This window comes from Argopecten irradians, chromosome 16 (genome assembly GCF_041381155.1).
Source record: "Argopecten irradians isolate NY chromosome 16, Ai_NY, whole genome shotgun sequence".
Taxonomy (NCBI): domain Eukaryota; kingdom Metazoa; phylum Mollusca; class Bivalvia; order Pectinida; family Pectinidae; genus Argopecten; species Argopecten irradians.
The window spans coordinates 14,763,167-14,835,255 of record NC_091149.1 but is presented as its reverse complement, the minus strand read 5'-3'; the positions used below and the strand labels follow the sequence as shown (position 1 = coordinate 14,835,255).

The 72,089-nt window shown below is 37.5% G+C and overlaps 4 protein-coding genes across 6 annotated transcripts; 2 read left to right on the top strand and 2 right to left on the bottom strand.

Annotated features, from left to right (window-relative positions):
* Positions 1–20,290: 20,290 nt before the first annotated feature.
* LOC138310287 (uncharacterized) lies at positions 20,291–35,874 on the bottom strand. 2 transcript variants are annotated; one of them, XM_069251425.1, is made up of 6 exons: positions 35,644–35,872; positions 34,762–34,842; positions 29,993–30,067; positions 24,019–28,243; positions 22,705–22,815; positions 20,291–20,436 (listed from the first exon to the last, which is right to left on the bottom strand). In XM_069251425.1, exons 1-4 carry the CDS (start codon positions 35,789–35,791, stop codon positions 27,984–27,986), a joined length of 564 nt encoding a protein of 187 aa, XP_069107526.1. In that variant the 5' UTR covers positions 35,792–35,872; the 3' UTR covers positions 20,291–20,436; positions 22,705–22,815; positions 24,019–27,983. The 2 variants fall into 2 exon arrangements, with proteins under 2 accessions (XP_069107526.1, XP_069107527.1); XM_069251426.1 differs by lacking the exon at positions 29,993–30,067 and having other exon boundaries at positions 35,644–35,874.
* A 7,390-nt stretch (positions 35,875–43,264) lies between these two features.
* Positions 43,265–47,998, top strand: LOC138310706 (uncharacterized). Of its 2 annotated transcripts, none has more exons than XM_069252040.1 (2): positions 43,265–43,422; positions 45,751–47,997. In XM_069252040.1, the coding sequence occupies exon 2, from the start codon at positions 45,766–45,768 to the stop codon at positions 47,740–47,742; it is 1,977 nt and encodes a 658-aa protein (XP_069108141.1). In that variant the 5' UTR covers positions 43,265–43,422; positions 45,751–45,765; the 3' UTR covers positions 47,743–47,997. The 2 variants fall into 2 exon arrangements, with proteins under 2 accessions (XP_069108141.1, XP_069108142.1); XM_069252041.1 differs by lacking the exon at positions 43,265–43,422 and adding an exon at positions 44,928–45,396 and having other exon boundaries at positions 45,751–47,998.
* Positions 47,999–63,172: 15,174 nt separating this feature from the next.
* On the top strand, positions 63,173–67,812 carry LOC138311123 (ATP-dependent DNA helicase RecQ-like). The gene is made up of 3 exons (XM_069252569.1): positions 63,173–63,771; positions 65,117–65,372; positions 66,827–67,812. The coding sequence occupies exons 1-3, from the start codon at positions 63,456–63,458 to the stop codon at positions 67,647–67,649; spliced, it is 1,395 nt and encodes a 464-aa protein (XP_069108670.1). The 5' UTR covers positions 63,173–63,455; the 3' UTR covers positions 67,650–67,812.
* LOC138310027 (uncharacterized) lies at positions 67,698–70,789 on the bottom strand. The gene is made up of 5 exons (XM_069251177.1): positions 70,213–70,789; positions 69,899–69,915; positions 69,540–69,656; positions 69,029–69,238; positions 67,698–68,645 (listed from the first exon to the last, which is right to left on the bottom strand). The coding sequence occupies exons 1-5, from the start codon at positions 70,607–70,609 to the stop codon at positions 67,740–67,742; spliced, it is 1,647 nt and encodes a 548-aa protein (XP_069107278.1). The 5' UTR covers positions 70,610–70,789; the 3' UTR covers positions 67,698–67,739.
* Positions 70,790–72,089: the final 1,300 nt, after the last annotated feature.

Genomic DNA, 72,089 nt, shown 5'->3' with positions numbered 1-72,089 from the left:
GCATTGTACATGTGCAATTAGATATATTTATGTGCATGTACATCCAAGATTTATTAGAACATGCACAGTGTATAAATACTTATGCACAGAACATCATATTTTATTACAATACTTCAAATGAAAACATAATTATTATATGCATATCTATGAAAATGAATAATATATGGCTTGTTAAAAAAAAAAATTTTCACAACACTCACCTGAACCATATTCTTTAGGTTGAGATGTCTCCTGTAGCTTATGCTTTAATCAGATTTGGGGCATAGTAAAGAGAAGTGTTAAAATTCCTGTGGAGCCACTAGTGAGAAATTTTCTATACAGTAAGTTCAAAGGTAATCAATCTACAGTACGAGGGCTTAAAGAAGAACGAACAACTATACCGGAATATATACTCAAGAAGGCTGATGCTGGGGCAAATGTAAGAGTAGAGCTTGTGGGACTCGTCAAAAGTAAGGAGCACAAATTTCTTGGTGGAAGTCCAGATGGACGAGTAGTTGAAGAAGGCGGCCAAACTGGATTGATTAAAGTGAAGAATCTTATGCATAACAAACCAGTTAACCTGACCCAAGCTGCTAGGCATAGAAATTTCTGTCTTACTCTGTCGGAAAATCACAGTCTTACTCTGAAGAGACAACACATGTATTACTATCAGTGCCAGGGATTGTTGGGTGTTACACAGTTACCATGGATTGACTTTGTTGTTCGAACTGTAAATCCATACCAGCTCTTCATCGAACGGATTCAGTGGGATAAAGCCTTATGGGAAAACACTATGGTGTCCAAACTTACTGCCTTTTACAACAAAGTGGTATTATTGGAATTGTGTGCACTTCGTAAAGGAAAGTCCCCGGGTATTCGAGAACCTGGTATTTGGGTAAGTGGATTTGCACATAACATAACTTGTATTTCGGAAACAAGCACAAAATTTTTCACTGGCCAACTATTCAACCTATGTTTATTATTCTTCACAAATTCATATACTAGTAGTTTGTAAAGGCTAACTGATTAACCTTTAGTCATTTTAGACATTGATCAATGATAAGCAAAACTATACATATACAAATTTTGGTAAATGTTTTATCCAAAGGGGTAGAAATTATATCTTGCATTTTATAATACAAGATTATACATATATTTGTTTTTCATATTTTTCAGTTTCAGCCCTCCACTGCTGAAACTGTCAAGCAATGCCGGGCAAGAGTCCTGTAAGCATCTCAAAGAAGACAGAATACTGGATCTTCAAGTTCAAGGACAAAAAGACATAAGACTCTTGTAAGTTATCAAGAGAAAAACATGTAACTCTTTTTATTAAATCAACATTTACAATTTTGTTTTAGTTTTTACTTGACCTTTTCTTATCCTGATCTCTTAGATACAGTCCTTGTTTATATCCTGATACTAATGTCTGTCTTGTAGTTTGGCCCTAATTGACCTTAGTTGTCGATGGGCCGTAAAACTCAAACAAACAAACAAATTATTAAATCAACATTTACAATTTCGATTTAGTTTTTACTTGACTTTTTCTTATCCTGATCTTTTAGATACAGTCCTTGTTTATATCCTGATACTAATGCCTGCCTTATAGTTTGGCCCTAAATGACCTTAGTTTAGACCTTATTCTAAAAACAAATTTGCTTAACTCTTTGAAAGCGAGGCTGCGTGGAAATTTCAACATGAATATAGCCAGCTGGGAGGACATTTTAGGATGCCTATAATATAAATTAAATTCTCTGCATGCACAGCGACGGGAAATTTCATTTTTGTATTTCGTAAGAAATTATACTGGATATATTAACACCATTTTTAACCGACTTCAGCATTCCTTAGCAATAAAGCCTGACTATTGACATTAAGTATAAAAAGATAACAGTATCAGAAACCTAGCCAGAATGCATAGATATTGATGTTGATGTATCTTAATGTACCTTATATCATCTTTATGATATATAATAATATTATAAAAATGGCATGTATGAATCACATTTTAAAAAATATGAAAACTTGGAAACAGTTGCTACTTTTATCATAGAATACCTATTAATTTTGTTTTATTTGGCTTTATTTACAGGATTTATCATGGATACTCTAGTGGACAGAGGCATTCTTTTGAATGGTGTATTTGATTCACCTGCTATATGCATGTTCCAAAACATGGTCCAGTTCAACGGTTTTTATGGCTGCCCATATTGTGAGACATCTGGCTAAATCCTCCTTTCGGGAGTGCATTAGGGCTTTCCCTGACCATGTTCAGATCTACACTGACGGATCAATAGATGGTGATAATGTTGCGGCAGCATGCTGTACATCTAATCACTGCTCCTCTATCCGACTCCCGGATGTTGCCTCCATTTTCTCTGCGGAAGCATGCGCTATCGGTCTGGCGCTTGACCATATCGAAGAACACCGCATTGAAAAGGCAATCATCTGTTCAGACTCTCTTTCGGTTCATTCAGGCTTTTGAAATCAAGAAGCCCTAGAAATACTCTAATCCAAAATCTTTTAATCCGAACACTTCGATTATCTTCTAAAACTCAAATTACTTATCTCTGGATTACCAGTCATTGTGGGTATAAAGGGGAATGAACAGGCTGATTAAAGCAGCTAAGAGCTGCTCTTCGCCTAGCACAAACATATTTGAAATTACCATACACCGACATCAAACCTTACATTCAGTTCAGCCATCAAACACCATTGGCAACAAATGTGGTCTACCGAAAACAAACAATAACCTGTTTAAAATTCAACCTACACTTAATCTAAAACTGTCCAGTTGGAGTGACCGCAGAGAGGAAGTTGTTCTCTCTCGGCTCCGAATTGGACACACATATTTTACACATTCCTATCTATTGAGAGGGGAGGATCCTTCCTACATGCCATGCATGTGATTCTCCTCTCACAGTGGAACATGTTTTATTGCATTGTATTGATTTTAAACACATACGAGATAAATATTATGATGTCTCCGACATGTACACTTTGTTTCATGCCGTGAGACATAATCGTATTTTTAATTATCTCAAAGAGATCGGTATTTTAAGCAAAATATGAACGTTTTCTCATCATACATCGTATCAACTCAACATTTCATCGTTTCATCAACATTTTGCATGAGTTTTCTCGTGTGGTTTAGCCAAAACTATTTTATCCCATGCAAACCTTTTTTATCAAATAAACGTTTACAATCTGTGTTTTAATCCTTACTTGCCTTTTCTTACCCTGACCTTTTATCCTGATATTAATGCCTGACTTGTAGTTTGGCCCCAAATGACCTTAGTTGTCGATGGGCCGTAAAACTCAAACAAACAGACTAACAAAAAGTCAATTCTATCTACATTTTGCTTAAAGAAAGAATTACAGCCAAGGCCATTGTAAGATGTAAGAACATGCTAATAGAGTTTGTTTTGAATTTACCAATAATATATGGTGAAAGATATTCCAATGTCCATCTCATCCTCCACCTGACAGACAGAGTCCAACTACTTGGTCCATTCTGGTGTTTGTCATGTTTTTATTTTGAGGATTTTAACGGGCAGCTCCGGCGATTATTTCATGGAACCCAAAATATTGCATCGCAGATTGCTTTTACTGTGTGTGTGCACCAGAGACTTCCGTCAATGTCTCAACATCTGTCACAGGTAAGTAGTGAGGTACTGTTTATTAAGAAAATGTTTGGAAAAAAAGCAAAGTCAACTACTGAAAGTGTCAGCAGTACAGTGTATGTAATTGGTGCATACCATCACCGTGAAGTAAGTGAAAAGCATGCAATGCAATGAGGAGAGACAACATATATATGAATTTTCATGGGTCCTGCTTTTGCAAAGTTTTAATTTTTGTTAAAGTGCTAACAGAGCAAGACGATGCCCCAAAGTATTTGGCATTAGTTCATACTATGGAAAGACACGGTTCATGTTGTCAGAGGTCATATTGTACATTTGTCACGTAGTCACCTGCTGTACCTGTGACTGAGATCACAGATGTTTGTATTCTTGGTAATGTGACTGATGAAGTCTGCATTGCATCAACAATTCCAAATAATGCTGAAAAAGAATAGACAGTTCTGGATTCCATTGTATTCACAGAATGTGGACATCGGATGTGATACTAACTTCAGAACAAGAATTTTTCATTCAGAATATGTGAATCATTGTGATTATTTGTTCCTTCTTCTCTTTAAAGAGTTTAAAAACGAAGTTTTTAGTTTAACATATATTTATTTTCAATTTATTTTTTGTACCCTATTAGTAAAGTAAAGGTTGAATAGGTTTTGCTCTTTTTTCTTCCTTTTTTACTGCTACACACTACTTTGGCTTCAGACTTCGGTTAGACGAGAGGTAATATGGGCCCTGTATTATCAATCCGGCCCTGCAGGTAGGGCGTTAGAATTGTACCTGCTGCCCCTATTGCATGAATAATGTGACCGGGTGGGGTGTGTTGCTTGGTGTCTTCGGCGGCATGCTTCAGTGATATAGCACTATAAAAAGGGCAAAAGTTCACTATACAAGAAGACACAACATGAATATACCGCAGTCTCCCAAAACACGCACCTCGCACAACATACACGCAACACACCGCATACATGGGAGGCCGTCCTTACATGACCATTAGCTGTTAATAGGACGTTAATTAATCAAACAAACAAACAAACAAAAGTATTATCAATCGGCTGGTCAAGCCGAGCACTTGGTTCGTAGCTTTCGAAGAAGGCAGTGGCTTAGGGTCAATCGTGTGTTTAATTTGGATTGTCTTGATTCTGATCGATCTTACGTGTGTACTTACACCGGACAAATATTTATTATTAATCTTGCAAGCTTGGTTTGAATTATGTTCGTTCGAAATATTCTTCCGAGTAAACTATCTGTGTATCCCTGGCACTTTGACACTGGATATCCATGTCATCATGAGTGTCCCCCTGTTGGGCTCGAGGTGGGTGGGGCACAGCTAGCGAATAGTAATAATCTCTGAAAGATGGTTTCAAAAACAAAATAAATGAACTACAACCAAAATTTTCCCCAAAAGGAACCAACCACAAATCAACAAACAAAAAACGGTACAAAAATACATTCCCACAGTTTCTGGTCATGTCCTCTGCACAGAGGCAAGACCACTGCAGGTTTACCGCCTCTTTTATTACGAAAGGGCATCAAAGGCATTGCTGGCGATGTCAAATCTGTCAAGCCTTTGAGTTCAGGTGATCTCCTAATAGAGGTTTCCCGCAAGCAACAAGCGGAGAACCTCCTTGAAACCAACAGTTTTGCCGGCTTCAGTGTGTGTGTAAAACCACACTCGTCATTGAATTGTAGCAAGGGGGTAATCAGGTGCCCGGCCTTGCGTAATGACAATTAAGCCGACATACTGTCATACTTCCAAGAGGAGTGCATCCTGGTCACGTACGTGAAAAAGAATCATGACCAGAAAGAGTGGGAACTTGGTCCCAACACACACCCTGATATTGACGTTCGCTACACCGACGTTACTACAGAGCGTAACTGTTGGTTACCAGCGCTATGCTGTTATCATCTACATGCTAAATCCATTGAGGTGCCGTAACTGCCAGGGCTAAAGTTCCACTATACAAGAAGACACAACATGAATATACCGCAGTCTCCCGAAACACGCACCTCGCACAACATACACGCAACACATCGCGTACATGGGAGGCCGTCCTTACATGACCATAGCTGTTAATAGGACGTTAATTAATCAAACAAACAAACAAACAGAGGTACGGCCATCATGAGTATGTCAAGTACTGTGGCCGTGAAGGTCACGACGAAAAAGACGAATGTGACATTGTCAATCGTCACTGAGTCAATTGCGGGGGTGACCATGCTGCGTCTGCTCGTACCTGTCCTGCCTGGACTCGGGAGAGGGAGAGGGAGATATAACGGGTCAAATATACCCGAGGTGTCTCTTTCCCCGAAGCTAGGAGGATAGTCGAGTGTTCAGACCTGAATGTGGCCACTTATGCACAGATCACTCGCGCAAGTAAGCCTGTTGACAGTGTCACCGTCAAACATCCGTCGGTCCAGGCATTGGTTGATAAGCCTAACTGGGTCAATGTTGCCCCAGACATGGCTGATGCTAAGGCCTGCAAAGTAATCGTGGGGGACCCGGAAAGGTCGGGTCCACCTAAACCGCAAAATAAACCACATAACAAACCACAACAAAAACCACCTGCTGGGCCACCTGAAGCTAAAACGCCAATCCCACCGGCGTCTCCAGGACTTACACAACACCAAATTCAAACACCGAACATAAGAAAAAAAGTTACCGCCGCTTGCTATAGACATGCTTTATCTTCACCGTCTATTGACGTTAAAAAGCTCCCTGATAACGCCAAGCGACCAGCAAATACACCATCGCAGGAGCAACGGCAGACCAAAACCACCAACGTAAAGCTAGTGAGGCTCCCCACACTAAACAACAAACCCAGTAAGGGATCAGACGACAGGGAGTTTGGTGACAGCACATTTATCACCACCAAACAACCTACGTCAAGTAGTGCTGTCGGTCCGACAAACTATCTTCAAACTAGCATTATAGGGACAAACACTATCATACAATGGAACATACGCGGATTTAAAGTCAACAATAGAAGAATTAAAACATCTTATACAAACAAAGAACCCATCCATATTCTGCCTTCAAGAAATAATGCTGAAAGACACCATCAATCTCAGACAATTTACACTATACACAAAAACTGACTGGTTCGCCCGTTGTTAGTTTAATGTGACCGGGTGAGGTGTCATGCTTGGTGTCTTCGGCGGCATGCTTCAGTGATATAGCACTATAAAAAGGGCAACAGTTCCACTCTACAAGAAGACACAACACGAACATATCGCAGTCTCCCAAAACACGCACATCGCACTTCACACACGCTATACACAGCATACACGGGAGGCCGTCCTTACATGACCATAGCTGTTAATTAATCAAACAAACAAACAAAAAATCCAACAACAGATGGCCGCGCATCAGGTGGTGTGGCGGTGGCGGTGCATAAAAACGTCCCTCACAGACACATTCAGCTAAATACCACCGTACAAGCTGTTGCTATAAGCGCAACTCTTCACCGAAAAATAACAGTCTGTTCTATATATTTACCTCCAAATACTCCATTTAGTTCTGATGAACTGAATAACATCGTATCACAACTACCAGTGCCCCATATTACCATGGGGGACTTTCACGGTCATAATAACCTCTGGGGCTCCCCAGGCACTGACGATAGAGGCAGACGTTCGAAGAGTTTATTAATAAAAACAGCTTATGTCTTTAAAACACCAATGCCCCAAAATATTAACACCCTGTCTCTGGCGCGCTTACCCATATTGATATATCGTTATGCCATCCATCAATTCTTCTGGATTATGATTGGAGGGTCAACGATGATCTTTGTGGGAGCGATCACTTTCCAATTATACTAAAAAACATAGGGTCACCAAAACTTGAGTAGCCTATTCCTCGTTGGAATCTACATAAGGCGGACTGGATTCAATTTAAAAACTTGTGCGCAGAGGAGATCATCGAGGATAAATATTTGAACCTTGATGACCACATAATAATTTTCACAGAAGATGTTCTATCGCTACAAAAACCATACCAAAATCCGTTCTATCGCTACAAAAACCATACCAAAATCCGTGCCAAAACCTACAAAGTTTCCAAAACCTACAAAGTTTCTTCTCTCAAATGATTCATTTATCAATAGATCTGGTAGAAATTCAGCTCTGAGGTCTATCAAATCCAACAAGACAAGTACTTGGAAAGAGTATGCCTCAAAAATTAATTCCAATACATTTTCGAAAAATCAGTGGGAAAAGAGAAGCAACACCATCCTCCCACCTCGATAACAAAAGTCCAATAGCTGACGCCTTTGCCAAAAAATTTTGCTTAAAATTCATCCGTCCAAAATCATTCAAAACATTTCAAAAATCTAAAAAAGAAAAGTAAAAGAGACGTCTTAATTTAAAATCCTCCAATACTAAAAATTACAATAGGCCTTTTGAGATACCAGTAATTGATCGAAGTCCCTTGAGAAATCAATTGTTCTCGGCAGAGAATGGACCTTGTCTTGGAAGGAATCTACTGATTATACACCTTCCGAAGCCCGGGAAGGATGCTAATGATGCCAATAACTATGGTCCTATTTCATTGACGAGTTGCATTTGTAAAAACTCTATCAACGTATGATATATAGTAGATTAGTTTAGTTCATGGAATTACAAACAAGACTAATGTCATTCATCCAAATTGTTTAAGTTAATATAGCGATCATACAGGGGAACGGTAGATATTGGTTAGACGCTGAAACATTTATTTTCTGAGAAGCATTTTGTGGTGGAGCGTATGCAGAAGCAACATCTTGTGGTAAGAATATTTCTTGGACCTTGAAAAGGCAATACTGAACTTACAACTTAGCAAATATGAAAAAAAAAAAAATTTCCAAAATGAACAAAGCTTTGTATCTCCATATGAATATCGCTATATATGGTAAAATACATTTGGGAAAGCTTATTTCTGTATGATTGCTTATCGATATCAGGCATGTTCAAATGTTTAAGAGATAATTTTTTTAAGTTGACAGCACTTTTTAAAATCAGAAACTAGAAGGACACTTTTATTCGCGTTATAGGGTGTCCCATCAGGGATGCGCTTGTCCTGGTCATAAGAGGTAAACTTGATTGGGATTTGCTTGCAATAGCATTGAGAATTTAATACTTATCTTTTATCTCCATTTTCTTCTACTCAATATAAATTCACAATTATGGTAAAATTGCACATGTTTGTATTGGCTGGGGTCTCGGCACTAATGGAATGTGTACTACGGGTCAAAAAAATTGGACATTGGTAGATAGCCAGTCGAAGCCTTTCCACCAGGGCACCATGATAAACTCAAAATTACATTAATTAACTCTCAGCGCCATTGTTTTCCCCCCTCTAAATTCAGTTCTAATTGGTGATATGTTAACAAATACATTCACACACACAACTATTGGCTTTTTTATCCAGCAGCATCTAGCTGAATAACTAGGGCATAATCCAGGACTGACGAAAATGGCTTTAGATTTTCAAGATCAAAAACTGTCTTTATGCACTTCTGTCCAAAAACGAAAACCACACAATGATTCTGACCTCACACTCAATGGAATTAAAATTCCGGTAGTTGAACAAACTACATTTCTTGGACTAATATTTGATTTGAAACTGTCCTTTGTTCCACATATCAAACATCTGAAGGATAAGTGCTCGAAGGCGCTGAACATTCTACGAGTTCTTCCCCATTCTGATTGGGGTGCAGACTGGGAAATGCTTCTACGTATTACTCGGGCACTTATTAAATCAAAACTACGGCTCGATTGTCTATGGATTGGCTCGCAGCTCCTATCTACAGATGCTTGACCCTATATAGAATCAGGGACTGCGTCCCGCACTAGGAGCTTTTCGAACAAAACCTGTGAAGAGTCACCATGTGGAAGCTAATGAGCCATCTCTAGACGATCAACGAAAGAAATTATACTTACAGTATGCTGCTCAACTGAAATCCAACCCCCCAAAATCCCGCATTTAACCTTGTATTCAATCCACAACATCAAGAAATATTTACACAAAATCAAAAGCTCATACCAACATTTGGCATCAGAATTTCAAAGTTTTTGCTGGAACTAAATATAAATTTCGACACCATTGACGAGTACACCGTATCGGATGTACCCCCATGGCTCATTCAAATACCTGATATCAATTTATCTCTACATGAGAGGGCAAAATCCAGTGCATTACCCGAAGAACACAAATCCTCCTTTCGACAGTGCATTAGGGCTTTCCCTGACCATGCTGTTCATCTAATCACTACTCCTCTATCCGACTCCCGGATGTTGCCTCCATTTTCTCTGCGGAAGCATGTGCTATCGGTCTGGCGCTTGACCATATCGAAGAACACCGCATTGAAAAGGCAATCATCTGTTCCGACTCTCTTTCGGTTCTTCAGGCTTTGAAATCAAGAAAGCCTAGAAACACATTAATCCAAACTCTTTTGATCTGAACATTTCGATTGTCTTCTAAAACTCAAATTACTTATCTCTGGATTTCCAGCCATGTGGGTATAAATGGGAATGAAAAGGCCGATAAAGCAGCTAACACTGCTCTTCGCCTAGCACAAACAGGTTTGAAACTACCTTACACCGACATCAAACCTTACATTCAGTCAGCCGTTGAACACCACTGGCAACAAAGGTGGTCTACCGAAACAAACAATAAACTGTTTAAAATACAACCTACACTACATTTTAATCTGACCAGTCGGAGAGACCGCAGAGAGGAAGTTGTTCTCTCACGGCTCCGAATCGGACACACATATTTTACACATTCCTATCGATTGAAAGGGGAGGATCCTCCTACATGCCATGCATGTGAATCTCCTCTTACAGTGGACCATTTTTATTTGCATTGTATTGATTTTAAACACATACGAGATAAGTACTATGATGTCTCTGACATGTACACTTTGTTTCATGGCGTGACATATAATCGTATTTTCAATTATCTCAAAGAGATCGGCATTTTTAACAAAATTTGAACGTCTTATATTCATATCAACGCAACACGCATCGTTTCGACATCATTGTGCATGAGTTTTCTCGTGTGTTTTAGCTAAAACTATTTTATCCTATGTAACTTTGTTTTTAATTTAATCAACATTTACAATTTTGTTTTAGTTTTTACTTGCCTTTTTCTTATCCTGATCTTTTAGATACAGTCCTTGTTTATATCATAATATTAATGCCTGCCTTGTAGTTTGGCCCTTAATGACCTTAGTTGTCGATGGGCCGTAAAACTCAAACAAACAAACCACATGTGCTATTTCAAATTGAAGATGCTCCATCGCCGACAAATGTTTTTTTTTTTTCACTATCAAAAACAAGAGCAGGCGATTTTGTATTTTTCTTCAGTTACAAAGGTTACTTACTTTACACCATTACCACCATGGAAAAGTTTGAGCTTCTATTTTTTTCTTCAAGTTAAAAATATGAAAAATAATTAATTGCATCCCGAAAAAATTTCTTGGCACTATATCCTATATGGAATGAAGTACTGATTGCGTATGTACCTTTGCATACCTTTGTATGCTTGCAAAATAAATTAGTTTGTATTATTTTTTGTGTTTATTAGACATATACATACACGATTAAACACCAATTGTTGTTATTTAATGAGTATCATTCATGCGCTGTCAGCGGTGGAGCATCTTTAAAGTATTCGTTTTTACAATATGGCAGAAGGTGTGAAATTTGGTAGCATAAATTACGAGATCAGGAATATTGAAGATTAGCAAAACAAAGTGTAATTGAGGTAAAAAATCATTATGCACAAAACCCAGAAGTAGAAGACCGTAATCAACTAAATTTTAGAATAAGCGACTCTTCACTTTGGGAAACTAAACAATTTACTGTAAGAGGAATGGCTATTGCTTTTTTTCAGCACAGAAAAAGAAGGACAGAGAGAAAGAAGAAAAACGTTTAGAAATGAAATTTGAAAAACTACAAAAAACACAACATTGGCAAGTGGAAGAAATAGAAGATCTGGAAAATGAACTGAAATATTACGAGAAAATAGAATTATTGCCATTATTTTTAAGAGCAAAAGCAAGAAGGAAAGTAGAAGGTGAAAAAAGTACCAAATATTGTTGTAATTTAGAGAAAAGACACTTTCAGGAGAAACTTATTCCTAATCTTATTAAAGACAAGGATTCCACGGAAATGGATGTGTCGCCTGCACAGCATCACAAAAAATTGTTATTCACAGTTGAAAATATTGTTAATAATTTAGGTGAAGTAATCCAGTTCCATATCTCTTGCAAATATTGATGGATTTTGAAAAGTATTAAACCTATCTAAGAGCTCATTGATAAAAAAGCAATATATCAAATTTGGTTGAAATCGGACAATAAATACTAGTTTTCAAGCGGAAGCCGTTTCGACTATTTTAAGGTCCCGTAACTATTGCAAATATTGGCAGATTTTGACCAGTATCGATCCCATCTAAGATCTCATTAATATAAAGCAACATACCAAAGTTGGTTGAAATCGGACAATAAATATTTAAGTTATCGAGCGGAAACCATGGATTTTTCTGTTTTGATGATTTTTAAGTCCCGTAACTCTTGAAAATATTGACGGATTTTGACCATTATTGTACTCATCCAAGATCTCATTGTTATAAAACAATTTATGAAATTTGGTTAAAATTGGACGATATATATTTAAGTTATCGAGCGGAAACCATGGATTTTTCTGTTTTGACGATTTTAAAGTCCCGTAACTCTTGCAAATATTGACGGATTTTGACCATTATCGAACTCATCCGAGATCTCATTGATATAAAGCTATATACTAAATTTGGTTGAAATCGGACAATAAATACTTATAGCACGGAAACCGTTTCCCGGACGCCGACGACAACCCCGACATAGTGATACCTAAGTGTCGCCCTTGCATTGCAGGCGACACAAAAATGGTGAAGAGGTTATTGTTTTGGCAGATACATTACACGAACAAAAACTTAATTATGAAAAAAAACCAAGGGCCCAAGGGGCCCGAATCGCTCAACTGCAATCTGGTAATCATGCATAGTTCATACTTAACAAATAGAGTAAACAAGAATTTATATAATCCCTAATCACATTAGAGGCCCCTTTGCCTCTTGGTTATTAAAATGAGATCTTTTAAAGATTTTATTTCATTCGAACAAACTTGGTAGCCCTTGATCCCAGCATGTCACAGGGTCCCTGTGCCTTTTGGTTATCAAGAAGAAGTTATTTAAAAATTAAAGCCTATTTGACCCCTGGGACTTTGAATCCAGGTCAAGGTCATTCATTTGAACAAACTTAGTAGCCCTTTATCCCAGCATGTCACATGCCAAATATCAATTCTCTAGGTCTCTTGGTTATTAAGAAGTCATTTGAAGATTTTAGCCTTTTGACCCCTGTGACCTTGAATGAAGGTCAAGGTAATTCATTTGAAAAAACTTTGTAGTGCTTCTTCCCAACATGTCCCATGCCCAATATCAGGTCTCTAGCCCTCTTGGTTATTAAAAAGAAGTAGTTTAAAAGATTTTAGCCTATTGGACCCATGTGACCTTGAATGAAGGTCAAGGTCATTCATTTGAACAAACTTGGTAGCCCTTTATCCCAGCATGCCACATGCTCATTATCAGGTCCTTAGGCTGTTTGGTTATTAAGAAGTCGTTTATAAAGATTTGAGCATATTTGACCCCTGTGACCTTGAATGAAAATCAAGGTCATTCATTTGAACAAACTTTGTAGCCCTTCATCCCAACATGTCACAGGACAAATATCAGATCTCTAGGCCTTTTGGTTATTAAGAGAAGTCTTCTTACAATTTTAGCCTATTTGACCCCTGTGACCTTGAATGAAGGTCAAGGTCATTCATTTAAACAAGCTTTGTAGCCCTTCATTCCATCATGTTACATGCCCACTATCAGGTATCTAGGCCTCTTGGTTATCAAGAAGTCGTTTAAAGATTTAAGCCCATATGACCCCTCTGACCTTGAGTCAAGGTCAAGTTCATTCATTTGAACACACTTGGTAGCCCTTTATCCCAGCATGTCACATGCCAAATATCAAGTCTCTAGGCCTCTTGGTTATTAAGAAGTCGTTTAAACATGTTCAACTATTTGACCCCTGTGACCTTGAATCAAGGTCAATGTCATTCATTTGAACAAGCTTTGTAGCCCTTCATTCCATCATGTTACAGGCCCAATATCAGGTCTCTAGGCCTCTTGGTTATCAAGAAGAAGTCGTTTAAAGATTTAAGCCTATTTGACCCCTCTGACCTTGAGTCAAGGTCAAGTTCATTCATTTGAACACACTTGGTAGCCCTTTATCCCAGCATGTCACATGCCAAATATCAAGTCTCTAGGCCTCTTGGTTATTAAGAAGTCGTTTAAACATGTTCAACTATTTGACCCCTGTGACCTTGAATCAAGGTCAATGTCATTCATTTGAACAAGCTTTGTAGCCCTTCATTCCATCATGTTACATTCCATCATGTTAGGCCCAATATCAGGTCTCTAGGCCTCTTGGTTATCAAGAAGAAGTCGTTTAAAGATTTAAGCCTATTTGACCCCTTTGACCTTGAATCAGGGTCAAGGTCATTCATTTGAACAAACTTGGTAGCCCTTTATCTTAGCATGTCACATGCCAAATATCAGGTCTCTAGGCCTTTTGGTTATTAAGAGGAAGTCTTACAATTTTAGCCTATTTGACCCCTGTGACCTTGAATGAAGATCAAGGTCATTCATTTAAACAAGCTTTGTAACCCTTCATTCCATCATGTTACATGCCCACTATCAGGTATCTAGGCCTCTTGGTTATTAAGAAGTCGTTTAAAGATTTAAGCCCATATGACCCCTCTGACCTTGAGTCAAGGTCAAGTTCATTCATTTGAACACACTTGGTAGCCCTTTATCCCAGCATGTCACATGCCAAATATCAAGTCTCTAGGCCTCTTGGTTATTAAGAAGTCGTTTAAACATGTTCAACTATTTGACCCCCGTGACCTTGAATCAAGGTCAATGTCATTCATTTGAACAAGCTTTGTAGCCCTTCATTCCATCATGTTACAGGCCCAATATCAGGTCTCTAGGCCTCTTGGTTATCAAGAAGAAGTCGTTTAAAAGATTTAAGCCTATTTGACCCCTCTGACCTTGAATCAGGGTCAAGGTCATTCATTTGAACAAACTTGGTAGCCCTTTATCTTAGCATGTCACATGCCAAATATCAGGTCTCTCTAGGCCTTTTGGTTATTAAGAGGAAGTCTTACAATTTTAGCCTATTTGACCCCTGTGACCTTGAATGAAGATCAAGGTCATTCATTTAAACAAGCTTTGTAACCCTTCATTCCATCATGTTAAAGGCCCACTATCAGGTCTCTAGGCCTCTTGGTTATCAAGAAGAAGTCGTTTAAAGATTTAAGCCTATATGACCCCTTTGACCTTGAGTCAAGGTCAAGTTCATTCATTTGAACACACTTGTGTAGCACTTTATCCCAGCGTGTCACATGCCAAATATCAAGTATCTAGGCCTCTTGGTTATTAAGAAGTCGTTAACAGAATTTAACCTATTTGAAAACTGTGACCTTGAATGAAGGTCAAGCTCATTTATTTGAACAAAGTTGGTAGTCGTTTATTCCAGCATGCCACTTGCCTAATACCAGGTCTCTAGTCCTCTTGGTTATTAAGGAGAAGTCGTTTAAAGATTTTAGCCTATTTGACCCCTGTGACCTTGAATGAAGGTCAAGGTCATTCTTTTGAATAAACTTTGTAGCCCTTCATCCCAGCATGTCATAGGCCCAATTTCAGGTCTTCAGGCCTCTTGGTTATTTAGAAGAACTCTGTTAAAGATTTAAGCCTATTTGACCCCTGTGACCTTGAGTCAAGGTCAAGGTCATTCATTTGAACAAACTTGGTAGCCCTTGATCCCAGCATGTCACAGGCAAAATATCAGGTCCCTAGGCCTCTTGGTTATTAAGAAGAAGTTGATTAAAGATTTTAACCTTTTTGACCCCTGTGACCTTGAATGAAGGTCAAGGTCATTCATTTGAACAAACTTGGTAGCCCTCTATCCCAGTATGTTACAGGCCAAATATCAGGTCCCTAGGCCTCTTGGTTATTAAGAAGTCGTTTAAAGATTTTAGGCTTTTTGACCCCTGTGACCTTGAATGAAAGGTCATTCATTCGAACAAACTTGGTAGCCCTTGATCCCAGCATGCCACGTGCCCGATGTCAGGTCCTTAGGCTGTTTGGTTATTAAGAAGAAGTCGTTTTAAGATTTTAGTCTTTTAGACCCCTGTGACCTTGAATGAAGGTCAAAGTCATTCATTTGAACAAATTTGTAGCGCTCTATCTCAGTATGTCACAGGCCTAATATCAGGTTCCTAGCCATCTTGATTACGAAGCAGAAGTCTTAATATATTTCAGCCTTTTCAATCTCTGTGACCTTGAATTAAGGTCAAGATCACTCATTTGAACAAACTTGGTAGCCCTTCATCCCAGAATGTCACAGGCCCGATTTCAGGTCTCTAGGCCTCTTGGTTATTAAGAAGTCTGTTAAAGATTTTCACCTATTTGACCCCTGTGACCTTGAATGAAGGTCAAGGTCATTCATTTGAACAAACTTGGTAGCCCTTTATTCCAGTATGCTATAAGTCAAATTTAAGGACTCTAGGTCTCCAAGTTTTGGAGAAGTTGTTTAACCCCTTAACTCCCAAGAATTTTTTGCGGATCTCATCAAAACCCAATGTTTTGTTTCAAATTGATTTTTCACCCTTTTGCATCAAACATTTTAGTAATCAACCCATATATATTTAGAAACTTCAGATCACACCCTTTACAGGTTTGGTATGAAAATATATGTTTTTGCGTTAATGACGTTTCTATAGTAACCGGAATTTGGGACTTTCATAAAAATGTTAAAATTTCTTACATTTAAAGCTCTTAAGCCGATGAAAGTGATTTAAATGTTCATTTAACAACTTAATAACCAAGTATATTATTAAAGAAGAGATGGAAGTTCCATTGGATGTCACATTTTCAATTAAGTTTTGGTTGTTACCATAGTTACGAAGAAATATTCCAAACCAATGATTTTTGAAAATGTTTTGATTTAGCGCTATAATCTGTCTTGCTTTCGCTGTAGAAAAATGTTTTATATTATAATTTTGGTTACCTTTCAAAAAAAAAAAAAATGGCCCTGCAGGTAGGGCGTTAGAATTGTACCTGCTGCCCCTATTGCATGATCGTAAAAGGCGACTAAATTTAGGATCTTATCTTTTCTCTTCTTCCTAACTGACTTAATCTTTCCTAATGTCTCCCTTGGCACCGCCTCACTTTTGGCCTTGAGTTGAGCGTTCGCCCCTGTGAGGAAGGCTCTGGGTTCTATCCCCTGGCCGAGACACACCAAAGTCTGTAAAAGTGGTAGTTTCTGCTCCTGCTTAGCGCTCAGCAAAAAGGGAGTGGGACGACTGGTTCGCCCGTTGTCAGTATAATGTGACCGGGTGGGTGTGTTGCTTGGTGTCCTCGGCGGCATGCTTCAGTGATATAGCACTATAAAAAGGACAAAAGTTCCACTATACAAGAAGACACAACATGAATATACCGCAGTCTCCCGAAACACGCACCTCGCACAACATACAAGCAACACACCGCATACATGGGAGGCCGTCCTTACATGACCATAGCTGTTAATAGGACGTTAATTAATTAAACAAACAAAAAATACCTTTCAAAATGCATATTGATTTTTGAAGAGAACATGGTCAATTTGATGACAAATCATTTATGTTTGGGACTAAAATGTTACCATGGCAACCGAAAGCGAGCCTACACAAAAATGCATTTTTTCTGCTTATACATGTAGAAACATTTATGTGGGTCTCCAGTCGAATGAAACATGGAAAGATATATTTTATTATGTTGTACAACGTTTTGTTTGTCTCATTAACTGTTAACAACATTAAATATTTTATATTTATGCACGGGTCTTATTATTTTAGATGAGTTTTTGAATGTCAATAATATTCATCATTACATGTATAATATTCTATATCATTTCTTACCTATTCCGTCATATGTAGTAAGCCGATAGCGCATGTGGTTCGAAATCAAGATGTTCAGATTGAATAGGTTTACATATGGATATAATCAAAATTGCAATGCAGTACTCTTCATATGTGTGCACATTGCAGTAATTTTCTAGTTACCAAGGCAACTTATTTATCAATGTACCTAGTATAACCTTTTTCTTATACTTTGACACAAAAGTATCAATACCATCAACAGAATAATTGTTGACAAATCAAAAGTTTGTAAGAGTCAGGGATTTGCACGTTTATGGAAACAAATTATGCATATTACCTGTACCTTTACCAAAACAGGAAAATAAAGCATATACATGTATCTATATACATTTCAATGTTTCATAGGGTTAAATATTATGCATGTGTACAATGCTCTATCCACATGTATATAGCTTTATACATGTAGCTAAGCAAAGAGGGTGCTAATTTATAGGACAGGAGACCCCCAATCCACTAAATCCCCATATACATGTATACAAATGTACAACAAGAGGCCCAGAGGGCCTTATCGCTCACTTGGTTTGTAATGTCAAGTCATGTTCTGAATACAGGTTCATTGTTTCTTTTCTGAAGGAATTTGAATATTTACCTCTTATTTCCCTATTGGGCCCCGCCCCTCCTGCCCCCGGAGGGGTCAGAGGCAAAATTTATACAAGTTCTGTTCCCCTTCCCCGAAGGATATTTGTGGCCAAATTTGGTTACAATCCATGCAGAACTTTAGGACAAGTAGCGATTTATAGGATTTACCTCTATTTCCCCTATTGGGCCCCGCCCCTCCTGCCCCCAGGGGGTCAGAGCCAAAATTTATACAAGTTCTTTCCCCCTTCCCCCAAGGATGTTTGTGGCCAAATTTGGTTACAATCCATGCAGAACTCTAGGACAAGTAGCGTTTTATAGGATTTACCTCTATTTCCCCTATTGGGCCCCGCCCCTCCTGCCCCCAAGGGGTCGGAGCCAAAATTTATACAAGTTCTGTTCCCCTTCCCCCAAGGCTGTTTGTGGCCAAATTTGGTTACAATCCTTTGTTTGTTTGTTTGTTTGATTTATTAACGTCCTATTAACAGCTGGTCATGTAAGGACGGCCTCCCATGTATGCGGTGTGCTGCGTGTATGTTGTGCGAGTGAGTGTACTGGGAGACTGCGGTATGTTCGTGTTGTGTCTTCTTGTATAGTGGAACTGTTGCCCTTTTTATAGTGCTATATCACTGAAGCATGCCGCCAAAGACACAAGCAACCCATGCAGAACTCTAGGACAAGTAGCGATTTATAGGATTTACCTCTATTTCCCCTATTGGGCCCCGTCCCTCCTGCCCCCGGGGGGTCGGAGGCCAAAATTTATACAAGTTCTTTCCCCCTTCCCCCAAGGATGTTTGTGGCCAAGTTTGGTTACAATCCATGCAGAACTCTAGGACAAGTAGCGATTTATAGGATTTACCTCTATTTCCCCTATTGGGCCCCGCCCCTCCTGCCCCCGGGGGGTCAGAGCCAAAATTTATACAAGTTCTGTTCCCATTCCCTCAAGGATGTTTCTGGCCAAATTTGGTTACAATCCATACAGAACTCTAGGACAAGTAGCGTTTTATAGAATTTACCTTTATTTTCCCTTTTGGGCCCGCCCCTCCTGCCCCCGGGGGGTCAGAGCCAAAATTTATACAAGTTCTGTTCCCCTTCCCCCAAGGATGTTTGTGGCCAAATTTGGTTACAATCCATGCAGAACTCTAGGACAAGTAGCGATTTATAGGATTTACCTCTATTTCCCCTATTGGGCCCCGCCCCTCCTGCCCCCGGGGAGTCAGAGCCAAAATTTATACAAGTTCTGTTCCCCTTCCCTCAAGGATGTTTGTGGCCAAATTTGGTTACAATCCATGCAGAACTCTAGGACAAGTAGCGTTTTATAGAATTTACCTTTATTTTCCCTATTGGGCCGTGCCCCTCCTGCCCCCGGGGGGTCAGAGCCAAAATTTATACAAGTTCTGTTCCCCTTCCCCCAAGGATGTTTGTGGCCAAATTTGGTTACAATCTATGCAGAACTCTAACACTAGTAGCGATTTAAAGGAAATGTTGACGGACGGACGACGGACGACGGACGCCGCGCCATGACATAAGCTCACCGGCCCTTCGGGCCAGGTGAGCTAAAAATGTACATTTGTGATGTGTCTTGACCATATTGTATATACCATGCATTGGTAAATGTGTGTTGTTTCTTGTTTAGTTTGTAGATACACTGCACGTATATGTCTTGTCCATTTCATAGATACACTGCTGTATCTACAAACATATACATGTACATGTATGTTGTCTTGATCATATTCCAGATAAATATATAAATGGCGTCTACCACAGGCCTTAGACACCTCTGTTTACGGGCAATACTGTGTTACACATATATCAGGTGTCCGTGTATATCTATAAAAAACCAAAGTCCTGTGGTGGACATGCACATGTGTGTTGTGACTTGTCAGAATTGTAGACACATACATATATCTTGTATCTTTGGCCTTTGGTTGCATTATTTATGTATAGAATATCCATGTGCATGTATCTATACATTGTGTCTGTCATGTTTTTTTTAACACAATAACTTGTAAAAGTTCACAACTGTATGAATTAAATTAGAAAGAACTCAAAAGTCAGATACAGGTATGGTATTTTTAATAATGCAGATTGGAAAATGGTGATGAACTGGCTGAGTTTCAGTTTCATAACAGGAGATTGGTTATCTTCCTAAGGTTGTCACCCACTGATGTCCATATACATGTAGTCCAAACTGATGTACCTGTAAAAAATAAAACAAACAATGTAAAAAACATCCAGAATCATACAATCATTTGAATGGCAGTCCCTGGTTGTACAAGCATCAAATGAAATGTATGGTACACTTTAAGTAACTAAGTATAAACACATGTACATGTTACATGTATATATGTACATGTATATAGTTAAATACCTTTCAAAAAAAATCTTGCTCATATTGAATACACCAGTGCTTAGAAAGTTACACTTAAAAATAGATCTTAGACTAATAAAGATACACTTTTGGTATAAATTCCAAGGTGTTATCATGAATGTAAAATATGGTGAAAACACCTTTTAATATTTATGAAAACAAGAGGCCCAGAGGGCCTGTATCGCTCACCTGGTTTGTAATGCCTAGTAAGGTTCATTGTTTCTTTTCTGAAGGAATTTGAATATTTACCTCTAATTCCCCTATTGGGCCCCACTCTTTCTGCTCAAGAGGGTTAGAGCCAAAAATTATAGGAATTCTGTTAACCCCAAGGATGTTTCTGGGCCAAATTTGGTTAAAATCCAAGCAGAACTCTAAGACTAGTAGCGATTTATAGGATTTACCTAAATTTCCCTATTGGGCCCCGCCCCTCCTGCCCCCAGGGGGTCGGAGCCAAAATTTATACAAGTTCTATTCCCCTTCCCCCAAGAATGTTTCTGGCCAAATTTGGTTTCAATCCATGCTGAACTCTAGGACAAGTAGCGATTTATAGGATTTACCTCTATTTCCCCTATTGGGCCCGCCCCTCCTGCCCCGGGGGGTCAGAGCCAAAATTTATATAAGTTCTGTTCCTATTCCCCTAAGAAGTTTCTGGCCAAATTTGGTTACAATCCATGCAGAACTCTAGGACAAGTAGCGATTTATAGGATTTACCTCTATTTCCCCTATTGGGCCCCGCCCCTCCTGTCCCCAGGGGGTCAGAGCCAAAATTTATACAAGTTCTATTCCCCTTCCCCCAAGGATGTTTCTGGCCAAATTTGGTTACAATCCATGCAGAACTCTAGGACAAGTAGCGATTTATATGATTTACCTAAATTTCCCCTATTGGGCCCCGCCCCTCCTGTCCCCGGGGGGTCAGAGCCAAAATTTATACAAGTTCTGTTCCCCTTCCCCCAAGGATGTTTCTGGCCAAATTTGGTTACAATCCATGCAGAACACTAGGACAAGTAGTGATTTATAGGATTTACCTCTATTTCCCCTATTGGGCCCCGCCCCTCCTGTCCCCGGGGGGTCAGAGCCAAAATTTATACAAGTTCTGTTCCCCTTCCCCCAAGGATGTTTCTGGCCAAATTTGGTTACAATCCATGCAGAACTCTAGGACAAGTAGCGATTTATAGGATTTACCTCTATTTCCCCTATTGGGCCCCGCCCCTCCTGTCCCCGGGGGGTCAGAGCCAAAATTTATACAAGTTCTGATTCCCTTCCCCCAATGATGTTTCTGGCCAAATTTGGTTACAATCCATGCAGAACTCTAGGACAAGTAGCGATTTATAGGATTTATCTAAATTTCCCTTATTGGGCCCCGCCCCTCCTGTCCCCGAGGGGTCAGAGCCAAAATTTATACAAGTTCTGTTCCCCTTCCCCCAAGGATGTTTCTGGCCAAATTTGGTAACAATCCATGCAGAACACTAGGACAAGTAGCGATTTATAGGATTTACCTCAATTTCCCCTATTGGGCCCCGCCCCTCCTGTCCCTGTGGGGTCAGAGCCAAAATTTATACAAGTTCTATTCCACTTCCCCCAAGGATGTGTCTGGCCAAATTTGGTTTCAATCCATGCAGAACTCTAGGACAAGTAGCGATTTATAGGATTTACCTCAATTTCCCCTATTGGGCCCCGCCCCTCCTGTCCCCGGGGGGTCAGAGCAAAAATTTATACAAGTTCTGTTCCCCTCCCCCCAAGGATGTTTCTGGCCAAATTTGGTTAAAATCCATGCAGAACTCTATGACTAGTAGCGATTTAAAGGAAATGTTGACGGACAGACGGACGACGGACGACGGACGCCGCGCCATGACATAAGCTCACCGGCCCTTCGGGCCAGGTGAGCTAAAAATTGTCCAAAATAAGTTTCCAAACGCCCCCAAAAAACTCTTGATTCATCACACATTGACCTGGCACGAAATTTTTTAACCAACAGACTGAGTATACATATTTATGATACGAAAATTTATATATGTATACTGTTGGTTAACAAATTCGTGCCAGGTCCCTGTGATCCATTTCTGATTAATTGAACTTAAGAAACATGTTTGCTCTTACCTTTGCAGTAATACAATCTAGCAGATTACTCAAAGTTTCACTAATCTTCCATTAAAACTTCTGGTTGGCAGTATAATTCAATAACTGATCATTACAGGTAAGAAAAAAATCCTGAAAAGAAGATGAAATATTCATGTCAGATTTGATTTTTTTTTACATTACTCTCATTTCAAAAGGCTTGAACATATTAGAGACTGAAAACATAATACAGTATGAATAATCTTATTCAGCTATTGCAGATACATTGGTGTTTTTAATCTGGTCAGGTATTCCATCTATATATATAAAGTCCAGGTACAGAATCTCTAAAAATGTTTAAAATTAAAAATAAAGTCACCATTCCAGTTTCCATCTGGATAGCAAGATTATTCTGGTTCCAATGAATCTAGATCTATTGCCAGACTAAGTGAAGTGACAAATCATACTATAGAATGTCTATTATGTGGTGTTAGAGTTGGAAGAAATTCTGGTTACTCTGAGCATCAGGTGCAGATTATATGTATTTTTATTTTATCTTTTTCTTCACAATTTAACTAATGTAATATAATATGTTTTTCTTGTACATAAATCCTCTGGGTATCAATTTCTGGTATTCTATAGTAAATAATGAAGAGACAGATCATTGGAGTACATGTTTGTAAACTTTGACTTGAGGGATTGATCAACTGCGAATTTGAATACCGCCTACAAATATATACATGGTGCATGTACACATTACTTATACATCTTACCAGTTATACATAAAATATCACTGAAACAATATACAATTGTGTATATGCACTGTATATCTACTACTTAATTATTTATATTTGTTGTATATTCCATTTTGGAACAAAATCTAACATGACAGAAATGTTCATGTATTGCTTGAATTTGGATAAAGACATATCAAACATATGCATGTTAACACCATTTTAGCAAATTGAATGATCAAGAACACTTTACATCGTACATCTACATGTAGGGGTGGAAATAGATTGTGACCACAACATATGTACATTGTATATTGGTCAAATAATGTTCTAAATCTGTAGAATTTATTTGTAAAATAACAGAGCCTTTTCATTCATGAAATAATTACTCACACAAACCCATACAAACAGATGTTATGCTATTCCAATAGGCCCAGAGACAAAAAGTGTGGTGTGTGTTGAGGGGAGGGGGGTGGGGGTAACTATATTTATAATACAAAACATGCTATGTTATACATTGAAGGATATCACAGTGCAGTTCATTCTTATGAATTTTGCTCTAGAATTACAACCTGATAATGTATTTTGTATATGTTGTATAGAGAAATTCAAATATACTTACTCAACATAAATGTGCCTTGGAATCCTTGGTGCAGTTACAATATAATTCAGCTGTCAATGTATGTTCATAACAACTGTTATGTAGGCTTGTATCATCAATAACGTTGATATCATTTCAAAGTTTGTTTGTTGAATATCATAATCAGAAGGTTGGTCATGTTGTTTTGGTAACTATTTAGGTAAAATGTCCACATACATGTACATCTGCATTCTGCAAATGGTCGTGTTGTAAATCGAAAGTGGCTGTCCCGGTCAGGAAATACCCTACTACTATAAATAGATATCGCTGTCGTTAGCATCATACAATTCTTGTTCTTCGTCAAATATCAAACAATATTTTAAAATTCATTATTCTAATGATAAATTGAATATGTTTCTTGTGTGAATTTTATCTTATATTTATATCGTTTGAGAACATCAACTCAGAATCGATGCCCATCTTCATCGCACAGGTGCTTGTTTTGTACCAATGACGTCAACATATTAGAAATTGTACCGGACCACGATTTCCGTCGAAACTACTTGCTGATTTGTAGAGGCAATAGAAAACTTATTTCGGCATGTAATGAATTACAAATTTGTGTATTTTGACCAGTGGTTTCTCGGCTTTCTTGGTATGTATGGTAAATAGATATTTTGTTTATTTTGTATTAGGATTTTGTCGAAGTTTACTGTGTAGTACACATGGTACTTATTACATGTAATAATGCTACGAGAAACAATAATGTTAGAACTTTCAATATAATTGGTCACACAATAAATTTGACATTAACAACTACAAAATCCGTGAAATACTATTTCTTGCTACTTGTTGCATAATTCGAGATGCAATGTCGGATCTCCGCTCCGGCGGTTACGCCGTCTGACACACGACGTCAACAATTTCAAAATGCTCGGAATTAAGTTGACATGAATTTTTAACTCATTAAAAGAGAAAAAAAGACGATCCCAAATGATTTTTTTCTCTCAGAACAAACGTTGTCGGCTATTATCTGTAGTTTTACAGGATGTAAACAGTATCCAGATAGCTCAACAAATAAGGGAGATATTGTGATTTTTCTAACACCGACACGAAAATGCGTAGAAATGCGTAGTTGGGAGTTAAGGGGTTATGGAAAAGTTGACGCCGGACAGACGACTGGCCGGACGGACGGCCGGATGACGGCCGGACGACGGACGCTGCACCATATCATAAGCTCACTTGCCTTTCGGGCAGGTGAGCTAAATATCAGATAACAACCCACATACTTCTTTGATGAAACAAAATCCATTTATTAAGAAATTATCAACTGAACAAAGTCAACAATTAGAAGGCGAACTTGGATAATGTGAGTGTTTTTTCTCAATTAAAAATATGAAAAAACAAGCCTCCTTATATAGACAGTTATACTGTAGAACTTTTCGATTTTAGAATTTTTTTGGGCAGGTATTCATACTTTTTTTATACGTTCTCTAAATCGGGCACATACGGATGGTCAATTTTCAATTTTACAAAGACGTGGTTTGAGTACATGTATCCTTAAGGAAGGAAAATTCAAATTATATTTGAATAATTTGAGGCCCATTACACTTTTATAATGTTGATTATAAAACTGCAGCATCGGTTATTTCAAATCGAATAAATAAATACTTGAGAGTTTTATAAGTGATACACAAAAATGGTTTATAAAAGGAAGAATTGCTGATTTAATAAGAAACACAGAAAAAATAATATCCCCGGACTACTTTTATTTGATTGATTTTGAAAAAGCTTTTGATTCTCTGGAATTCGATTTTATAGTCTTTACATTTGTATGGTTTTGGACCTTGGATTAAATCCTTCTATAAAATAGTTCCTGTTATTAGGCCATGGGCTAGGAGGGTCCCACATGCACCCCCCCAAACCTCCGAACCAATATTTTTCTGAACCCTTATGACCCACTGATCACAAATCAAAATGTTAACATTGCATAAGTTGGAATGAACTTCCGGTTATGACGTCATCAAGATGGCCGCCATCTCAAATTTCACTAAAAATTGAAAAATAGTCATAACATTAACATTTTTCCAACCGAAGTAGACAAATGAGGTATCAAAATGACCACAATAGAAAAAAAATACATATCAGGGCCAAACAATCCAATATATGTAGTGATTTCTACGCAGGAAATGAATACATCGGATTTTAAGCTTAAAAATGGTGATTTTTCAGCAAATTTTTCATATTTTGCTTGACGCAGCAAAAATGTTTCCCAACAGCAAACGATTATTTCTATTAAATTTTTTGACCAATTGTCAATCTGTTTAAGCAACAAAAACAACCAAAAGCAATGTCAACATCGTATAAGTTCCGGTTATGACGTCATCAAGATGGCCACCATGTCGAATTTCAATGAAAAATGAAAAATAGTCATAACATTGACATTTTTCAACTGAAGTAGACAAATGAGGTATCAAAATGACCACAATAGAACGACAAACACATGTCAGAACCAAATAATCAAATATATGTAGTGATTTGAACGCATTTTCAGTGAAATTCGAGATGGCGGCCATCTTGATGACGTCATGTACTAGCCAACTATGTTCTTATGTTATTCGCCAATAATTTACGAAATAGGAAATACTTTTTTGTTCACGTGAAAGTATTTACATAATATATAGTAATCTAAAACATCAAAATACATGAATTTATTTTGGTTGTAATTTGTAAATTCCAAAAATGTTTTGTTTGTTTGTCTGTTTGATTAATTAACGTCCTATTAACAGCTATTGTCATGTAAGGACGGCCTCCCATGTATGTGGTGTGTTGCATGTATGTTGTGCAAAATTTCAGTGAAATTGCTTCAGCGGTTTTTGAGAAGAAGTCGAAAATGTAAATTGTTTACGAAAACACGACGCACGACGACTGACAAAAGGTGATTAGAATAAGTCACTTGAGACTTCGTCTCAGGTGACCTAAAAAAATGATGCGGCTACAGCATGTGTTTGTTTGTTTGATTAATTAACGTCCTATTAACAGCTATGGTAATGTAAGGACGGCCTTCCATGTATGCGGTGTGGACACGCTTCAATAAGCATGACTTAATTATTTTAACAAACCAGGTGCGTTCGATTGAAATATCTTTTTTTGAGATTAAAAACATTATTGAATCGTTGAGTAAGTTAGACGTTTGTTTGCCCACGAACACCAATCTAACATCGCCATGTGTTTTGTCAAGACAAACGGTTGTGGTCACTTCAGGTATGAATTGGTGGCCGATAGTATTTCGTTCAAAAACGGTTGCTACTTGTGTCCAAATGTCTCGTTTTTCTAATGTGGAGTACAATTCAAATGGGAAAAATGCCGCAATTATATCAAATATATTAATGTGTAATTATACAAATATATACCGTTACTTACTTAAGCGCTAGATATGGCAGATTTGTTTTAGTTTTGTTTTTAGTATATATATATATATAATGTTTAAAAAATGTTCTTTGTACATCTATCATATATGTCTTCAAGAAAAATTAAACATATTCATGGCAAAAGTATTTCGCCGCTAACGTTTTCAGCCCTCTTGTGCATCTTCAAGGCGTCCTGGCTACTTACTATATTATGACGTCATATCATAGTTACTGTATCCTGTAGTAAGAGGCGAGACACTATAGCAAGGGACGTAATAAGATGAGGCTATTGTTCAATCATCAATAAAAGAATTTGAAAAGGTTATGTGTTGTTTTGGAGCTGTTAATAGGACGTTAATAAATCAAACAAACAAACAAAGTCTATTTCATACATACGACGCATGACAATATTTTATCATCTTCGTATGGTGGACATTTCAGTGAACCACATCGTGTCCTCACGGGGTATAAGAGAATCCAATCATCATTAGTATCTGCTCCTCCAACAACTGTGTGAGGGTTCTCGTCTACACACACATATTGTGTAGCAGCAGGTACGCTAAAATGACTAGACGATAAGTATCCACGGTATGCTTCCTACCATCCGGGATAGCACGTGGTGCGCGCGGGGATCATGATTGTGGTAGAATAACTCGATTCACGACATACGGCACATGGAACTTCTCTGTTAAGGTCAGGAACTTTGTACACAATAATGTTTTCATACTCCGCACCATACATTAACCCATAACCAGTAGTGACTTGGTCTGTAATTGGCCCCCAGGATGGATCTTTGGGAAGACAGACATAGTCCACAGCGGATCCGGTGTGACTGAAGTGGGACCCACCGACGTAACCTACAACAGACGTTGTTTGATTAAAGATAATCCACCGCCGACAGAGCATAAACAATACTCATCATTCGTACTTATGTCTAACTAACACAAACAATAAATAAATTGGTTTTCTTTTGTTATTCGTGCAATCATTCCATATAGGAAATAGTGTCGTAGTTTTTTCGAAATTAATCATTTTTAATATTTTACTTTAGAAGTAAAATAACAACGTTTGTTGCTGAAGAAACATATAAAAAATAATCTTCTTCTGTTTTAATAGATAAAGATAACATTCATCGGCGGTGTAACATCTTTTGCAGCCAGAGTTATTTTAGGATAATCTCCCATGGATTTGGTGTGGTGCGTGTGTAAAGTGTATGTTCTAGGATTTGTTTGTTTGTTTGATGACTTAATGTCCTATTTACAGCCAAGGTCATGTAAGGACGGCCTTCCATATATGTGTTGTGTAGTATGTTTTGTTTTGTTTTTGTTTTGTTTGATTAATTAACGTCCTATTAACAGCTATGGTCATGTAAGGACGGCCTCCCATGTATGCGGTGTGTTGCGTGTATGTTGTGCGAGGTGCGTGTAGTATGTAGTGTGAATTGCATGCTTTTGGAGAATGGTATACTCGTTTTGTGCCTTCTTGTATAGTGGAATAGTACCCTTTTTATATTGCTATATCACTGAAGCATACCGCCGATGACAATGAGCAACTCGCCCCAATTGGTCACATTATACTGACAACGGTCGAACCAGTCGTCCCATTCCCTTATGATGAGCGAAATACAAGAGCAGAAACTAACGCTTTTATAGGCTATGGTGTCTCCGCCAGGGGGCAGAACCCAAAGTCACAGGGGCGAGTGCTAAACTAAAGGATAAAAGTGAGGTGGTGTCAGGAGAGAGTTTAGAAAGGCCAAGTAAAGTGTTTTAGGAGACTGGTATATTCGTACTGCATCGTCTTGTAACAGAGAAACCGTTGTCCTTGTATAGTGCTATCATATTAATCAGAGGTAGATTACTAAGTATTTGAAGGCTAATATTCTGTACAAATTTCATAACTTTGTTCGAGTTATCTTTCTTACATTTTTATTACATATTTTGTTTAGTGGGCATTTAATAAGATTTTTTTTTGTCAATGTAAAAGAGATACTAAAATATATGGCCTTAACGGTTACCTAGGTTTTGATTTGGTTTGGTGTGGTTTAAAAGGTTCACCATCCTATTAACAACCAGGGTCACTTAATCATAGTCCTTCATGTGTGCAAAGTTGCGGTGTATGTATATTTTGGGAGGCTGCCGTATATATATGTGTTGTGATCGGAACTCTTACTCTTTTTATAGGGCTGGCTAGGTTTTTGCAACCAAATTAAATAAAACAGCGTTTTCCAACGACTTCACCTATATGTAAATTTGTAAAATAATTCTATGATACAAATGTACTATATGACAAGAGCTTGGTTTGGTTTATCATATGTAGTACTATAAATAGACCTGGTCAGCTACGGACAAGCTCCCGTGTATGTTGTATCATGTGTGTGTGTGAAGTGCGAGATGCGAGTTTTGGGAGACTGGTATATTCGTGTTGTGTCTCCTTGTATAGCCGAACTTTTACCCTTTTTAAAGTTCTATATCTCCGGAGCATGCCGCCGAATACACCAAGCAAATGCTGATTTTGTTTGTTTATTCACAGCTAGGGTCATTTAAGATCGGCCTCTTATGTATGCCTTGTGTTGCGTGTGTGTAGTGTACATACATAATGATAGTTACCAGAGTAAACCAAATCTGTTGTGTTTCCGGAACAATCCTCCCGGCCCCATCTTATGTAGGTTGTGGCAGTCACAACTAAAAGAAACAAGAGGCCCATGGGCCTTAACGGTCATCTGACTCATGGCACAAAACAACAAAGTCACAGTATAAAGTATTGGTTAACGATTAATATAAACAATACAAGGAACTCCTTAGTTGAATATGTAAGTTTCTGAAAAAGGTAAATGTCATTTGTTGAACAAACTTGGTAGCCCTTCATCCAAATATGGTCGAAACCCATTCAAGGATTAATATATGGAGGAGTCAGATTTTAAAGCCAAATTTCAGCAAAGCTCCCATTTTGGACCTCGGTCATACTATCCCCATGGGTCTTACCTCGGTCCTTTAAAACAGGAAGTGGGCCAACGGCCATCTTGGAATACCAAAATCTTTACGAAAATGTTTGCATGTTGTTCGGCATCAATTAAAACCCCTATAGACCAATTTTCATTGAGATCGGAGACTGAAACCTTAAAACAGGAAGTGGGCCAGCGGCCATCTTGGAATACCAAAATCTTTACGAAAATGTTTGCATGTTGTTTGGCATCAATTAAAACCCCTATAGACCAATTTTCATTGAGATAGGAGACTGAAACCTTAAAACAGGAAGTGGGCCTGCGGCCATCTTGGAATACCAAAATCTTTACGAAAATGTTTGCATGTTATTCGGCATCAATTAAAACCCCTATAGACCAATTTTCATTGAGATCGGAGACTGAAACCTTAAAACAGGAAGTGGGCCAGCGGTAATCTTGGAATACCAAAATCTTTACGAAAATGTTTGCATGTTGTTCGGCATCAATTAAAACCCCTATAGACCAATTTTCATTGAGATCGGAGACTGAAACCTTAAAACAGGAAGTGGGCCATCGACAATCTTGAAATATCAAAATATTTACGAAAATGTTTGCATGTTGTTCGGCATCAATTAAAACCCCTATAGACCAATTTTCATTGAGATCGGAGACTGAAACCTTAAAACAGGAAGTGGGCCAGCTAAAATTAAGAAAATTTGCCCTTTTGGGGCCCCACCCCTCAGTTCCTAGGGTTCAGACCAGACTCATTTATATAAAATATAATTGTGTTTCCCCAATGATGTTTCACACCAAATATGGATAAAATTCATCCAAGGATGGAGGAGGAGTAGGATTTTAAAGCTAAAATTAAGAAAATTTCCCCATTTGGGGCCCCACCCCTCAGCCCCTAGGGGTCGGACCAGGCTCATTTATACAATGTAATATGATTGTCCTTCCCAAATGATGTTTCACATCAAATATGGATGAAATCCATCCAAGGATGAAGGAGGAGTAGGATTTTAAAGCTTAAATTAAGAGAATTTGCCCATTTGGGGCCCCACCCCTCAGCCCCTAGGGGTTGGACCACGCTCATTTACATCAAATATGATTATCCTTCCCCAATAATGTTTTACACTAAATATCGATGAAATCCATCCAAGGATGAAGGAGGAGTAGGATTTTAAAGCTAAAATTAAGAAAATTTGCCTTTTTGGGGCCCCACCCCTCAGCTCCTAGGGGTCGGACCAAGCTCATTTATATAAAATATGATTGTCCTTCCCCAATAATGTTTCACACCAAATATGGATGAAATTCATCCAAGGATGAAGGAGGAGTAGGATTTTAAAGCTTAAAATAAGAAAATTAGCCCTTTTGGGTCCCCACCCCTCAGCCCCTAGGGGTCGGACCAAGCTCATTTATATAAAATATGATTGTCCTTCCCCAATAATGTTTCACACCAAATATGGATGAAATCCATCCAAGGATGAAGGAGGAGTAGGATTTTAAAGCTTAAAATAAGAAAATTAGCCCTTTTGGGTCCCCACCCCTCAGCCCCTAGGGGTCGGACCAAGCTCATTTATATAAAATATGATTGTTCTTCCCCAATAATGTTTCACAGCAAATATGGATGACATCCGCTTAGCGGTTAAGGAGGAGTAGCGTTTTAAAGGAAAAAGTTTACGCACAAGGAACGGCGGACGACGACGGACAAATCACGATGACTATAGGTCATCCTCATCCTGACCCTTCGGGTCAGATGACCAAAAAACATTAAGTTAAGGAACGATTTGTTTACTTTTATCGATGAAACTCTGCAGCAGTGGCTATCATTATGGCCGTATATCAATTTGTCTTATGACATGACTTGAAAAGTATTTAACAATCAATACAATTCAATTCTTTAAAATATAAAAAAATGTATACATGTTCATATATTTAAGATTTTTAAAATTTTAAAGATCAAAATACAGATCCTTTTCTTACTCGATATACCAGTTTCCCAAAACACGCACCTCGAACACATACACGCAACACCGTCCTTACATGACTGTTAATAGAACGTTAACAAACCAACAAACAAACAAACAAACCGTTTGATTGAGGCTGTCAACACCCTCTTCGGGGCCATGTTCTGATGACCTGTATAGTTATTTGTATTTAAGTTCAAATACATGTTGTTCCATCAAATGAAATCGACTGTAAACACCATTTCGTCACGGCAAGTCGGTAATTTCTAGTTAATAATGATATTGCACAATTTAAAAGGTAATCACAACGTGATCCTCTATGAAATGGAGTGAGTGTTATTATGCGAATAAAAATCAGATTGAGTATTAAAACTTGATATGCTATTTACAATGAAATGTAGTTTGGTATGATATTAACAACTAAACTACAGTTTTGATACGACTGGCTTTGAATGCCAACTGAAAGACGTTCAATACTTATACTTACAGTTGGTTACAATTTTATGATGAAATCCCTAGGAATTTTGCATCTATAATGAATCAATCATTCGTTACTGTATCGTCAAGGAGTAACAGCCATTTGAACAGCCGTTTTCCGTAATCGCTGGCACGACAATTGTGACGTCACATGAAGTACATAGACTATATGAATCAAAACTGCGCTTGGTAAGGTTAAATTGTGTAAATGTATATATAAAGCATTGAATCATGTCGCACGATAATTTTGTTACCAGTTCAACTTGAATACTTGGTGGGATGGGAAATAAGTAGAATATTGGTCGACTAACTATATAATTTTGATTAATTAACGTCATATTAACAACCATGTATGTGGCGTGAAGTGTGTATGAAGTGTGTTGTGCGTGTTTTGGGGGACTGCGATATATTCATGTAATGTACAATTTTAATGCCCTCACGGCAGAGAGTAATTGTATGATTTTTTTGAATAAAAGGCATTTAATTATATGCAAAATAATATAACACAAATTTGGTATAATTATCTTCAACAATCAAATCATTATAGCTCTGTAATATTAATGAGTACCTTTTCACGGATGAAAGTATTACTACACATTTACATATTTTTGCTAATGCAAGCGAAGTCATTCGTGTTTAGTAAATTATATACACGTGTTCAACAACTATATTTCTCTTACATTCTTATACATGAGCGGAACAATGTCGGGATAGACTCCAAACCTAAGACCCTTACCCTCACATACACGGAAAACAGAACAAATCCAATATGTTCAAAGTTCAAGTACTTAATGTATAACAATAGTTTTGACTTGAATTACGGTTCGTGGCCATGCATTGTAAGATACGAAAAAAATCTACAATTTATCTTTAAATTTATAGGGAACACATAAAAGGTTTGTATTTCATTAAGTGTATATGTTCCGATTAACCCTATCAGGCCTACTGGAATGAATGTTGGCGTGTAGACCAGAACAGGAACCCATTGTTGTGAAATAGTTCTGTTGAGCTACATTGTTGAAAACCAATCAATCCCAATTACATAAGGTACCTATTTCAATAATATTATTGTTTAATATTGTTCTCGGTTATTGATGTTGATTCATTCAGCTGTTAACGTATATATCTTTCAAGTTATTTCAATGTCACGAGATTTTACTCCAATCTGATTAAAATCAAAATCATAATTCTCACTCCATTCTATTTCAACACTTTTAAATATGCTTTGGATGACAATAACAATGAATGCTAACAGATTTTCCGGTATTCAAACATTGAAAATAAAGCAATTAAAAATTATAAATAAAGTGAAAAAGGAGAGAAGAATTTTCAATAACATTAATTGTCCAAGCAGATCACCTTGGCGTAACAATTCGTAAAAACACTGATAAGTAGATCTAATTTGCATAAGATTTTTTCACAACACTGATGGACCAAATAGGTCTCCTAGGCGTAACAAGTTTTTCTCGATACTTCACTCATAATAATCATTATAACCACTCCGTTCAAAAGATGATCTGACAAGCATCCGATATGGGGCCATGTTCGGATGACTACGACTTGCTACATTGGTACATCAATTGAAACACCGTTTCGTCCGAGTATGCATACATATTTAGCTTTGTCTGAGATGACTACGTACACATTTGAATACATTTGAATTGGCCATTTCGCAATAACATGACCTCTAATGGGATTTATCATCGAGCGTAGGATCTGTATTTTAATTAGATTTGGACCAAGAAGAATTCATCATTCTCGCTTTACTGAATCATATTTATGCGATTCAGATCTATTTATCTTATTTATTCTTTATTTATCTATTTTAATTGCCAAGGTGGCATTTTGGGTCATCAAACCATTTCTTTTAAATGTAAATAAAAAATTATCTTTATTATAATATAACTAAAATAGTGTACGCAATACCTATAAATAAGCAAATTACCTGTCCGTTTACCGTATGTTGTCTCAAATTAACATGAATTCTCACCTTTGCGATCCCTCTCCTCCTGTAAGAGGTCCGACAACACTTTTACTTCAGATTGAATCCGCAGAAGGTCGGTTTTGCTGGCTAAAAGTGAAGTAAATTGCGTAATTAAAGTCTCATTATGTCTTCGTAATTTATTTAATTGAAAAAAAAAATCGTCAAATGATAAAGTTGGTATCCTTATGGCAATATTGTTTAATTTAAAATGTCGTAATTAAACAGGATTGTAGCAATGATAGGGGATTCCGTTGTTACGCTCTGTGCCACAGTCCACACGTAGGTAAACATCACATATGAGAATCGCTTTGTATAACCTTTGACCCAAGGTATGTTTTTCAACTGATAGATATTGACTGACGAAGCTAATACATTGTCATCTTATTTTCGTCGTTTCAATAAATGAGTCTCTTTAAACATTCATAAAAATGCTACCTAAAATCTTTTCATCCTTTGAAAACTATTATCAGAGGTTGGTCATATGCAAATAGTTAGGGAGTTAACCATGGGAAGTCAATTACTCGGGAATAAGTAAATATTAAGCGAGCAAACAGTTTTGCACGAGACCATACAATGCAGTGAATGCACTTTACGCAGGTAAGAGCGAAGCGGGAACACATGCTCGATTAAGTGGCAACCGAGGGGTATTTTCTACTAAGTAATACTTTTGTAGTTTTGGTTAGAAAACTTAAAACTAACAAATAAGATTGAATTAACAGCAAGAAAGATGAACTGTTTGGCTTATAACTATTAAGAAATTGTAAACGCGCAAATTTTGAGAAAATCTCGGAATGTTCTCCAAAGCCGTACATTACTACAGAACCATTTACTGTAAAAGTTAATACCAATAACCTTGAGTTTGTCATAATACATGTAACATACACTAACCTTCATCTTGTTCCACTGTCGGACTTGTGTTATACGGAAATGCCTTAGTGATAACATCAGTGATCTTCGATAGATTCCTGTCTATCAAAACAATTTCGACTGCAAAAGCAACGACAACCAACGTAAGTATGATATCACTGTACGCCATGATGGTCTTGGGTAGCTGGAATACTCCTCCAAACAACACTCAAGCGACAAGGTGTTATGGAATGACGCTTAAGCAGGCAGTGTAATTCGGTTGGTTGAACATGGCTAGCATGATTCTGTAGATTAAACGGGGTTATGCACAGATCGTGTAAGAACATTAAATCAGATAAAAATGCAGTTAATGAATTTTAAGCTTTTAATGTAATAATTACAGGGGGAGCGGATTAGGGTAATTGCAGTTCACCCTGATTCAAAATGGCGACGGTGCAATAAAAAAACAAGAGGCCAAGATGGCCTTATCTCTCACCTGGTTTGTAATGCTAAGTAATGGTCTGAATACAGATTTATTGTTTCTTTTCTCAAGGAAGTATACCTTTAATATCCCTAATCGGCTCCACTCTTTCTTCTCCACGGGGTCAAAGCCAAAATTTATACAAACTCTGTTCCCCTTCTCCCAAGGATGTTTCTGATTAAATTTGGTTACAATCCAAGCAGAACTGTATGACTAGTAGCGATTTGCCCCTATTTCCCCTATTGGGCCCCGCCCCACCTGCCACTGTGAGGACGGAGCCAAAATTTATACAAACTCCATTCCCTTTCCCCGAAGCATATTTCTGGCTAAATTTAGTCACAATCCATGTAGAACTCTATGACAAGAAGCTACTAAAAGAATTTATCGCTATTTCTCTTATTTGGTCCCGCCTGTCCTGCCTACGGGAGGTCAGAGCCAAAATTTATACAAACTCTGTTTCCCTTCCCCCAAGGATGTTTCTGATAAAATTTAGTTACAATCCATGCAGAACTCTATGACAAGTAGCGATTGAAAGAAATTACCCCTATTGGCCCCGCCCCTCCTGCCCCCGGAGGGTTCAGAACCAGATTTATACAAACTCTGTTCCTCTTGCCCCAAGGATGTTTCTGGCCAAGTTTGGTTACAATACTGTTTGTTTGTTTGATTTATTAACGTCCTATTAACAGCTATGGTCATGTAAGGACGGCCTCCCATGTATGCGGTGTGTTGCGTGTATGTTGTGCGATGTGCGTGTTTTGGGAGACTGCGGTATATTCGTGTTGTGTCTTCTTGTATAGTGGAACTATTGCCCAATACATGCAGAACTCTATGACAAGTAGCGATTTAAAGAATTTTACCCTATTCACCCGATTGGGTCCCTCCCCTTCTGCCCCCGGGGGTGGGGTCAGAGCCAAAATTTTATACAAACTCTGTTCCCCTTCACCCAATGATGTTTTCGGACCAGGTGAGCTAAAAAAAAGTAAATCGCTTTGCCTGTTCACAAAATAGGTTAGTATTTTTTTTCTGCTGTAACCGCCGTAGATTGTGTCTTGTAACATTATTACCAAAATTTAAAGCGTAAGTCATATGCACAGAGATTAAAGGACATTTGAAAGCATGTTATGTGTACCGTCGCCATGTTGAATCTGGGTAACTGCAGTTACCTTAATCCGGCATATGTGTTTGTTTGATAAACGTCCTATTAACATCCAGGGTCATGTAAGGACAGCCTGCCATGTACGCGGTGTATAGAATAATGGTGCGTGTTTTGGGAGACTGCGATATATTAGTGTTGTGTCTTCTTGTATAGTGAACTATGACCCTTTTATAGTGCTATATCACTGAAGCATGCCGCCGAAGACACCAAGAAACACACCTTACCCGGTCACTGTACCGAACCAGTCGTCCCACCCCTTTAATGCTGAGCGTTAAGCAGTGTGCTTGTACATAGATTATAAAATGTTAACACTAACCTAACAGATAGTGAGTACTAACACCTAGTATATGTAGATATGATGTGTATATGGTGTATTTTTCCATACGATACAAGTATGTGAATAATAAAGACATTATCAATGTTTTTGAGAGAAGAACAATACCTGGTATATTGTCACGTTTCCAAGTGCTGTAACTTTGGCAGGTATTGAAAAATATGTATATACACATGAACTAACAACAATAGTATATATGCACGTGCACAAATGCACCTTGTACATTACTTGTACACGCCTCATTCCTTTCTGCTGATGCTTTCGTCATCTTTTCCAGAACACATGGATTACTTACAAAAAAACAAGAATAACGGATAAAGCTTTATATTATCAAAAATAAATAGGATGTGTATTGTATACGAATCGATATTTTTTATGATAAATCGAACAGATGTAAACAATAAAATGTCAATGATTTAGCTAATTTATTTTCACATTTTTGACGGCTACATCCATTGATGTAGTATGACACTTTATTGTCCTGTTCAAAATTGGACACCATGTAACAAATATTTGTATTTAACCTTCATGATTGGGTAAATATGAAAAAAGCATTCCTTACGACAATCGCGATGCTTTAATAATTGCTCCTAACCGGGCCCTATCTCTTAATAGACCGAAGAGTTGTGTCGACTTTTTTATGTCTAGCTATGCTTGTAACGAAAAATTATTATAAAGCAAACTTATTACTGTAAGAATACTTCTGTAAACGAATCGGCTCGATGTGGTTTGTACATAGTGTTATATACGATCTCTGTCAATCGGCTGACGTAGCAAGCTTCTTGAGATCAGTCGGTAGGGCAGTATTTTTCACATCGGAGATGGCCCTGCAGGTAGGGCGTTAGAATTGTACCTGCTGCCCCTATTGCATGATCGTAAAAGACGACTAAATTTAGGATTTTATCTTTTCTCTTCTTTCTAATTGACTTTATCTTTCCTAATGCCTCCCTTGGCACCGCCTCACTTTTGGCCTTGAGTTGAGCGTTCGCCCCTGTGAGGAAGGCTATGGGTTCTGTCCCCTGGCCAAGACACACCAAAGTCTCTAAAAGTGGTAGTTTCTGCTCCTGCTTAGCGTTCAGCATACAGGGAGTGGGACGACTGGTTCGCCCGTTGTCAGTATAATGTGACCGGGTGGGGTGGGCTGCTTAGTGTCTTCGGCGGCATGCTTCAGTGATATAGCACTATATACACACAACACACCGCATACATGGGAGGCCGTCCTTACATGACCATAGCTGTTAATAGGACGTTAATAAATCAAACAAAAAAACAAACACATCGGAGAGCCGGGTTCGATTCCTGGTCAGGGCACTCGACAGGAATCCTATGTGTATTTTCTCTCTTCTTCTACACTACATTTTCATGAAATATATCACCTCAAATTTAAATATACATTTACATAACTGTTAGCTAGCTGGCCTTCCTTGTACAATTTGTTCGTGCACGGGACATATGTCGAAACAAAAAGGGAGGCTTAAATTAAAGTGGTATTCGTGGATGGGTATGAGCTAGTGCAGTTTTATCTATTACAGTTAATTGTAGCGGACAAAGGGGGAAAGGGAATAAGTGTTCAGTTTTTACTCACTTGTCTGAGAGGATATGACACAACACGTTGCCGCCAGCTTCCATCTTTTATTCTCCTTTTCAACTAACTTACAAAAAAAGACTTCCGGCTCATCCAAATTCCGGATTACGTAACATAACACTGAAGGGAAATAACTTGTACGACCTTATTACATAATCATCCGCCTAGCCATACCATAACCATAACATAACGATAAGAAGAATTACATGAATATGCATCTGGCAAAAAACGAGCGTAATGTTCAGCGAACCTTACCATACATGGGCCGTGTTGTTATATTAAACTAGATAATAATTAAAAAAGCTGTTTGTATAATATAGGAAAATTTGTCACAATCAGATCTTTCAATTTGAATATGAAAGCCTCTTCGAGAATACATAAAATTGTTTTTATTCTGAACGAAAGGTCAGAAATAGGCTCGTAAAAGTTTACACGGTGTAGGATGAAGATTATCATCGTAGGATTCATAAAGCTGTGTACTCGTAGAGCTTCCAACTTTGACACGAGCACCTGTCTCATGTGTTTCAGGAACCCAATCCATGGCAATTCCTATTCCAGGTTGACGTGGTGGTTGATCAGGATATGCGGATAACTCTTCCAAACTGGTGACTTGTGATTTTTTTCTCCACTGGAGCTGCGGATAACAATACGTCCATCTTTGGCCAATGTACCGGAGATGATATTTTGTGATTTTAAATATCTAGCCTTAGCATGCACTTGACTTCTAGCTTTAGTAAGCGCCTCTTGAAAAACAATTAGGGAGATTTTGGTGTGGAATGCGTTGGGCTTGAAACTCTGTTTCCGGAATGGGCCGAGTTAACTTCAATTTGATTTAAATATAGATCCTTATAACCACTCTGTTAAATAGAGGATCTGACAACATACCATAAGGGGGTCACGTCAAGGTGACTTTTATACCACGTGTACTTCAGATCAAAAGCAGGTTCTACAACTTGCTACATCAATTGAAAACGTCATTTTGTCCAAGTATACATATACAATCAGCTTTGTTGTGCTTGTTGAGATGTCTACGTGCACGAAAATAATTCTGAGAGCATTTTCAAACAATTTCGTCCTTTGAAAATCATCTTCAAGATTTTGCAGACAGCAATTTGATTGGCCGTTTCCAAAGGTCACCTGGACATGACATCTATTGGGCTGTTGTCAGATCCTCTTTTCTCCTATACTTCACGGGGATATCCCGTGGTTGCCAGGGAAAATATATCTCTATCTTATACAGGGGGTGTGAGACAGCTCACACGCGCTTGACAATAACGTGACGTCATCAATACATGCGACGTAACTGCGGCGCGCATTGAAGATTTTGACGCATAACGACATTCCTGTGATAATGGCGCGATGCAAAATCTGGAAACTAAGTGGAATTTCACCATTTTTTCTACTAAGAATGGGAGAAAAAGAATCAAACATTGGTCTGTGAAGTAGACAGGGATATCTCAACCCTCGTGAAAGATTTTGGCCGATCAAAGCCTCGGGGTGATGGCCAAAATCTTTCACGAGGGTTGAGATATCCCTGTCTACTTCACAGACCCATGTAAGATTCTATTAATCCAATGCAGTGATAATAAGGATATGCAAGCTATACGTATAGCTAATTTATGTACTGACACATATAGAAGTAATTGTGTACAATTTAAGTAGGAGTTATTCCCCTTTGCTTGACTGTCCCTTATTTGGGGTACCGTATGACGTCACCCTTTTGTAAAAGAATCTGATTGGCTAAGCCATCAGCCCTTCATCTAAGAAAAAATTTTCACGGGCGCCATATTGGCATACATTTTGTGCAACATTTTATTGATAATAACTCAACAAATTGCCAAAAAATTTGTGTTTTTGAGCTTTCCGGATCAACTTGTCATGATGTTTTTTACTATACTATACGTCTTCGCCGTTCCGGTTGGACAAACAGGAGTGTAAACAACGATCAGCCTGACGTGCAATTTCCCGTTTGTGTGAAGTCCTTCGACAGCCACCAAAGCCAGAAAGTTTATAGAGAACAATACAATTAAGTATATCTATATTATTATAAGCATGAGTAGTAATGTGTATCGTTGTTTGATACTAGGACATAGTTTTGTACGTCGTCTGGAAAGATCCCTTCATACAGAAGCAGGCCTATCGCCTGATTTCAATTTAGCACAAGCGGAGATCAGTCTTGTGGGATACCCAGGTGGCACTGTACACAAACTTAGAACTAGCTCTAAATTACATGAACACTTATTATCATTGCAACCACACGTGATAATTCTACAGATCGGTGGCAATGATTTGTGTGATAAATCTACGGCGCCTGTACAAATAGCGGCTGACATTGTACGTTTTGCTAGCCACCTACGTCGCAATTATGGGGTTATGTTCGTGTTGATTTGTGACATATTCAAACGCCCGAACCCTAGAGGCATGCATCCCCATGTATATGAAACTCGTAGAGAGGAGACCAATGCTGACATTTTGAGATATTTTTAACTTTGTGGCCCTGTTCTATCGAACCCCCACCTTAATATCAATATTGAGATGTTCTAGATTATGTTATGTTTCATAATCTTTTAACATAATTCTATAAAACTGAATTATGTGTCAAATTGTTTGCATAGTGTCAATTTGTTTGCATAATATTTGTTTTATTACTTTGATATGAGTTTTATATAATTTTATAATAAATATGTCACCTTATGGTGGCCATTTTCAATTCATTTAACTCTTTGTTTTCTGTATGTGGAGTGTGCATAAATGCAAGCTATACGTATAGCTAATTTTATGTACTGACACATATAGAAGTAATTGTGTACAATTTAAGTAGGAGTTATTCCCCTTTGCTTGACTGTCCCTTATTTGGGGTACCGTATGACGTCACCCTTTTGTAAAAGAATCTGATTGGCTAAGCCATCAGCCCTTCATCTAAGAAAAAATTTTCACGGGCGCCATATTGGCATACATTTTGTGCAACATTTTATTGATAATAACTCAACAAATTGCCAAAAACCCACCCTTTGTATACCCGCCCAATTTTTTATTATTTTAGTTCCTCTTTGAGATTTTTTCATATTTTTTGGCCCTGTTCTATCGAACCCCCACCTTAATATCAATATTGAGATGTTCTAGATTATGTTATGTTTCATAATCTTTTAACATAATTCTATAAAACTGAATTATGTGTCAATTTGTTTGCATAGTGTCAATTTGTTTGCATAATATTTGTTTTATTACTTTGATATGAGTTTTATATAATTTTATAATAAATATGTCACCTTATGGTGGCCATTTTCAATTCATTTAACTCTTTGTTTTCTGTATGTGGAGTGTGCATAAATGTATTTTAATCAGATTGAGTTAACTTGGGATTCTTCTGTATTGTTAAATTTAGGATGGTCTCCCATGTATGCGGAGTATACATCTTGTTAAATACGATATGTCACTCGGCTAAAGCAGCAGGCTTATTTGGCTCTGGCACTAGAGCCGTGATTTTTACACCAGAGACCTGGATTCGATTCCTGGTAGGGACACATGCATCAGTATGATGCTAGATTTGTCCTCTAACAATAAAGAATTGTACCTGCTGCACCTATTGCATGATTGTAAAAGGCGACTAAATTTATGATCTTATCTTTTCTCTTCTTCCTAACTGACCTTATATTTGGTAATGCCTCCCTTGGCACTACCTCATTTTATGCCTTGAGTTGAGCGTTCGCATACAGGATGTGGGACGACTGGTTCGCCCGTGCACTTTAAAAAGGGCAACAGTTCCACTATACAAGAATACACAACAGGAATATACCGCAGTCTCCCAAAACACGCACCCCGCACAACATACACGTAATACCCCGCATACCTGGGAGGCCGTCCTTACATGACCATAGCTGTTAATAGGACGATAATTAATCAAACAAACAAACACGATGTATAAACCACACCGACCCGACCCGTTTTTAACACAGGCGTTTAAATTATTTATCTTTATTGTTTAACGTCAATAAAAAAAAATCAACAATGTATAAACGCCGCCTGCCATGTATACAATGACAGTATACACAGTGTATGGTAGTGCTAGTGTACATTTGTATGTGTATATATCATGTGTGTAGGCACTCGCCTAACTCAGTCAGCCGTGAAGACACATTTAGACTCACCTTATCATCAAGAACAGTCCATTATGATCTATCTGGAGTGAATGTGCCACACAAGAGTTGATAGTAGACCTCTTTGTTTCGTTCGCTGCATCTTAAATACTTGAGGATTTAAGTTAGGTAAGTATGTATTTAATGTTATTGTCCTTAAAAAGGTAAATGAAAAAAATGGTAATATTAACAGTTAGAACACCTTCACTATAACGGCAGTTGATAATGTAGCCGACAATATCTCCATGTTTACAAGGAGGTAGATCGATGTTATGTTTACCTGTGCGGAATAGAGTTCAATGCGTGTAATTTTATTTGAAAAAATAGGTATACATCATGACCGCCGTATCTTATGAAATAAGTAAAAATCAATATAATGGAATCTGAGGATTTGCCATAGATCAGATGTCGACAAACTGGAGAATCGCAAATCATTAATCTCATATGTATGTTTATATTATAATGTCGGACAAGGTGGTGTATCGATTTACAATTACCTGCTTAGAATCAAGTCTACAAGTGATACATGTGGATATGAAGCATAGAGGTATTCTACCCGGGGTCCCAAATTTTAGTAAAGCCCGAAGCATGTCGTTCAAAATACTTGGCACAAAATATTTTGTGATGCCGAAGATAGAATATCCCTATTCACATATAATAGAGTATTTCCCTCTCATATCTCTATGTTTTGTCACAATTTGACAATTATGTTTACCCGTTATGTTGGGAAATAAGTTCGAAAAACCGCAACTACAAGTAAATTATTAATAAAGCTACACAAATTACAAGAAAATAATTAATCTAAATAATACTAAATTAATAAAAAAAAAGGCGGAGACTACAGTCATGATTTCTAATTGGTCCGTTTAAAAAAATAAGCGTTGATTTATAAATATATCTTTTAATCACACTGGTCAGTCAGATAATTAACCACCTAACCATGGATGGGTTACCTTAAAGCTGACAATGCAAGTTAAAAACATGCATTTGAAATTTAAAAAAAAAGATAACGAAATATTTTTTTCGAAAATTGTTTCTGAGACAAACCCTAGTTATGACAGTGCGGTATCTAAGGAAGTGGTTACCATTTTTCTTTTGCTCTGCTTAGTAACCTTCACTGGCCAACCCCCTATATAAAGCACGGGACACTTGACACACGTGTGTCATTCTAAACATGTCTTGTTTCAGATACACATGCCCCGATATTGCAAATAACAATGTCAAATTGATTTGTTTGTTTGTTTGTTTGATTGATTAACGTCCTATTAACAGCTATGGTCATGTAAGGACGGCCTCCCATGTATGCGGTGTGTTGCGTGTATGTTGTGCGGGGTGCGTGTTGTGGGAGACTGCTGTATATTCATGTTGTGTCTTCTTGTATAGTGGAACTGTTGCCCTTTTTATAGTGCTATATCACTGAAGCCTGCCGCTGAAGACATCAAGCAACACACCCCACCCGGTCACATCATACTGACAACGGCCGAACCAGTCGTCCCACTCCCTGTATGCTGAGCGCCAAACAGGAGTAGAAACTACCACTTTTATAGACTTTGGTGTGTCTCGGCCAGGGGACAGAACCCAGAGCCTACCTCACAGGGGCGAACGCTCAGCTCAAGGCCAAAAGTGAGGCGGTGCCAAAGGAGGCATTAGGAAAGATAAAGTCATTTAGGAGGAAGAGAAAAGATAAGATCCTAAATTTAGTCGCCTTTTACGATCATGCAATAGGGGCAGCAGGTACAATTCTAACGCCCTACCTGCAGGGCCGATTTCAAATTGAAAATAAACACTGCACTCACCTGACAATATTTCATTGAAGTAATAGATGAATGTGTTGTCAGCTATATCCCAACATATGTCCAATACGAACTAATAAAACACTTCAATATACACTAGGTTTTACACGTACATGTACATCGACACGTGTGTGTCGTTGATAGATGTCGCTCGTTCGGGTCAGGTACTATAGTCACGTGTATATAGTCAGTTGAGTGCATCGCGTACGATGATATACGTGGAGATATGTAGACGGATTATTGTTTGGATTTCTGTTCACTTGCGCGTTGCCAGAATTGACAACATGAGAGGATAATGTTTAAAGCTGTGGTAATCATATATAATATTTACCTACTATCAGTGTATAAATAACATATTAATAAAAGCGTTCTTACGTTTAGGGAGTCAGGAGTATTATCGAAGAATATGGTGAATGTATGTACCAGCTATGAAATAAATGAGACGCACAATATACTTATGTATACCCAACACATATTCTTTATTTGAAAAACAAATCTCTTGTATAGAATAGAGTAATATAAACTAATTGACCAGTTTGTGCATTTTATAAATTTGTATCAATGTAACAATTTAAAACAATCGTTTAATTACAGGGAAATGTTACTAAAATATATTAATACGGTTTTAAATAAGAATAACCTTTTATATAAAATTGTTTTACAGATCGGTTAGCGTAAAATGGCCGGATGTCCAGATCAGCTTTGCATTCAACTGAACAACGTACTTGATGCATATGGAGTATCTAAAACATTTACAGAGTTTCGGAGAAGAATGCTTTATGACATTGAAATAGATTTGCACATTGCCATTGGCGACACAGCACGAGTTTTTTTGTCAGGAAGTAAACGGGATGCGTTATGTCCTATTTTTGATACCGAGTCGGATTTTGATGGGGTAGTTGTTCTACCGGCAATTTTGACAACTGATACAACCGCTCAGATGGAGAGATGCGTATCTTTATTTGACAGCAATTTCAACGAACATTTACCAGTGTTCCAATTAGAAAGGACTCCTTATCCAGGATACTATTATCTTAAGCTCTTAAGTAGTAATCCCGACTCGGCATATATCAAACAAATCGTGATGCCGTGTTGTACGTCATTTAGAGGCGGTACATATATGACCAACATGTTTAAAGAAAAAACCGCGTTCAACACGACTGATTTTGAGATCCATGGTCCAGCTATTCAGTGGGTTATAAAAGTCAATGGAATTTCGTATTCATTAGACAATGTGAAGGCATTCCATTGTTCATATCTACCATCGGAATATGGTGAGTGGTTTAATAGAACACGGGAGCACGGATGGCCTCCGAAACATATAATAGAATCTACGAAGAGCCTAGGATGTCTTGCTGTATGCGTTGGTCATCCGTTCAGTGAAACGCGACCGTTAGAATGGCGGGTTTCTTTAAACAGAACAGAATATTTACTTACAAAGTCATTCAACAACATCCAGATGAAATGTTATGTAATGTTAAGGTTAGTCTTGAAATGGCTTATTCAACCGAAATTGAAGGAAACCTTAAGTTCATACCATATGAAAACAGTGATGTTCTGGATGTCAGAGGAAAAAGAAAAGCATTTCTGGCGACCCGCGAACTTAGTAGAGTGTTTCATGCATTCCTTAATTAAATTACGAAGTTTTGTTGTAAATAAAAACTGTCCGAACTATTTTCTAACCCACTCTAATTTGCTGGAAGGAAAGTTAGACGACGAAAACGTCTACCATGATACGCTTCAGATTATTGACGATATCATCGCAGAAGGAGCCGGGGTTGTCTGTCAGTGCCTTCCGTTGAATATTCACTTAAGTAGTCGATGTTGTTCCCATGGCAACTCTGAGGAATTCGAATGTTTACGGTACCACCTTTTCGCAGACAGACTGAATGAAATGGTTCGATCCGGCACAACATCAAACATAAATGCAGATACCTACAAACTATGTCGCTTTGGTTTTGTGGACTGGCATGTTATCAATGAAAAATACAATGATTCGATTTTAGATTCTTTAACGTTTTCGTCTATATCGGTGTCTTTAGAAATGGGCCTTCAAAACAAACCTCTCTACATTTGGCAAAAAGAGCAAATCGTGAAACTTCGTGGAAATGGACATGTTGCCCGAATCAAGCTAGCGACATACTTTTATTACATAAGACGTCTCGGTTATTGCGTACCTCTCCTGTGGCTGGTCGTCAAGTCTATGGAGTTTAGTGGAGAATTAGAGCTTTGTACACAGGAACAGGCTTGTACAAGAGATAAGGTAGAAATCGAGGGAGTCGAGTGCATCTACCTCACTCAGAACAAGAAAGGGTTTCGTGTGTCTGAAATAGTGTTCAGTCCCTGTGACAAGCGTCTGATCCCGCCGGATCTACAGGACGAGATGGGGCGACCAAAAACTGTGAATGGTACCCATTACGAAGGCTGGGTGTTTGTTGACTCCATAGTGTACGCGTACTACCTACTGATTGTGACGCTTCATGACATGCGTAGATACAGTTGTATCATGTCGTTGTTTAGACGGTTCGAGAATGTCTGTACACAACAACCTGGCACAATCCGTATTTTCAGGAAAGACATGGCAAAACGTCTATATGAACACGCCTATATATTAGTCTGGGCTGCCACCAAAGGTTTTACCAAACTTTCATATTGATACTTTATCCCTTATTATAATTATAAATACAGATTCATAAGTTGATGATTTGTTTGTTTGCTTATTTAAATTAACAGCTAGGGTCATTAAAGTATGTTCTTCCATGTATGAGTTGTGTTCCTGATTTACCTGATCTTCGGTCTATATAGGCAACAATACCTCTTGACCTCCTCAATTTAGACTTGAGTCACTTGATTTTCACTTGTTGCGCATACATCGTCGAGTCACACTCATAGATGCCCACATACTCAATTTAAAGTTAAAAATAACTGTCCATACTTTACAAACTGTTTCCTTCTGTGTAATGTTTTTATATATACAACCCTTATATTTCCCATATGGTTATGGATGCACTATACGATGTCCATTACATCCAAACCCTATCCTTTGGTGGCAGATATGTGATCATGACCTCACATGGTATCATCAGTAGCAATCCGGACTAAATTTCAGCGGGTGATTTCTCCATTCCTTGTTTAGTTTGGATTTAAACGCATTTATTGTTTCTGCACTGACCACATTTTTCGGGAGACAATTCCACACTTTCACAACTCGAATCGCAAATGAGTTGGTTCTACATCTCAGCCTAGTCACGGTTTTTCTCAACTTTTGACTATGACCCCTTGTTCTGTTGTTCTCAATTCGAATGAATAAACCTTCTGATGTTACACTAGTTACGTCAATTTTATTTAGTATCCTGAATACCTGAATCATGTCATATCTTTTTCTTCTATTTTGTAGACTTGGAATTCCAAGTATTTTTAGTCTTTCCGTATATGTTTTGTCATGGAGACCTTTGACTTGTTTTGTTGCCCTTCTTTGTACATTTTCCAGTTCCAGGATATCCTTCCTTAATATTGGGCACCATGCTGTTACTCCATATTCAAGTAATGGCCTAATTAGCGACTTGTAAATTGGTATAAACATTTCCTTATCCATAATTGTGAATGTGCGTCGTATCAATCCAATCAGTCTATTTGCCTTTTTTGCGCAATTGGCAACGTGAATGCTGAATTTCAACTCCGTGTCAAATGTTATGCCTAAATCTTCATCTGTGGTGTCATTTTTTTATGGTTATCATATTTCCATCCTCGTTTCGCATTGAATATTCATGTGCTTGATTCCGAGACCCGAAGTGCAGAGTTTTACACTTAGAAACATTAAAATGTAGCTGCCATTTTTCTGACCATGTTCCAAGCTTATTTATATCCTCTTGAATCATACCTTTTTCTTCTATAGTGTTACTAATTCCGTAAATTTTTGTATCATCCGCGAAGAGTTTGATGTTACTTCTAATCGAATTTGGTAAGTCATTAATGTACATTAAAAAGAGAATGGGACCTAATACACTTCCCTGAGGGACGCCACTTTCCACGTCTTCCCAATCTGATTTTACTCCGTTCACCACTACCATTTGCTTTCTCGAGTCCAGAAATGATCTAATCCATCGACATAGTTTCCCTTGTATTCCTAATGAATTCATTTGCCTTATTAATCTCTCATGCGGCACCGTATCAAACGTTTTTTTGAAATCAAGATAAATAATGTCAATGTTGTTGCCTTCATCTAGTTTACTAGTAATGTCCTCTATTACTTCTAAGAGTTGTAAAGTTGTAGACTTTCCTTTCCTAAAACCAAATTGCTCGTCACACAGAAGATTATTTTCCTCCAGATGTTTCATAATATAATCCCTAATAATAGACTCGAGACACTTCACCATCACACTTGTTAGGCTCACAGGTCTGTAATTTTCTGATTTTCTTTTGTTTCCTTTCTTGAATAGTGGTGTGATATTTGCTTTCTTCCATTGTTCCGTATTTGAAGAACATGTTGCGTGTTTTTGGAGACTGCTGCATATTCATGTTTTGTTCTCTTGTATAGTTCAACCTAAGGCCAAAAGTGAGGCGGTGACAAGAGGGACAATTAAAAGAAGAAAGTCATTGATGAAGAAAAAGAACCGCATATTTTAATTAACAATATATGATAGGAATGTATAAAACAATGAATAGAACCCATTTACATTTGTTTTGTATCACACAGTATTGTATTGATGTAGACAGGTGAAACATACTTGTACGTGATGTATGCATGTGTGTACTCTGTGAGTAGGTATTCGTGAGTCGTCGCGCATGAGGTCATACCTGTTATGCACAGGTGTTCATATGTGTGTATGTACATGTAGGTGTTTGAGTGACTGTATACTATCTATGGGACGCCTGGTAAGTGTATACAAGTGTGAACGGTTTGTACTTTCGTTTTGTGAATAGTCCGTTTCATATTTGTCTACGTGGTGTTATATGGTGTGTTTGTCTTTGTTGTAGGTTTTTATGGAGGTGTGTATACACCTTCCAATATAAAATCACTCAGGTTCTTAACCGGAACACTATACCTTGGTAATCCTATCGGCAACCTCCTTACTACGGGAGATAACTTTTACACTGTGTATTGTAACGTTGTGTATTGCACAGAGGTCAAGAACTGTCGGTGACTGCCGGTTCTCACATGCTTCACATTTTCTACACATACTTTAATTGATTTGGTTTATTTAGTTTTGCGTCCTATCAACAGCAAGGGTCATCATGTTATATTATCCCCCAAAGTTATATGTTATATTAATTATTTGACTACACTTAGATCTACTGACTTTTACAGCCGTGCTATATGAACCCCTACCGCTCTACCACTGACTTGTATCGATGTATTATATACAAGAAGACACAACATGAATATACCGCAGTCTCCCAAAATATGCACCTCGCACAACATACACGCAACACACCACATACATGGGAGGCCGTCCTTACATGACCATAGCTGTTAATAGGACGTTAATTAATCAAACAAACAAACAAAACAAAAAAAAAGTATTGAATGAGTGTAACCGAATTGAAGAGTTTTACGTGCCGTCACGCTATCGTTTCTGGGCACCAAGAAATGAGTGTAGTGAAGAGTTTTACGTGCCGTCACGTTATATATATCGTTTCGGGGCAAATGAGTGTACTGTAACCGTGTTATTTATAGTCTCGAGTACTGTCGCCAAAATCACAGGTAAATTGGCTCATCCAGCTTAACAAAACTGAATGACTAGTTAGCTTAACCGATCTATATATCATCAACAATGCGTCGGTATCTACTTAAAAACAAAACAAATATTCTTCAAATTGCATCAACATTCATTTGAAGAGTATTTCTTTATTTCAGATATTTTAACAAATCTTCATATTTCTAGTAAAATTGCATATGAAACTCCTTATAGATCTAGCGATGCTCATCACGTAGGGATCCGCCATACTATGTCCCGGCTGCAGGCCGTACGCAAAAAGTCAAAACACACGTGGGATTTATAAGATGGGTCCTAAACTGTCCTATATTTAGGATTTTCAATAAGTGGTTTGTAAAATTATTACAGTAAAACCGACAAGCTTCAAGGTTAGTGGCATTTTTAACCGTACTTTTATATATAATTAGCCATCAGCTTGGATCTGGAGCCGTACAGGTAGTGAGTTTTACTTACCATGTGATTATTGTAAGCTAACGTACAATGTATCTGCTATCCGATTGCTCTTCGAAGTATGTTAATGATCTCAAACACACTTTTCTAACTTATTGTGGCAATTTAAAGTAACTAGATTATAATAATTTCAAATAGTTCTGATATCTATTCATGTGTAATATCTCCAGACATTGACATGTGTACGGAGTACAGCGGACTTGCAATATTTTGGACATGTTCTGCAAGATACATTTCAGTTACAGTGGCAAATAAAAGAAAACAAACACAGTGCAATTATATTATCTTATTTCTTCTAAATACAACACTTCTTTGTGCAAGTTGTCAAGCATTTATTACATACAAATGGGTTCCGTCCGTCCGTCCGTCTTTCCGTCCGTACGAATGGTTTCCGGAGCATAACTCTAAAACCAGTAGAGATATTTCCACGAAACTTCATACACACATTGGTCTTATGGTCTAGTAGTGCCTTTTGCTATTTTTAGGTTTTCATTTTTTGCATTTTTTCCATAACCATGGAAACATTGCTGAAAATATCATATTTTTGTACCAGGTTCGTTCCGGAGCATACCTCTAAAACCAGAAGAGATATTTCCACGAAACTTCATAGACACATTGGTCTTATGGTCTAGTAGTGCCTTTTGCTATTTTAAGGTTTTCACTTTTTGTACTTTTTTCTGTAACCATGGAAACATTGCTGAAAATGGCAGATTTTTGTGTAAAAATCGTTTCCGGAGCACAACTCTAAATCCAGCAGAGATATTTCCATGAAACTTCATAGACACATTGTTCATATGGTCTAGTAGTGCCTTTTGCTATTTTTAGGTTTTCATGTTTTTCACTTTTTCCGTAACCATGGAAATATTGCTGAAAATATCATATTTTTGTACCAGGTACGTTTCCGCAGAATAACTGGAAAACCGGTTGAGATATATGCACGCAACTTCATAGGCACATTAGTCATTAGAGATATTTCCATGAAACTTCATAGACACATTTTATGTATGACTTCTAATTTTGTATTATGCTTTACTTTTTATTTAATATGCATGCAGTAAAACTCAGATATATCAAACTCAATTACAATGAACATTCACTTAATTCCTATCTAACTCGTCGCTGTTTAAAACAAATCAAAAATCGCACTGTTAGCTGCTGAACTTTGTTAATGTTTAGATCAGTTCTGGTATTTTTCAAAGAAGCAAATGTTTTCAAAGTTGGTTTCACTTTGTTAAGAAAAACATAAATATGTTTTGTATATATTATTCAATTGCAGTTGGGTTTTGAAATACTTTCCCTATACTCTTAATAGCATATAAAATTAATGCATTAATTGATTTAGCTCTTCATTGGCGGGGGATCTGAATGACTATGTCCTTGTTGTGAATGTTTTGCAATGAAATTACCACCTTTATAACATTGAATTTGTGGTTCCCCGGACATCCTTTTTCCCAAAGTTTTTGAATGCGCAAAATATACCGATAGTAGATTTTTTTCTCATTATTTTCAGCCCTAAGAAAAAAACGCATGTTCAAAGAACACTGGTGTGTAAGTTACACAAGTTTTTACGGTATTTGTAACAATTACGATTGTGTTTGGAAAAGCTAATATAGCCAGAGCACCCGCGATTTACCTGTGGTTGACTGCAGGTAGGGCGTTAGAATTGTACCTGCTGCCCCTATTGCATGATCGTAAAAGGCGACTAAATTTAGGATCTTATCTTTTCTTTCTTCCTAAATTACTTAATTCTTCCTAACGTCTTCCTTGACACCACCTCACTTTTGGCCTTTAGTTGAGCGCTCGCCCCTGTGAGGAAGGCTCTGGGTTCTGTCCCCTGGCCGAGACACACCAAAGTCTATAAAAGTGGTAGTTTCTGCTCCTGCTTAGCGCTCAGCATAACGGGAGTGGGACGACTGGTTCGCCCGTTGTCAGTATAATGTGACCGGGTGGGGTGTGTTGCTTGGTGTCTTCGGCGGCATGCTTCAGTGATATAGCACTATAAAAAGGGCAATAGTTCCACTATACAAGAAGACACAACATGAATATACCACAGTCTCCCAAAACACTCACCTCGCACTACATACACGCATCACACCGCATACATGGGAGGCCGTCCTTACATGACCATAGCTGTTAATAGGACGTTAATAAATCAAACAAACAAAATGAAATCAAAATAATCAAAGTTAGTGAATGAACAGATATATAGATAGATTTAGACAATAGACAAATAGTACCAGGTATGAAGATATCCTTATAACATTTCAGTGATTTATGAGCTATACATACCATACCACAAAAAAAATATCAATGTCCACATGTTTCTTAAAGTTTGTACAGTATACTGTATTTCCTGAATAAATGTATTCAACAATTTACTAAAATTTAAAAGAAACGTCAAGAGGCATCTGAGTTTATATGCTGTCAATATATTGATAAACTTATTTACAGTTCCACTATACAAGAAGACACAACATAAATATACCGCAGTCTCCCAAAACATGCACCTCGCACAACATACACGCAACACACCGCATGCATGGGAGGCCGTCCTTACATGACCATAGCTGTTAATAGGACGTTAATTAATCAAACAAACAAACAAACTTGACTGTCATTAATCAAAATCAAACACTTCAGTACATTTTGCACAAGAGAGCTTAAAACATGTTTTAACAGAATGGATATACATGATTGATTTAGTTGTAGCTAATAATTACTGGGCAACTAAGTTGTGTCAGATATTTGTTGTATTCTCATTATTTAATTTGTATTAAGTTATTTACTTGCATTTGCTTAACACCTTTTAGTATCTATCGATAATGTTAATTGTTATGTATACAGTACATTGACTATACTTTACATTCATGTATAACCATACTTATCAATGGATGAATGCTAGTAAATTAGAAATGAACCATTGGCTTATATTTTTCCAAACTGGAGATTATAGGCCAATATAAATTGTTAAATATTAAAATCAACACAAAGATATAATTGGTAAAAAATATATATGCAATAATGAAAATAATAATCACTGTAGTAGTTATCCATATGAAAGGTATATCTTTCTCATATGAAAAATATTTTTGACATGGTCGCTTAGTTTATCGTTCTAAAATACAATTACAAAGAATAAAATTGGGCTATTATCGACTTGTTCTGTCAAAAACGCATCCTTCGGTACAATGCCCTTGCGGGTGTGAGGGTTACCGTCTTACATTCTGAAGCGTGCTGTCATGTCATGAGCTGTCGTATTTTTTTAACGAAAATTTAAGACATTTCTTCTAAACCTTCTATTCTAAAAGCAAGTACTGAACGTTGTAAAATTAAAATTTACATTGGTGATTCCTTTGACTCCATAAGACAAGTATTTGTTGAGAAAATGGTTCTTATTCCCGGTTCATAGGCGTCTTGCGTGGTGTTTCGTGGTGTAAAGAGACAGTGATGATCCTTCGCAAATATAAATTCTTGCTAATATCAAAATTATTATATTTTTATTGCAAAATTAAATATAATCCTTAATCACTTCATATACCCTTAATGATTTTACAGAAACAGAGGTGGAGAGAGTATTATCTAAATAAGTACATATTATTGATTTTATAAGATTTCAACTATAAAAAAATAGATTTATGACCTTTAAAGAAATATAAAATGGTAAAAGGTATTGTCTCAGAAAAAATACTGATAAAATCAGGAAATAAAAAACAAGTAAAGATATTATAAGGTTATGTTATATATATATATATAATTACACATTCATGAATTTGGGATAATTGTGGCATCTTTCCCATTTGTATTGTACTCTACATTAGAAAAACGAGACATTTGCACAGGAAGTGACAACGACCGTTTGTCTTGTCAAAACACAATGGTGGATTGGTGGTCGTAAATAAACGACATGCCTATGTATGAAGCACCGTTTACGTCAATGTTCGAAACGACTTCATAAACGAAAATTTATTCAGACAGCTTTTTTTCGTGCCCTGATTTTACCGTCAAATCATCAATAAAATACTTTCAAAAGGCTATGTGTAGAAAACGTTGATTTGGCTTGTCTATTTCATACATACGACGCATGACAATATTTCATCATCTTCGTAGGGTGGACATTTCAGTGAACCACATCGTGTACTCACAGGGTAGAAGAGAATTCCATCATCATTGGTATCCGCTCCCCCAACAACAGTTTGTGGATTCTCGTCAACACACACATATTGTGTAGCAGCAGGGTGGGTATACTGACCAGACGACAGGTATCCGTGGTATGCTTCCTTCCACCCTGGGTAGCACTTGGTGCGCGCAGGGATCATGATTGTGGTAGAATGACTCGATTTACGGCATACGGCACATGGAACTTTCCTGTTTAAGTCAGGGACATTGTAAATAATGGGATCTTGATACTCAGCACCATACATGAAACTGCCAGCATGAACGGTTACATCTGCTTTTGGACCCCAAGAGGGATCTTTAGGAAGACAAACAAAATCTACCGCAGCTCCATTGTGATTGTAGTGAGATCCGCCGATGTAACCTAAAGATAAATAGACATGACTATAATTATATAATATAAAAAGACCACCAACGTTGTTATATCTTATACAGTGTTTGGTAAGTTATTAACATAATTAATTATGTATCTATCTTTATACCGTTTTGCTACAGTTTAGTGTCTCTACAAGGCAGTTTCGGTCCACATTTATTTTAGGTGCGAATGTCGATTCCATTCTGTACAAGCAATTCAATGCAAGTAATTCATCATCATCTTTCAAAACAAGCAATTGAATACTTTTATCATCATGTTCAAATAATTCAATTAAAACAAGAGGCCCATAGGCCTTAATGGTCATCTGACGAATGGCAAAAACAACAGTCACAGTATAAAGTAGTGGTTAACAATTAATATAAGCAATACAAGGAACTCCTTAGTTGAATATGTAAGTTTCTGAAATAGGTAAAGGTCATTTGTTGAACAGACTTGGTAGCCCTTCATCAATATATGGTTGTAAACCATTCAATGATTATGGAGGATGTCAGATTTTAAAGCAAAATTTCAGCAAAGCTCCAATTTTGGACCCCCCCCCATTCTATCCCCATGGATCCTACCTCGGTCCTTCATAAAATATTATTGTTTTCACCAAAAGTTCCCCCTTTTGAGCCCCGCCCTTCTGTCATGAGCCCCGCCCCTCTGTCCTGAGCCCCGCCACTCTGTCCCCAAGTCGTTTATATGAAATATGATAGGTCTTCCTCTATAATGTTTTACACAAAATATGGATGAAATCCACTCAAGGATTAAGGAGGAGTAGGATTTTAATGCTAAAACAAGTAATCATTGTAATGGACACCATTACATAGTCCTCCAAACGACTCTCTCCCTTCCCTCCCCATCCCCACCTGCAACAAATCAAGAATGCAGTTACACTGTGTAGGAACATCTTGGGAGAAATTTTGAGGTCCCTTTATATTCAATGAATTGCATACGAAAATTTGAAAACAGGATATGGCCCAGCGACAATTTTCCATTTTTTTATCATATTGATCAGCATCCCTTAAGACCCCTTTATACCAATTTTCATTGAAATCAGGACCGAAATATAAAAAACAGGAAGTTTGCCAAGCAGCCATCTTTGAATTCCAAAATCTTTACGAAAATGTTTGCATATTGTTCGCCATCCTTTAAAACCCCTATAGTCCGATTTTCATTGGGATCGCAGACCAAAACATGAAAACAGGAAGTGGCCAATCGGTCATCTTGGAATACCGAAATCTTTATATAAAACATAATTGTCCTACCCTACTAATATTTTACACCATATATGGATGATTCTCACTCAAGGGTTCAGCAAAACTCCTATTTTGGACCCCCTTCCCGTTCTATCCCCATGGACCTAACCTCGGTCCTTTATAAAATATGATTATCCTCACCTTCTGAGTCCCCCTCTGTCCCCAATAGTCGGACCTAACTCGTTTTATAAAATATGATAGCCCTTTCCCATGTTTTACACAAACTATGGATGAAATCCACTCAAGGGTTAAGGAGGAGTAGAATTTTAAATCTAAAACAAGTACTCATTGTATTACACCATTACCTAGTCCTCCAAACGACCCTCTCCTTCCCCCTCCTCATCCCAATCTGAAACAAATAAAAAAATGCAGTTGCACAGTATATCTTGGGAGAAATCATGATCAAAAATATTATATTCTTTTATTCTTATATTCTTTTATATTCAATGAATTGCAGACGAAAATTTGAAAACTGGAAGTTGGCCAAGCAACAATCTGTCAATTTTTTATCATATTGATCCGCATCCCTTAAAGATGCCCCAGCGCCGACAGAGCATAAATGATAGTCATCATTTGAACAATAATAGGTGTTTAATCGTGTATATCTATGGCTAATTAACACAAAAAATAATATAAAATAATTTATTTCGCACAATCAGTACTTCATTCCATATAGGATATAGTGTCACAGAATTTTTTCGGGATGCAATTAATTATTTTTCATATTTTTAACTTAAAGTAAAATTAGAAGCTCAAACTTTTCAATGTTGGTAATGATGTAAAGTAAGTGACTTTTGTAACAGAAGAAAAATACTACATCGTCTGCTCCTGACTTTGATAGTGAAAAAATACCATTTGTCAGCGGTGGAGCATCTTTAAGACCTCTATATACTAATTTTCATTGAAATCCGAGACCTAAATATAACAAGAGGCCCAAAGGGCCTTAACGGTCATCTGACTACCTTGGCAATAGTTAAATTTATTTCATATGGGGTCAATTTGTCAGGACGATGTCAGGATCATTTTCCATTTCCTTCAACAATTTTTATTCAAACAAGAGCCTTAACATGTAGGAAAGTAATCAGATATAGTGTCATTAAGCCTTCTTCGATTTGGGATCAACTAGAGATGTAACAACACTTTGTCGGGACCATGTCAGGATCATTTCATGCAAGTTTCAGCAAAATCGCACCGGTAGAACTTGAGAAGAAGTTCAAAATGTGTTTTCAAGATGGCGGCTGTGGCGGCCATCTTAGATTTCGGATCGACCCGAAAAATAACAACACATTGTCGTGACCATGTCAGGATCATTTCATGCAAGTTTCAGCCAAATCGCACCGGTAGAACTTAAGAAGAAGTTCTAAATGTGTTTTCAAGATGGCGGCTGTGGCGGCCATCTTGGATTTCCGACCCACCCGAAAATAACAACACTTCGTCGGGACCATATCAGAATCATTTCATGCAAGTTTCAGCCAAATCGCACTGGTAGAATTTGAGAAGTTCAAAATGTGTTTTCAAGATGGCGGCTGTGGCGGCCATCTTGGATTTCGGATCGATCCGAAAAATAACAACACTTTGTCGGGACCATGTCATGAACATTTCATGCAAGTTTCAGCCAAATCGCACCGGTAGAACTTGAAAGGAGAAGTTAAAAATGTGTTTTCAAGATGGCGGCTGTGGCGGCCATCTTGGATTTCCGATCGACCCGAAAAATAACAACACTTTGTCGGGACCATGTAAGGATCATTTCATGCAAGTTTAAGCCAAATCGCACTAGTAGAACTCGAGAAGAAGTTCAAAATGTGTTTTCAAGGTGGCGGCCATCTTGGATTTCGGATTTACCCGAAAAATAACAACACTTTGTCGGGACCATGTCAGGATCATTTCATGCAAGTTTCAGCAAAATTGCACCGGTAGAACTTGAGAAGAAGTTCAAAATGTGTTTTCAAGATGGCGGCTGTGGCGGCCATCTTGGATTTCGGATCGACCCGAAAAATAACAACACTTTGTCGGGACCATGTCAGGATCATTTCATGCAAGTTTCAGCCAAATCGCACTGTTAGAACTTGAGAAGAAGTTCAAAATGTGTTTTCAAGATGGCGGCTGTGGCGGCCATCTTGGATTTCGGATCGACGCGAAAAATAACAACACTTTGTCGGGACCATGTCAGGATCATTTCATGCAAGTTTCAGCCAAATCGCACCGGTAGAACTTGAAAGGAGAAGTTAAAAATGTGTTTTCAAGATGGCGGCTGTGGCGGCCATCTTGGATTTCCGATCGACCCGAAAAATAACAACACTTTGTCGGGACCATGTAAGGATCATTTCATGCAAGTTTAAGCCAAATCGCACTAGTAGAACTCGAGAAGAAGTTCAAAATGTGTTTTCAAGGTGGCGGCCATCTTGGATTTCGGATTTACCCGAAAAATAACAACACTTTGTCGGGACCATGTCAGGATCATTTCATGCAAGTTTCAGCAAAATTGCACCGGTAGAACTTGAGAAGAAGTTCAAAATGTGTTTTCAAGATGGCGGCTGTGGCGGCCATCTTGGATTTCCGATCGACCTGAAAAATAACAACACTTTGTCGGGACCATGTCAGGATCATTTCATGCAAGTTTCAGCCAAATCGCACTGTTAGAACTTGAGAAGAAGTTCAAAATGTGTTTTCAAGATGGCGGCTGTGGCGGCCATCTTGGATTTCCGACCCACCCGAAAATAACAACACTTTTGTCGGGACCATGTCAGAATCATTTCATGCAAGTTTCAGCCAAATCGCACCGGTTAACACACGGCGCACGGTGTACGACGGACGAAACATGACGACTATAGGTCATCCACCTAAAAACAGGAAGTTTGCCCAGCGAACATCTTGGCTTACAAAAATCTTCACGAAAATATTTGCATGTTGTTCGCCATCCCTTAATACCACTATGGAGTAGTTTTCATTGCGATTGGAGACCAAAACCTGAAAACAAGAAGTGGGCGAGATGCAATCTTGGAATATACCAAATCTTTACAATAATGTGTTTGCATGTTGTTCGCCATCCCTTAAAGGGACAATTCACTCAGGCTAATTCTTTTACATAACCAAGAAGCAAAATATGGCATAATGTATTGTTCTACATTTCTTATGAAACATATAACATAAGATTTTGACAAATTCCACGTCATTATTTAGTATTTTAATTGATACCGTTGTAATTACAAATCGTTGATCAATACGATTAAGCAGGTACAATATGTACGCTGTACCCATACCCGAGCCAAAGTCACGCACGTTAAACAAATGAACTACATAACCACTGTGGAGGTGATATAATGATTTTTTAGGCAAAACAATTCACCTAATAAAGTAAACACACTTCTGTCAGAGCGATTTGAGCAGTTCTAGACAAAAGTAGCATTACTCTACAAGCAAGGGACTGGGTTCGGCATACAAGATATTCGACCACATTGTGTAATGGCGGACAGCGAGTGAGTTTGAATATTTCACACGCATTTCACCACCATGGGATTTTCTGACATATCACAGTAAAACCGACTGATCTAATTTCCATTAGAACTGGGGGTTTTCCGATATATATACAAATTTTAATGTTCTCGTAGACTGAATAGTCCCTATAAAACCCCTGAAGAATACCTAACTCATTTATATAAAGTATGTAAAATATTGATGAAATACATCCAAAGAAGAAAAAGGAGTAGGATTTTAAAGCTAAGATTTAAATCAAATTTGCCCTTTTAGGGCCCCACTCCTCAGCCCCTAGGGGTCGGACCAGGCTCATTTATATAAAAATTGATTGTCCTTCCCCATTTATGTTGCACAGCAAATATGGATGAAATCAATCCAAGAATGAAGGAGAAAGAGAATTTTAAACCTTAAATTAAGGAAATTTTGCCCCTAGAGATCGGACCTAACTCATTTATTTAAAATATGATTGTCCTTCCCCAATGAAGTTTCACGTCAAATATAGATGTAATCCACTCAAGGGTTGAGGAGTAGACTTTGAACAAATAGTCTTGCGCATTTGTAAAAAAACAGAAGAATTTGACATCGACTGATTCTTTATCAAACGATGACTTTTGAATACTAATTAGAGTCTTTTTGCTGATGAAATTTTACTACACCTTATTTGCATATTTCGAAGAAGCGAATAGTTTAATTTAGACGCCTTTTAAGATTATGGAATAAGGGCTACATGTACAATTCTAACGCCCTACCTACAGGAAAGCCATTGTATACCATATAATGCGTATGTCTGGTGTACACACATGATGATACTTACCAGAGTAAACCAAATCCGTTGTATTCCCGGAGCAATCCTCCCGTCCCCATCTGATGTAGGTTGTAGCAGTCACAACTAAATAATAAAAATACCACAACATTAAGATAAGTAACAAATGTGTTCACTTTTATCGATACCTTGTCTTGTTAAATAACAGTCGATTCAAATATTTTTTCTCTCTCCTTGTTTTGCATTTAACATGTATAAATACTTGTACCATACAAGAGGCCCATGGGCCTTAACGGTCACCTGAGTTAGAATATATAATGAAACAAATAATGAAACAAATTAAAGACATATAAACACTATATGCTGGGCCTTGAAGTTGGTCAGTGATTTATAAATTTGACCTTTTTAGACTATGAAGAGTATTTGCATGCATCAAACCTGTGAACTTTTGTGAGGTATTTTTTGAAATTGTAATCAATTTGACCCTGTTTGGTCCTGCCCCTTTGGTCCCCCAGGGGGTTATCGAGGACGGATATAGATGTTAAAATGCTATATCTTAGGCTCATAATTCTAATCAAGTTTGACTAATTTCATACGAAAATTGGGCAAATAATGTTCACAAATATGTTTTTCCTATATAAACTAAAGTAAACTTGACCCCTCCCCAGGGGGTAACGTGAGACCCCAAGGTCATATAATTCACAGTTTTTATAAAACACCTGAAGACCTTTCCATCGATAATTATTTGATTCTACTATATCCAGAATTTTAGAAGATTTTTGAAGTTTTAGCCTATTTGACCCTTTTTTAGCCCCGCCCCTCTACCCCCAGGGGGTCGGCCAGGACCAATGTGGATATGATATTAAAATGCCTTCTCAGGCTATTAATTCTAACCAAGTTTGACTCATTTCCTATGAAAATTGAGCAAAAAATGCTTATTAATGTGTTTTTCCTATATAAACTAGAGTAAACTTGACCCCCTCCCCAAGGGGAAACAGGAGATCCCAGGGTCATATAATTTACAATTTTTATAAACAAACTTTAAGACCTTTTCATCTATAAAGTGTATTTGACTATACCATTTCCAGAATTTTAAAAGAATATTTTTGAAGTTTTGGCCTATTTGACCTATTTTGGCCCCGCCCCTCTGCCCCCAGGGGGTCGGCCTGGACCAATATGGATATGATATTAAAATGCTATCTCAGGCTAATAATTCTAACCAAGTTTGACTCGTTTCCAATGAAAATTGAGCAAAAAATGCTCATAAATGTGTTTTCCCTATATAAACTATAGTAAACTTGACCCCCTCTCCAGGGGGAAATGTGAGACCCCAGGGTCATATAATTCACAATTTTTGTAAAGGACCTTAAGACCTTTCTATTTATGAAAAGTATTTGTTTCTACCATTTCAAGAATTTCAGAAGAAGATTTTTGAAGTTTTAGCCTATTTGACCCTTTTTTTAGCCCCGCCCCTCTGCCCCAGGGGGTCGGCCAGAACCAATGTGGATATGACTTTAAAATGCTATCTCAGGCTAATAATTCTAACCAAGTTTGACTCGTTTCCAATGAAAATTGAGCAAAAAATGCTCATAAATGTGTTTTCCCTATATAAACTATAGTAAACTTGACCCCCTCCCCAGGGGGAAACGTGAGACCCCAGGGTAATTCCAAATTTTTGTAAAGGACCTTAAGACCTTTCTATTTATGAAAAGTATTTGATTCTACCATTTCCACAATTTCAGAAGAAGATTTTTGAAGTTTTAGCCTATTTGACCCCTTTTGACCCCGCCCCTAAGGCCCCTGGGGGTCAGTCATAGAAAAATTTTTAATAGGATTAAATGGCCATCTCTTACTGATAATTCTGACAACATTTGACTCATTTCCTATTACAAATGACCAAATAATGCGCAAAAATGTGTTTTCTCAATATAAAGTATAGTAAATTTAACCCCCTCCCCAGGAGGAAACTAGAGACCCCAGGGTCATATAATTCACAATTTTTGTTAAGGACCTTAAGACCTTTCTATCACATTCGGCAAACCTCGGCCGATTCCGGTACCCTACATCTAACCTCGGCTGTATCACTGTAAGTGATATGTAGCTACGCCGGCACATTGTGATAAGGTTAGCGAATTACCACTTATGAAGAGTTTCCGCGTTTTGAAATAAGTCCCCAAAATGGCGTCGTTCGAGGAATGTGTTTCATTTCCCTTGCGGAATTGTCCGCTATTCACTGAAAAGAACGTTATTTTGAAGGCAAAGCAGCTTGAAACGTTGAGAGCTTTGTATGACAATCAGGACTGCATATCTATCTTACCCACGGGATATGGGAAAAGTATGATTTTCCAACTGTTACCCTGGTTTTCCCAATGTAAATACGCCAAAGACAAACCGATGACAGCCATAGTTGTTTCACCACTTAACTCATTAATGGAGGATCAAGTGAGGAGTCTCCGTAAAAACGGAATAAGAGCTTGCTGTCTTAACATTACAGGTAACAGCGTGTTGTCTAAATTATGATTACAATGAATAACCCAATTTTAGATAGATTTGACACAATCGCTGCAACAGAGTCTGGAAATGTAATCTGACAATATCTGTAGACTTCAACATTATATCTATGGTTTAAGAGTAGGACTAGTTGGAATAACAGACACATAACAGCTGTTTCTTCATGAAAAGGTTATCTCTTGTTATCAGATCCCTAAAATACTTGCATATATTATGTTGATTGCATAATGTATCAAGTACATGTAATACATGTAGTATAGGGCCTACTGTCACTAAATTGAATGGTCATAGCACCCATTTAATTAGTTATCATGAAATAAAACTATAAGAACCTATACTTAACTTACTTTCTAATCATTTCAACAAATACAGTTATGTATATACTCAATGTGTAGTAGGACTGAACCTACATCCGCATCATATACCCAGGTTCTGTTTAGGGCTCCGTATTGACAAAGAAACAACACATTTAATGCAGTTAAATAGTTTATGAACAAATATAACAACGTTCACATGTACAGTGCTCACACAAGGCTTCGCCTGTGTAACTTACACACACACCAAGGACACATTACAGGTAAGGCACAGGACACAGGGATATCACACCATCTCAACGGTCAGCTAATACATAGCTACTAACGAGAACAAACACCCACACGCTCTACATATAGACACCCACCAGGATAGAGGAAAGAGAGAAGAATGAGTCTGACCAGCTCGAGGAGCTTCTCCAGACTAATGAAATAGAAGTGAAACCGTGCCTTTATAGCTAACCGGCCCAATGAGAGTACATAGGAAGAACCAATAGAAACACAGGATAGAGATGAAAGTGCATGTAGAATTTATATATAGATACAGTAGCCACGTACACATGCATGACAAAACATTATATAATAACTAACATTCTACAATATCAATTTCTCATACACTTACACTTCACCATGGTCATGGTCAACATACAAATATACCAAAACTTCCACAAATGCAGGATTTTGTGAAACCGGAACCGTGTTCATTATCAAATAAAATCAGATGGGATTATATTATTAAAATTGTCTCCTTAGAGATATATTTAGCCCTTTTGAGAAAATATATCTCTAAGGAGACAATTCTAGATGTATCCCTGCAGATGTAATTTTATAATAGTGTGGGGTTTTATTTAACAGAGTGCATGATTTTAAATAAACCTATAAACACTGCCTCCACCACGGTTCAAACTCATGACCTATGGATTACTAGTCAGAGACTCCATCGATTAAGCTAATGAGAAGTTATCTTATATTGCTGCTAGTATTAAACAGGGTTACAATTTCTTATTGTATTGGAAGGTACCCATGGTTTCACATTCAACGAAGGAAATATTGATACGGATCCAGAGCTAGAAGGCGATGATGAAGAACTACAGCCAACTGTAGTTCAGTGCGATGTTCCATTTGACGAGTTGAAAAATGGAGAGTTTACATTAGTATACTCGCATCCCCAAGCTTTGATCAACACAAAATTTTCCAGAGTTTTGAGATCACAATCTTACCAAGAGCACGTTTGTGCTATAGTCATTGATGAAGTGCACATGGTGTCAGAATGGTAAGTTAAATATTTAAGATAATTCTTAACTTTTTTTTCAGCACAATAATTGATTATGCATTTTGTGGAAATTTATGATGATTTAATTGTATGGACCTCCCTAACTAATGGAAAAAGGACTTTAGGGATCCGGATAGTCTGTGATTCTGCATAGAAGCCTCACTGAATGGGGCAAGAAGGTGATAAGCTGACGACAATGTCTTCTGTGTAATAATAAAATGAGTTAGTTAATTGCTGAGTTTAAAAATGCAATAATTGACCTATTTTGTTAAATATGATGGTTTGTTTACGAACCAATCCACATGTTTACACGATGAGACCAATCGGCGAAGATACATCAGCTGGAGAGGACTGCAGTATTAGTCTATCTGCAGTATGTCTGTTTGTCAGTCTGTCCAATGATAGTTTCCAGATGATAACTTGAGGATTTTGATTAAATTTCTTGCAATGGTGCCTTATATTATGATCTATCTGTTCTATATTGAATTTAGGGTCAAAAAGGACTATTACACAGTTGTTAGAAAAAATAACTTTGTCAGTGCAACAGCTTGCAGTGCTCAGAATGCTTGTCAAATTATATTTCACTCATTTGGCAAAGTTGAAACTGCAGTCGATTTCGGTACCCTTATCTGCATGTGATATTCCTTTCATACATTTATTTCCCTAGTGTGAGGGATACATGACAACTTGTTTCCTCGAGATAAATCATAATTTCAGAGGGTGTAGCCTATGGACTTGATTACCTATTCAGAGGGTAAACATATTACTTATATAATTAAAAGCACACTGAGTAAAAATTGTTGTTTTACTCTTTTAAACACACGCCCCAGAGGGAAACACAATTATTTATTTCCCTATCATTACAGATGTATTTCAACTAATATTTAGATTTGCACTGCAGTCCCACTATGTAACCTTACCAAGCGCAGTTGGCAGTCATATAGACTATGAGCTTCAATCGCTTACTATGATGTCATTGTGACGTCGCAATTGTCGTGTCAACAATCACGGAAAACGGCTGTTCAATGTCCCATCCTTGACGATAACGAATGATTAATTCATTATAGATATAAAAATCCCTTGGTATTTCAACATAAAATTGTAACCAAATGTAAATATTAATATTGAACGTCTTTCAGTTGGCACTCACAGCTAATATGAATGCCAACTGGACAAAGGCAAATCCAACATGACGCGCTTCATGGAATTTGCCTCTGTCCAGTTGGCATTCATAGTGGCTGTGAGTGCTAACTCAACTGAAAGACGTTAAATGCTAAAATAAATCACAGACACTGTTATGAACATGAGGTATGATAATTGTTATATTTAGTTATCATTCAACAACTCAAGCAAGCTTGATTTTTTCAGCTGAAAGAATTCTTGAAATTAATAGTATCAAACTGCAATTTTACTTTAAAATTATGAATTTATCACATATATGTTGTATTTTACAGGGGAGATGAATTCCGACCTGCATTTAAGCGTTTGGGTGAAGTGGTTTGTGTGTTTGATAGCACTTTCCACTTGCTACTAACAGCAACTGTAACACCGAAATCAGTCCAAGATTTAACAAAGCAAATGTGTTTACATTCACCAATCATAGTGTCAGAGAATGTGGATCGTCCTAACATTTTTCTGGATGTCAGAAACAGGATACCTAATATACATAAGTTTGAGAAGTATGACGACTTGATAGAGCCAATCGCATCTGAACGGAAGACAAAGAAACATTTATTTCCTGTCACAATTATGTATGTTGAAAGTTTGGAAGCCATGGGATATTTTTTCCAGTATACCTCTTATGCACTTCAGGGAGACTCCTATGATGGTGATGATATTCCAGAAAACCGGATATTTGCCCAATATCACAAGGACTATCCTGATTCCATGAAACAGGTCATCCTAACAGAACTCACTAAAGAGAATCCAAAGATTAGGCTGGTGTTGGCAACTGTAGCCCTGGGAATGGGTGTGAACGCTCCAAGTGTTGACAGGATTATTCACTGCAGACCTCCTACAACATTGGAAAAGTATTTACAAGAGATAGGACGTGCTGGTCGTCTTGGACAGAAATCTACCGCAGTGATGTATTTCAATAAAAATGATATTGCTAAAAACAGAAAAGGCATGAGTGAAGACATGGTACTATACTGTAACCACAAAGGATGTTTGAGAGAAATGTTGGTGAACCACTTTGGATTTGACCGTTGTGTGTTTTCTGGTCCAAAAGAAGATTGCTGTTCCAACTGCAAATCTCTTGTTCTCTTGCATGATTAGTTAGGCTAAACCGAAATTTGTGAAATACATTTTTGCAACTTACCATATATTTGAAAATTATGACTGTCAAATGTTGTAGCTATAGCATATTTATTCCTTCTCCGAGTCAGAATCATCAGAAAGTGCTGTGGGTACAGGTATTCCTCTCTTGAGCCTGTTTACCTTTCCCATTATAATGCCCTTGAAGTGTGCCCTGTCAATGTCATGGGGAGATTTTTTAATTTTCTGAAAGTTTTCCAGTGTCCGTCCCGGTGTTGGAGTCCAAATGTTCAAAGGAATCAGTTTCTTCATAAGAACACTGATATCTCCCTCCATTGACCGTTTCTTATGATATGTATGTTTGTCATATATGTTTACCATTTTATCGAAATTGGTGACAATATTTTGGATGACAGGTGCCGCTTTTGTAATGCTGATGATAGCCTTTTCAGTTTTGTTAGAGCCTAATCCTCTAATTAGTTCCTTCAGCACTAAAACCTCATTCTCCTTCTGCATATCTGTTGCTTTGTTTTCTCCTTTATTTCCGGTCATGTTAACAAATGAACCATACCGCACCTTTAAGGACATCTTTTGGGATAGTACAATTTCTGTTTTTAAGATGTAGTCAATACATTCTTCAAGGTATTTAGATAGAACTGAATGGCCAAAAAATACAGGTATGCAAAATTTCAGTGTGATGTTGGTACGGTCAGAATCTCCTTCTTTTATTGCGTCTTTGAAGGTCAGGATGATGAAAAACCATTGCAGAAATTGCATCACATAGTTATACAAGTCATCTTGTGCTTTACTGTGGGTTTGTGTGACTCTAACTGGGACTCTCTTGCCACATACAGTGAGGTCAATGGTCTGTCCACGCTTTGCCTGTTCTGGTGTCACATTGAAAATGATGTTGTTATTGTTAATTCTCAATGTAAACTTAAGAATTCCTTCATCCCATTGACTTTCGACTAGAAGACTAGTGTTAAGCACCTCCACATTCAGAAGCATACAAGGCTCCTATATGAAAGGAAAGAAAACAATAAAATTTTAATAATAAGTAATACAGACAATTAAGAAATCTTTCGATTTGGTCTTTAGCACTTTCTATTTGAAAATGACATCTTTAAATGTAATTCAATTGTAAATTCCTTCATAGTTTCTTATAGTTTCTTGCATTTTCTTTTGTTGTCCAGTCTGAATAGTTATGTGTTTATAAGCTTAGGTCAATGTACTGTGTAAGAAACTGACTCCTTATATATGCCTTTAATTCATCAAAACTGGTTGATTTAAATGTGTTACTAAAGAGAGAAATATATAGGTAAAAAAATTGTGTGCACTTATTATTCTAACTTATTATTATATGATACAAAATATTAACTGTTGAATGTTAATTTATGTACCTCTTTAGGAAAGATACACAAAAGGTCCTGTATAATTTCACTGATGATGTGTTCAAAGATATCCTCCGTTTGCTTGTTGTGCATGTATTTTATATTTGTCTTCAGTAGGGGATGTTTTGGTTCTGCATCTAGTGAATCCATACCGAATTTGTGCATCACAAACGACAGGAAATAAGCATTTCCTACAGTGAGGACAAAATCTTCGTGTGCCTGAATAACATATACAAATGTGCATCAATAAATTATTTTAATATAAATATATTCATACCATGATAAATGCTGAATTCAGGATACATCATTTTCCTCTACAAACCATATATAGAATGTACCTATGCTCATAAATTGACCTAATTTACATATTCTGTATACATTTGATATATACAAACAAAGTTACAAAACAAATGATTTATTATGAAAGCATGTGCAATAAATTGCATACGTATTGTTCATGCACACTTTGATCAAAGTGTCTCTGATGAAAATGTAAATGTTTCATCAATTGAAAATGTACCTCAAACCGGCTTTTAACATTCCCATTGACGTTGCTGCGTTCAATGTTCAGTTTAAGGTTGAACAGGGTGCCTTTGTCTCTACCACTAGATGTTTTATAAAACCTTTTGTACAATTTCTGTAACAAAAATGAGTATGATTATGTATGAATAAATATATATAAAATCTTTTGTAGGTTTCATTTTATATGAGATTTTTAATTAAAATTGTTACTTAGATAAGATATTTCAGACTTGGGTCTTCGATATTAAGGGACTGTGCACGTGGTGGCCTAGTGGTTAAGATGTCTCAATGTATTACCACAAGCCCTTCACCTCTGGGTCGAGAGTTCAAAACTCATGTGGGGCAGGTGCCAGATACTGACTGCTGGTCACATGCTGAAAATAAATGTCAAGGCAACTTCCATATTACCATTAGACTATGCGGGGCCACTAGGCAGACTGCCCACTTTGCACCAGCTAATTATATTATGCCTAGGGAGGGAATCGAACCCTCGTACATAGTCAATGAAATATGTTACCTACAGTATGTAGTGTAAAGGTAATGACAAAACGATTTTTTGCTCTCTTTCTTATAATTAGCAAAATTAAATAGAAGGCAGAGTATGAAAGTATGAAACCTTCAGACTTGTAATAATTAGCATGTAAAAATCTTTTATTTTTATGACTACTCACCTCTTCCACTCTTGGTGTACCATTGAATGACCTGCGATTCATATGCCTTCATGATATGGATACAATCCGAGTAGAAAGCTTCATTCTTCAGCATAACTGGTAACCAGCAAACGTCGGATCTCTGAGACATAACATCATCAAAGGTGTGTGGGATATGAGTAGGAAGGATAGACTTCATCCATTGAAATTTGGATACATATTTGGCCATTATCCTTCCTAACAGTACCTTCAAAGACTGCTTATACAGCTGATCTTCTTCAGTAGAGGGAACAAAATTCTTCCATGTAACCTTTTCGATATTCTTCAAAGAAGAAGTGTCATCTGCTGTGTCCACATTCACACGGTCAAATATGAAATCAGATGCAAAGAAATGATAGTCACGATTTTTGTTCTCCATTCGGATGTCATTGGTGGAAACATATATATCCAAGTTATCACCATTGATTTTTCCATCTTTTCCAAGCGACACTTTCTCTATGATGAGGCGCTCTGAATAGTCAGAAAAGTCTTTCAGTAGGTTCCGCTTTGTTTCATGTGATAGTGTGACATGGACTTGATTAAGACGTTCCAACAGCTGTAAATATTAATCCAGCAATTCAATACATGGTATTTAATTTTGATCATTAATATTATAAAATACAAACAATGACAAATTATATTATTTTTTTTAAAAGGCAATTTTAGATATGAAAAATCCACTCTAGTAATTGTAAAAAAAATAAAAACAAATTATATATTAATGTTAAATAATCATCCTGTGTACAGTATAGAAATATGATATTTCTACAGCACTCAATACAGTATTATATTCATTGTGATTAATTGGACTTGCGTAATGATATGTATGGCGTTACTGTTATATTTATTTTTTTCACATGCAGTTTTGAACTCAACAAAGTGAAACCTTCATAAATCGTAATTAAATTACCGTATTCGATCCAATAAGCGCCCATGTCCCTATAAGCGCCCCTCCCCCTTTTTGAGGCCTCAATTTGAATTGTTCACGCATAAACAAAGACCAAAACTACACAAAACTGTTTAGATTTGCAATAATTTCGTCTTATTAGCACCTTTTCATTTTCAATTTTTCAAACGCCCTGGGAGCTTATTGGGTCGAATACGGTATTTGTAAAATGTTTGATGCTTTTACATTATATATGCAGACGCACATTCACATACACATGCACATTCATAATATCTTGAATTAAGAAGATCACATTTTTAGTCAGAAAGGCTTTATGATTGACTGATCATCGAGCCATATATAAATATATATATATTTACATTTACTAGTCACTTCTACTATATAAACTAACCAAGGCAAAGTGAAATATATGACGGTATAACTGACACCCAAAACGTGACCATAATGACGTCACTAATGTTGACGTGGTGACGTCAACTGATCACCGTCAAAATGGCTGTTCCCGCTGTCCTCGTAATCCTGACGTCAAGTTAAATTCTGATGGAATTGTTTATTTCGGCCCATAGACTAAAAGTGGTCTCTTAAAGGCCCATTACCTTTCCGAAACGGCTTTTTATTTTTAAAATGGGATGTAAAATGAGATCGATACTTTTGTAGAGTCGTAATACTACATATATCATCACCTTCTGAACAATTCAATCAAAATATGTAAAATGTTAATTTTCATAACGCGGGTTGTCTTATGGTTCCCGCCGTCGTCCTAAATACCGCACGGTAGTTGACTATCACTGCACCAGTTGGCAAAACAGTGAAATGACTCTCCACTATTTTCATATATTTCGCGGAAAATCTTGCATATGTTTGGTGTTGCAACCTCTTTTTAGGCCATCGGTATATATTTTCTTATGTTATTTATATTTTTAAGAAATCTTTATATTATGCTCCGGAAAGG

What these genes read in the sequence shown, in the direction of transcription:
- LOC138310287 (XM_069251425.1), bottom strand. Translation starts at nt 35,791, where the DNA reads ATGGCGTACAGTGATATCATACTTACGTTGGTTGTCGTTGCTTTTGCA. An exon ending in GGAGGAGAGGGATCGCAAAG is followed by an intron (nt 30,068 to 34,761) that starts GTGAGAATTCAT and finishes TGTTTCTTTTAG; the next exon opens with TTGTGACTGCCACAACCTAC. An exon ending in AACAGATTTGGTTTACTCTG is followed by an intron (nt 28,244 to 29,992) that starts GTAACTATCATT and finishes CGTCTGTTGTAG; the next exon opens with GTTACGTCGGTGGGTCCCAC.
- LOC138310706 (XM_069252041.1), top strand. Translation starts at nt 45,766, where the DNA reads ATGGCCGGATGTCCAGATCAGCTTTGCATTCAACTGAACAACGTACTT.
- LOC138311123 (XM_069252569.1), top strand. Translation starts at nt 63,456, where the DNA reads ATGGCGTCGTTCGAGGAATGTGTTTCATTTCCCTTGCGGAATTGTCCG. An exon ending in TTGCTGTCTTAACATTACAG is followed by an intron (nt 63,772 to 65,116) that starts GTAACAGCGTGT and finishes TTGTATTGGAAG; the next exon opens with GTACCCATGGTTTCACATTC. An exon ending in GTGCACATGGTGTCAGAATG is followed by an intron (nt 65,373 to 66,826) that starts GTAAGTTAAATA and finishes TGTATTTTACAG; the next exon opens with GGGAGATGAATTCCGACCTG.
- LOC138310027 (XM_069251177.1), bottom strand. Translation starts at nt 70,609, where the DNA reads ATGGAGAACAAAAATCGTGACTATCATTTCTTTGCATCTGATTTCATA. An exon ending in ATGTTAAAAGCCGGTTTGAG is followed by an intron (nt 69,239 to 69,539) that starts GTACATTTTCAA and finishes TATGTTATTCAG; the next exon opens with GCACACGAAGATTTTGTCCT. An exon ending in TGTGTATCTTTCCTAAAGAG is followed by an intron (nt 68,646 to 69,028) that starts GTACATAAATTA and finishes CCTTTCATATAG; the next exon opens with GAGCCTTGTATGCTTCTGAA.